At 46.7% G+C, this 72,089-nt stretch overlaps 1 pseudogene; it reads left to right on the top strand.

Moving 5' to 3' along the window:
• Positions 1 to 28,917: 28,917 nt before the first annotated feature.
• LOC147971074 (uncharacterized) lies at positions 28,918 to 47,519 on the top strand (annotated as a pseudogene).
• Positions 47,520 to 72,089: the final 24,570 nt, after the last annotated feature.

Genomic DNA, 72,089 nt, shown 5'->3' with positions numbered 1-72,089 from the left:
CGCCTGCAGGAGAGCCTCGATGGCAGCGTCATGCGCGAGCTCCGCGTCGAGTTGAGGCTCTGCCTCCCGGTCCTCCTTTAGTATCGCCAGGTTGAACCGCTGGTCCGCCTACACCATGGGGGACCCGGACGCCGGCACGAAGTTGACGTCCATCGTCTCATAACAATCGGGGGCCTTCTACGCCGCGACCTCCGCCATGAACATTGGATCGGCTTCCTCCTCCTTGTAGCTTGGCTCCAGAGAACTCGGGGACTGGCCCACGGCAAAGCGAGCTTGGGAACGGAGGTCTGTGGTGCCGACCGCCGCCGCGATTTCTGCGTGGCCCTCCGGCGTCAGCATCTTGTAGTACGTGATCTTGCGGTGCACCATGGCTTTCCGGCGAACTAGGGGACGCTTGATGCGGGCTAGGGGATCGAAAGGTGGGGGAATGGGCTGGAGATGAGGTGTGGTTTTGGGGCAGTGGCTGGCGTAGGCCGAGCAGCGAAGGTTCTGGTGTGAATAGTGGTTCCGGTGATGACCGGTCAATCGGTTTTGACTGTACATCGCTCTTGTCGCGTTCCCGTTGCACCCTAGCACGCTAGACCCTCCACGTCGTTCACCGAATGGAACACGCTTCGTCTTGCGTTTTCGCTCGCTTGTGGGACCACAGTTGAGAGCAAACCGACGTCCCTCCCCCTCCCCTGCCTGCGTCATTTATACTACCACTCCCTCCATTTTATGTGGAGTAAATAAAAATAGAGGGAGTATACTACGGATGAGGATCCCCTGACATGGCCGAACCCATTGAGTAACTGACATGTGGGGCCTAGCAAGCATGGGTCCGCCAGTAAGTGACCGAAAGGGAGGGTAAGGCAGGGATCCTACGTCAGAGGATCCACTTCCACTACTACTCCCTCCTTCCATCTAGAGGGCCTAATGCATTTTTCGAGGCTAACTTTGACCAAATGTTAGAGTAATAATATATGATATGCAACTTACACAAATCATGCAGTCAAATTCGTATGTGAAAGGAGCTTCCAATGATATAATTTTCACATTATGCATCTCATGTGCTATTAATCTTGTCAATAGTCAAAGGCGGTTTTGAAAAACGCATTAGAGCATGGTTAATAATATAGCCAGCCGATTGCTATAAGGAACTGCCATGTCATCTATAGCCATCATCTATATGCACTCACACAATAGTGTGGGCTATAAGGTTGGCTATTTCCCGCAAAAATATATATAAAAGTTTGGCTATTGTATTAGTACTTTTTCCCATCTCCTCTCTACTATCTCTTTCTTCATATTTATTGTATTTACCTAGGAATGCGTATATAGCTAGGCTCTTGCATGAGAGCTCACTCCCCTTACTTTTTCACATCTCTCTCCTTCACATTGGCAAAATTGCCATGTAAGTTGGCTCTTAATGGCTATTAGGTTGGCTCTAAGAATTTAATATTTGCATGAGCAAGGTATATGATTGGAAGAGAGTTGCATGCATACTTTTTTTCTTGATCTATGTGTTATGGCCGGGCTGTAGAATATAAGAGCCCGCTTCACTCTCTCTCCTCTCTTCTCACTCCTCCAAGTAGGATTTTAATGACATGACAAGTCTTATAGCCTGCCGACTAGGCCTTATTAGACTTGCTCTTAGGCCCTATATAAATGGAAGGAGGGAGTACTATGAACACTGCATACTCTACTACACATGTTGTCAGTACTCCACTAGTACTATTGGACATGGGGCTTAAAACGTTACTATTGGACTGGCTATACGTGGCGAAATCCTAGTAGGAAGAGCATGCGCGAGAACAAGCACATTCATGTGGTTGAAAAAAAATTGGAAACCATCTCTGTTTGAATACAAACTAGGAGTACGTACGAATGTAATAATATTGATTGGGCGTTGTTGAATGTTGATACTTTTTTCTGTAAGTTTGATCAAAGTAGAGATACTTTGACTACACATAAAACTTATATGTAAACTAGAAAGGATCGGAGGGAGTATATTGTACATTCAAAAGCGAAACGAACATTGAATACCCTTTATATATGATTTGTGGATGCTATGATCACCTGTTCAAAATTTTGAATCCTCCTTAGGTATTACACATGCACCCACTCGTTTTCTCTCTATTTCATCTCGGGGTCCGGAGATCGATTGAAAGAGGACTAGGGTGGGTTCAATACGTTCGTTTCGCTTATGAACATACAATATACTCCTTATGATCCCCACAGACCCCCACGGGTCATTTCTATCATTCTATCATAGAAACAGACCAAACTTTATCTCCTTGCATGACAAACAATTGATCTCAAAAACATAAATCGACCTCGTCAAGATGTGTTGGGGCATGAACCGAATGGGATGTCAAAACTAAGATGGGAAGCGACATGTTGTGGAGGCAAAGTGAAACTTTAAACGAACCGTTTGTTTGTATGCATGTCGTACAAATTACAACATTGGAAATACAAGCGAATGATACTCGGTGGAATGTTCGAATGACGCATGCGGGAGGATGGACTCGACTAGAGGGTGGCATGATCGATGGAGAAGAGGGTTGTAGAGGAATGAGAAATAAGCAACGCCGCATTATTATACTTGAACGGCTCATATAAACAATAAGTTGTCCTGTTTTCCCTTCCGTCTTGGTCATGGAGTAAGATACTCCCTTTGTTTTTATTTACTCTGCATATTAGGTTTGACTGAAGTCAAACTTCATAAAATTTGACCAAGTTTATAGAAAACTAGCAAGATGCCCGTGCCTTGCACGGAACATCAAGATCTTGTGGGAGAAAAGGATGAACGAGGGAAGGCCTTATCTGCAAATGTGGAGAGGAGTGTGGGTAAATTTTCACAGTTTCCATCCTATCCGTTAGATATAGATTGGACGGCCTATATTGCAGGATGGCAGGCACACCATCATCACCAACTTTGCTTTTTATGTACACTAGCAAGATGCCCGTGCGTTGCACGGAACATCAAGATGCATTTGTATGAGTAGTTTATCTTGTGGGAGAAAAGGATGAATGAGGGAAGGCCTTATTTGCAAATGTGGAGAGGGGTGTGGGTATCTTTTGCACAATTGCCATAGTTTCCTCCCTATCCGTCAGATATAAATCGGACGGACTCTTATAAAAAACAGAGTTGGTGATGATGGTGTGCATGTCATCCTGCAATATAGGCCGTCCGATTTATATCTAACGGATAGGAAGGAAACTATGGAAATTTTGCAAAAAGGTACCCACACACCTCTCCACAATTGCAAATAAGGCCTTTCCTCGTCCATCCTTTTTCTCTCACAAGATAAACTAGTCATACAAATGCATCTTGATGTTACGTGCAACGCACGGGCATCTTGCTAGTAAGAGTAGAAATATGAACATTTACAATAGCAAATATATATGATGTGAACGTATATTCAATAATGAATCTAATGGTATTTATTTGTTATTATATATGTTATTATTTCTGTCTATGAACTTTGTCAAAGTTTACAAAGTTTGACTTTGAGCAAAGCTAAAATGCAGAGTAAATAAAAACAGAGGGAGTACGCAGGGACTAGTATAGTTACTACTGTCGGAACAAGGTAAGTTGGACCCCTAAAAGTGGGCATGGACTGGGCACACCTCAATTATTCTTTCAAACAGTCGGACACCTACATTTAGCACACCATCTGGCTACTTAATCAAGTGTTACGCTTCACTACTTGAAAAGGAAAAGGGTGGCACCGTACCCAAAACCACCACGCTTGGGGCTAGGGTGACAACTTGGTACTGTACCACATTTGAACCAAGGCACAAAAACCACCTGTTCTGTGCCTAATGTGCAACACAGAGCACTGACGCAAGAATATGGCCAAGAAAACAAGGAAACCAACATGTGGGGCACACTTGTTGGGACGATGTGGTGCAAACTAGTCCAATGGAGGAGCTGACCCATGACTTCCTCGCCACCAGCAACCGTTCATGTGGGTCGTAGGGGCCAGCAGCGTGGCGCAGCTCTAGCACCGCCTTTGGACAGGGTGACCGCGGTGAGCGACACGCTCATGTTGCTGGACACAGTCGGTTTCAGTGTGCCGAGGGTGGCATTAGCGCTGTGGCACGACCAACAGATCAACACCCGGCTCATCAAGGATGCACGGGGCGCCGAAGTGCGCGCGCGCCGCGACGCGTCCACGGAGTGGTGTAGCGCGGCCAACTACATCCCTGGGACCTGAGACCATGCTGGGTCGTCTTTCTTTTTCAATGACATGTGGGGTCGCATGTGAGCAAAGGGCATCTCCAACATTGCCACGACCGCAACTGACTACCTTGGCACACCAAAAACCCTCGTCCCTCACGCTGTCACGCGGTGCATTCCTAGCCGATGCCAGCTGTCCGCATTCATGCCGTCCATCCGTATGCTGTCGTTATGAGGCTCGATGCCCGAGGAACAAACTCCGGCGACTTAATGACGCGCCCAGACGCTTTGGCCTCACCGGAATGCGCTACTTAAAGCGGCAATGCCCAGCTAACCTCCACACCATAGCGCATCGTCCTGCTACCTGGCACCACATCCGCCATGACTGCGAGCGCGATCGCTCTACGGGAGAGCATTGTCTTCGAGGATGAAGCTCGAGGTTGCCACCCTCGCTCAAGTCGCGGCTCGCGATGCAATAGCGGCGTAGCCGGATGCGGACGCGACTGCACAAGCGGTGGCCACGATGGCGGCCGACGACGGGAGCACCATCAGCCACGCGTCCTACTTGCCACCGTCCAATGGCCGGCACCGCCAAGCTCGGGGACTCCTCTGAGGATGAGTAGGGCATGGGAGGTAGCAGGGCATGGTGTGCCAACTGGTTGGTCTGTCTCCCGTGTTCTACTCTTCCTCGCCGGAGACCGCACCTTCGTCTTGAACCCCGCCCCCGTACATGGAGATCGTAGATGGAGGACGTCGGTCGCCGCCGTAGAATAGGTTTAGGGTCGGGTTTTTTTATTTTTTTGTCCTATAAAAGTTAGAAATGTAATGAAAATCTGCCGTGTTTGCATTCACCTTGGCCGGTGTATATGAACTTTCACAATAATATAGTATATTGTAGGAGTACTAGCAAGATGCCTGTGCGTTGCATAGAACATCAAGATCTTGTGGGAGAAAAGGATGAACAAGGGAAGGCCTTATCTACAAATGTGGAGAGGAGTGCGGGTAAATTGTCATAGTTTCCTTCCTATCCGTTAGATATAGATCGGATGGCCTATATTGCAGGATGGCAGGCACACCATCATCTCCAACTCTGCTTTTTATTGAACCGAGACAAAGCTAACATGCGAAGTAAATAAACACATAGGGTCTACATACACAGTTTATCTTAGGCACTCCAATAGTACGTCCACTACACATTCACGCATTTCACATCTTTCTACATCTATGGAAACCTACGAAAGGGTTAACATAAATTGCCCCTCTCTCTCTCCTCCCTGAGTTTCATGGTGGTGGGCCCCTCCCTCCCCCAATCTACAATCAACAGCTCACACGTTTCACATTACGTTAATTACGTAACTGGGATTACGTAGGTGTAGCATTACTCGTCCAAAAAACCCAACTAAGCCAACCTCCCAGCATATCGTGCGGGAAAAAACTCGGCCGCGTCATTTTAGTCGGGATTACCGGATTACTAGTAGTAGTATCGATGGATCGCGCGAAGCACCAAGTTTTTTTTAAGGGGGTGAAGCACCTAGTTTAAAGGGAAAAATGGGGTACACTCATAGCACCCCTGTCGCGGTCGCATTGCACCCCGCACACGTTCGGTCCTGCACACGGCTCACGCAAATGGAATGCGCTTTGGCTTGCCTCTTCACTGACATGTGGGACTAAACTTGGAGAAACCGACCATGCGCCAAACTCCCCCCGCCCACCACAAGAACCCCCCCCCCCAAAACATTTCCCCCCAAATCCCAAATTCAACCGCCCTTCGGCCAACTAGCCAATAATATTCCCCAAACTCCCTCCCCCTGCCCCCTCCACTTCATTCGCTCCGCCAAAGCCGCCCTCGCCGCCGCGCCGATACGTGGGCGCCGCGGTTCGTCGAGGGGATGCACGGCGATCCTCTTGCTCCCACAGTACGCTCTCGTAGATTGCCGTCCTCGAGCCACGCCGCCACCGCTGGCGACGTTCTTGTGGAGGCACACGGCGGTCAACGCCACCACCGCTAGCGACGTTCGTGTGGAGATGCACGGCGATCAGCTTCTCCCACGGTACGTGCATTCTAGACTGAGGCCCCGTGCATGCCGGTGTAGCGCTGAATGTTAGCTGATAGACGCTGTTAATCTCACTGTTTGCCGAAGTAGTTTACAGTCAATATGCTCTGCTTAAGAAGCTTCCTTTCCCTATTCTGCACTCAATCTGCTTAGCTGATATGGCATGCCAAGCCCGATTAGTTGCTAAAATATCCTGTCATATATTTATTGTGACATAGATTGCCATGGTCTAGTAGCCAATCTGTCAGGTGAAATAGCTCTACACTATTTTATACTCGATCTTTGTTGCTGTGATGGCCTTTCATAGTTCTATGGCTGTGTGCTCAACCTCATTGACTGCTGAAACAACCTGCCATAATTTAGCACTCAAATTTGTTTGCTGAATTAGCTTTAAATATATTTTGTTACTTAGATCTGCTCGTCCAAATATCTTGCCATAGCTTTAGACATCGACCTAGGTATTTTTTTCTAGACTTCATAAAAAGCATATATGTTTTTCCTGTAATATCTAGTAGAAGAACTAATTTTTATGTCTAACAGATCAACAGGACTTGGATAACTTCTGCTCGAAGATTCTCTGCTGCATATGTCGAGGGGGTTCAAAACTTCACGAACTTTATCAAAGCTGAGTACGGTGGTCCGAAATCAGACGTGCTCTGCCCATGTAGTAGTTGTATGAATTCAATTACAAGACCCCAGTCAACTGTGCGAAATCATCTACACTTGTATGGGATGTCGGTCACATATACTAGGTGGGTTCATCATGGTGAAGCTGTGAACGCCAATGTTACTGACTACATGGAAGCAGCAGATCACCATCTTGATCTGCCTGATGCTCAGGTGGAAGAGGAGGAGGTGGTGGTGGCGGAGCCAATGAGTTTGACCAACATTGAAACAATGCTACGAAATGCTCGTGCATGTCATGAACTTTCACCTACAGAAGAAAAACGATGGGCCCGCATGTTGGAACAATACAACATGGCTGTCACCCCAGGAAATAAGCTGTCAATATTCTCAGCTATGGTCACCTTTATTTAGGTGAAGACATCTGAGTGGATGACCAACAAATCATTCGATGCGATGTTGGCTGCTTTCCGCAAAGCTTTCCTAGATGCGTCTGAGTTGCCACACACCTATAATAAAATGAAGAATTTCCTTCGTGCAGTTGGAATTGGATATGATATGATCCATGTTTGTAAGAATAATTGTGTTCTATTCCGGAAGGGTTATGCCAACTTAAGTGAATGCCTGAAATGCAAATCATCAAGATGGAAAGATGGCGATGCTGTGAAGAGGATTTCTCATAATGTTCTGAGACATTTTCCAATTACACCAAGATTGCAGAGGTTGTTTCATGATGCTGAAACAAGAGAGGATGTATTGTGGCATTCTAGGGACCAGGAGTACAGAGATCAGAATGTAATGAGCCATCCATCACATGGTAGTGAGTGGAAAACCTTCAATTAGAAACACAAAAAGTTTTCTGTTGACCCGAGAAACATTAGACTTGGCTTATCTTTGGATGGATTTAACCCATTTGGCCACCAAAGCACCACATATAGCATGTGGCCAGTGCTTGTTGTCCCTTAAAACATGCCTCCAAATGTCTGCACCTAAGAATCAAACTACATGATGGCCTTGCTCATCCCAGGTCCAAAAAGTCCTGGAAAGGATTTTGATTTATTCATGGAGCCTCTTGTGGAGGAACTTCAACAACTATGGAGGGGTGTTCTCACTCGAGACCTATATAGCAGCCCACCAGCTGATTTCTTTCTGCGTGCTGTTATAATTTTGTGCATCCATGATTATCCGGCTTTGGGCACTGTGTCAGGGCGAACGACACATGGTTACAATACATGTGTTCACTGTGACAGGAATCCGCTATCATACGCAATACTTAGCAAGATTTGTTACATTGGACACCACCATTTCCTTGCCAAGGACAAGCCGCGTCCTAAAAAATATCGATGCACCAAAGAGGATCACCGCCGATGAGTTGCAAGTGGAATTAGAGAATGTTAGACATATGACACTAGGGAACCATCCTGATAATGGTAGCATGAAAAGGAAGCGTGGCAGAGCAGAAGAGATATTATTGTTTACCCGCAGGTCCACTTTGTGAGACTTGGAGTATTGGAAAGATTTGGATCTGCGGCATAATCTTGATGTGATGCACATCAAAAAAAATATATGTGACAACATTATCGGCACACTTCTTAATATTGAAGGCAAGGCGAAAGATACCTTAAAATCTAGGATTGATTCGACACACCTGGGTATCAGAAAGGATTTGCGGGTGCAAGATGAAGGTAAACCACAGGATATGGCAACAACTGTGTACGTCTTGGACAAGGCAAAAAGAAAAGAATTCTGCGAGGTACTATCATGTGTGAGATTCCCACGTGGATTTGCTTCCAACCCTGAAAGGAGAGTCAGTGCAGATGGAAACAAGGTACATGGGTTGAAAACTCATGACTGCCACGTCCTACTTCAAAGGGTTTCACCTGTTATCCTTAGAGGATTGGGCCACCCTGACTTTTACAGAGCAGTTGCAGAGTTGGGACAATTCTTCAGGGAACTCTGTAGTAGAAATATCAAGGTAGATGCTTTGGATCGTCTTAGAGACAATATACCAACTATCCTATGCGACCTTGAGAAGATATATCCTCCAGCCTTCTTTGATCTGATGGTGCATTTGGATGTTCATCTACCTGATGAGGCACTACTTAGAGGTCCAGTACAGTATGGCTAGATGTACCCTATTGAATGGCGGCTCGACCCTTTCTTGGGCTATGTTAGGAACAGAGCTAGACCCGAGGGTTCCATTGCAGAGGCCTACATTGCTATAGAAGCGTTGACATTCTGCTCAAAATACATTGAAAGAGCTGATCAACTTAGCAAAGAGGTGGGTGAAGACAATCCCAGGCTAAATGTTTTCGATTATTCTGTTCGAGCTACAGGGAAGAGTCGACAAGAGGACAAACCTAAAGGTTTGGACAAAATGGTTTGGTATGTGTTGAATAACTGTCCTGAGATACTACCTTATATCAAGTAAGTGCTAAGTACCGCAGCTTATACATCATAATCTACTAAACTTACAGCACATTCTTATATATTTAGATGTTTGACACGATCACTATGTTGTGCAGCATCTACAAAAAGGAGTTACTGCCGCAAAATCTGAGAAACATTGACAAACTGGTTATGGCAGGATTTGCGAAATGGTTCAAGAGCCATGTAAGCTTTTGAATTGCACTGTCGATTTTTTTAATATATTGAGTACATAAGATGATCAACTTGTCTATTTTCTAACCATAGGTTAAGAAGATGCGGGAAGATGGGCAGGCAGTTGATGATGCCCTTTACACACTAGCAATGGGTCCTGATACTCAGGTAAGACATTATGAATCTTGCGTTGTTGAAGATGTGAGCTACAACACCCTTGCACGCGACGAAGGTAGGAAGACACAAAACGGTGCCATCATGAGCACGAATACGTACGGCATAGAGACAACTGAAATGTATGCTAACATAATAGACATTGTTCAGTTGCAGTATATCTCCTGTTTCGAGGGTCATCGATGTGTGTTTCTGTTGTGTTGTCATTGGTATAACCTGTTTTCCAGGATCGCAAAACCCAGAGCTGATGATTATTTCAAATACATCAGTGTCAAGGCGGTGTACCAGACCAACGAGCCTTTTTATTTTGGCAAATCAAGCAACACAGATATTTTTCTTAGAAGACACATTTGCACGTAGCGATGACTAGAGAGCATTGCAATGGTTTGAGCAGAGGAATTCCTTTAATGAAGTTGCACAACAAGATAATGCTTACACTGCTCCTGATGTACAAGACTCCACGGATGTTCCTTATATCTTTGAGAACCATCATGTCAATGACGCTGGCGAAAAGATTGCCTATCGTGCTGTGGACATACAAGAGTTGATCAAGAAGAAGCCAACGGTCGAGGAAATTGAGGATGAAGAAGAAGATGACACTCTGTGGAATTACGATTCAGACTGATACACATGGCGAAGATGTTGACTCTGCTGCTGCGGATGATGACTAGATTGCTTTTGTCGTATTTGCGTGTCAGAAGACGTTTTTTATCTACTATGTGAAATTGTGTTTGCTATGACAACTGAAACCTCATGAATGTGTTGTTTAGTATTTTGCTGTGAGAACATCACTTCTTATGTATGTTCATTTGCGTTTGGTGATTGTATGAAGACTAAAACATGATGACATTGTTGTTTAGTTGTACTCATATTTGCCTGTGAAACTTGAATTTGATGACATAGTTTGTTGTTGGACTGCAATTTGCTCAACGTCTTTGAATGGGAACAAAGCTGACCTGACAGGGCCTCTACTAATTAATTTATTTATAACCAAAAGGGCCTATGCTATTTATTTATTTATGAGCAAAAGGGGATACCCCCCGATTTCTGTTAATAGAAATAATTAGATGTTCACAACACTATGCCCAGACTGCTACACAGGTTTCATTCGTTACTAGTTTCAGCAAAGTGCTCATGTCATAGCCACTGAATACATCACGAGTGCTACATACACTGCAAATAAAGAGACAATCATCCTACAGAACACATTGATTTTCCCCCATTATCTTCACAAGATCTTTCATCTCCTCATTGCTGTCAAGGCTGTTCAGTAGCTATTGCTTGGCCATGATCAGAGGAACTGCATCTTTAACCTTCTGCTCTGCATCATCCTCTTCTGTTGTTCCTTCAGTTACTTGTCCAACACCCCAACCTGCTGGTATTGGGATTCCTCGGCTAACCAAATAATCTACGTAGTTGCGTTCCCCCACATCAGCAATTTCCCAGAAATACAAATCACATGAATCTTCCCTTTTCTGCACAAATCAAATTGGAAGATCATCAACCAAACTATTAAAAATATCAGCAACTGAAAGCAGCAGAACAACACTTAAACATATTATTACCCCATGATTCAGGCATTTGTAGAAGACTCGACCATGGTTGAGGATTGTGGTTGAGACGCGGCGTATGACTCTGCGTGATTTGCAGCGGTGGCACCACACCAACGGCAGCGGGTTGCGATGAGCAACCGACTGCGGTGCGTGTGCCGGTGGGGGTGTGATGAGACCCACGGGCGCTGGTACGGGTGGCGACTTGGCACATATCTGGTTGTTGCCTGCTGACGAGAAGGTGGATGCGCAGCCAGCGGACATGGTTACTGGGGCCAGAGCTTCTGATGCTAGGCAGAGTAAGTAGAGAAGAGGAGAAGCGAATGTTGGTTATGTGAGTTTCATTACTTGCAGAGTAGCATAGCACCATATATAGTCATAGTCTAGGTTTGGATTCGAACCAGCTACAGGAGCACGTGTCTCTTTTTTCTAAAACTCAGCAACTTCTCTTTACTGGTACACTAGCTTGTTCTTTACGCCTTCTCAAGTTTTGATTTTCTTTTCTTTTTTTGCGAGGAAGGAAGGAGGACAAAATTGAGATTTCCTGGGACTCGAACCCAAACCTCTTGGTTGAAAACCAAGGGTGCTAGTCACTTATGTGGTGAATGTTCCCTCGGAGGAGGACGGTAGATGAACGCATTTTCCTCACAATTTTAATTGCGATGCAAGATCGAACGCTCGCAGTTTCGGGAATGTTATCAGGCGAACGAGCCCAGTTTTTTTCTTCCTATATATAAGAAAGTATGCTACTTGGTGTCAGCTTTGTCAACAAACGATTGTGCCAACCTTGACCATTGGATTGGCATTCAACGTCTGTCGTGTTTCTTCAATCTCTTCTTCCTCCAGTCGCCAAAGCCAAACCAGCACCGGCGGGACCGCCTGCTCCCACCTCCCACAGCTGGCTGTGCTGCCACGCATGCATCGTGGCCACATCACACCCTAAAACTCTGCGCATCTTCCCTGGCTCCTGTTCGTTCCCATCCGAGGCCTCACCATCGTCCTCCGCCTTGGTTCGCTCGCCGCAGCGCCACCCTCTGGTGTTCTCAGTACGGTCAACAACCGAGAGGAATAAGGTGATGACTGTACATGGTGAGGATGACAGTAGGGACCCAGCAGCGCACGCAGTAATTTTGTTTTGTCGGGACGGAGAAGGGTATCAACTGGGTTGTTCGGGAGCTGTGGCCCGTCTAGCACATGACCAGCCTAGTTTGTTTATTTTCCTTTCTGAAAATGGCTAGCCCAGTTTTTTTGCAGAATAACCAACGTAGGCCTACTTTTTTTTCTACGGCGTGCTGGGCCGGAAATCTTTCAAGACGAGGAAGGATGCATTTTGCCTGTTCCACCGCGTGCTCCTCCACCGGCTACTGTTCAACCAGCCCTCTCCACGAGGGTCCTGTTCAACCACCCCTCCACGGGCTACTATTCATCCTGCCATCCATCGGCTACTATTCAACCAGCCATCCACCGGCTACTATTCAACCAGCCCTCCACGGGGTCCTGTTCATCCATCCCTCCATGGGGTCCTGTTCATCGACCGACTCGATCGATCAGGGTACTATTCATCCAACAGCAACGACCTCTACTACCATGGGTTCCTGTTCATCTAGCCCCCACCGGGAACTGGTCATCCAAACCCCCCAACAACACTCACTATTCATCTAGAGGAAGCATCGATCGTCTTCAGTTAGCAGTAGTAGTGAAGGAATCACTCGATCGGGTTGAGTTAACAGCCATCGATCGATCGCTCGGGTTCAGTAACGTGTAGTCTGCAATGCAATCGCTCGGGTTCAGTTAGAGCCCAACGCCTCGCACATACGCGCGTACGTATGAGAGAAACGTGCATCGCTCAGCCCCCAACCACCCACCGTAACCGGGAACTCCCTGATATTTTCTTTGCCCTCGCTTCTACCACGGTTTTTTTTGTCATGGACGGCCCAAAGAATTTCATGCAGCTGCGTCTCCAGCCCGCCCAGGACGAAAAGGCCATTTTCTATCATGATTTTTTGTCATAGAAGTAGGACCCCACCACATCTATGATGATATCGGGTTTTGTCACAATTATCGTCATAGAAGTGTCATAAGTATGACAGAAAAAAATTTCGTTTGGCCCAAAATGTCACGGATGTGCCTTTTTTTGTAGTGATGGGTGGGAGATCGAGTGACAAGGTGTGTGCGTGATAGAAGATACCCCGAGAGATATTGAGATAGATGTATGGATGGAAGGAGACAATAAGTGTGTTCCTGATGGCTAGTGAGAGATAATCATACTTAGGGGGGAGTGCATGCGCCTATGATGGAGTGAGGGATTATGGTACTTAGGGGGGTGCGTGTCACATAGATAGAGAACAAGGGCAGAGAGTGTTAGATGGGTCTATGTAGCGCGAGCGAGACATCTGTATGTGTGAACCAGGGAGATATGAAGTTTGAGAGAGATAGAGGAGCCCTGATAAAGCTGAGTGGTGCATCAGATAGCTGAGAGGGGGAAAGAGATATTCCATCCACTCGATAATGCAGTGCATGTAAATTTTTTACAAGTCGAACTTTGGAAACTTTGACCAGGTTTACGCAAATGTTATTTATATCTGCAATACCAAAGATACATCATACGAAACTACATCTCATCATGAATCTAATGGTATATGTTTGCCATTCTAGATATAAAAAATTTCTCCACGTACATGGTCAAACTTTGTGATGTTTGACTTTTAAATAAATCTATATGCTATGGACCGAAGGGAGTGCCTAAGTTGAGAGAGATCAAGTGCATGTGGAGGATAATGAGTGAGTGTGCAAAAAGAGTATGTGTGTGAAATATAAAGGGACAACAAATGATAAATTAGAGAGAGAGTGTGTGTGTTTTCGTTTCTTATGCAAACATATCACGCATGCATCTCCGAGATAGGAAAGCGAGGTGAGGAGATACATGAAGATAGCTAGTGCGTGATTGTTTGCAACGGAGAGAGACACCCATATAGCACATGTCCAATAGAGGTCTGGCCAACAAGGAACAAAGGTCGAGAGGGATGCATGAACATGGACGCATGGCGAGGGAGAGAGGGTGTGTTTGTGATAGAGAGATCCCTTGAGATCGTGATGTGACTATATGGGTGGGAGATCGAGGGAGGTGCATGCGCGATAGAAAGATGCCCCGAGAGAAATCGAGATAGACCATGCACATGTTTGTGATGGAGACTAAGATTAGCTAGTCATTATATATAGGGGGATTGCGTGTGCCTACAATTGAGTGAGAGACCATCATACTTGGATAGGCATGAGATTGTGGGTGTGTGCGTGTGAGATGGAGAGAGAACGAGGGAGAGAGATATAGTTTTAGATGGGTCTATCGAGTGCGAGTGAGATATGCATGTGTATGTGTGACCCAGGGAGATGGAGAGTTTGAGAGAGAGAGGGAAGGGCTCCAAGACGATAGAGTGGTGCATGAGAGAGTTACGGGCAACGAGCCAAGTAATTTGTGTGCGTAGTGTGCGAGAGAGATCTATAGATGGAGTATATATGCATGCGAACTAGAAAGACCCCCCCCACACACACACACAAAGAGAGAGAGAGAGAGATGGAGAGGGATCAACAAGGTTTGTGTGTTGGATGTGTGCGACATAATTGAAGATTGTCGGCGAGAGAGAGATAGAGAGAGAGAGAGAGAGAGAGAGAGAGAGAGAGAGAAGGAGTCCGGGAGAGGGGGAGGTCCCGTTTTATGCATCAAAGACTGATATAAACCATGTTTCGATATATACTTGCATTCAAATATTTAAATTGGAGAACATGTTGTCTGCAATCCACACATGAACGGAGATATGCATATATCAAACAAGTTCATTAATTTGACTTTCAACATATTCATGGAGTACTATAATATTGTACAATATGCTACTCAATTGAGGTGTTCAATTTTGGATTTAGTTCACTATTTTGACCTGGTGAATGAGCTATTTCATTGAATCAAGATATTTCATTTTGGGATTGATTCCCGTTTTTGATTGGGTCAACTATTTGTCACATAGTGAATCGTTAGCAACTAGCATGTACAAACACATTACTCCCGAGCATCATCTCTCCATCTAAAAAAGAAGTGGCAAGCTAATAATTCAAAATTTGATTCGAATCGACTTGGTAAGGTAGAAATGGATGCTCGTTCTCCGAAAATTTGAACAAACCATTAAACACCCTCTGCTCGGTGGAATTCGCCCGAGAAAATAAATGGGAGACACGAAATTACCGGCCTATGTGGGACATGCATCAATTGGCCCGTTGTACATCGAAGGTAGGTTCGTAACTTCATCCAAGCGCGCCTTCTCCTCGGCCGAAATGACATGAGCCGAATAATTCATAAACCATGGTCGGTAAAACACCCTCTCCTTGCCCGAAATAGCTCGTGCCCACTATTTCAAAACACGCTCTCCTCGCCTGAAATCGCTCACGCCCACTATATTTCAAAACACACCCTCCTCGCCCGAAATCGCTCGTGCCCAGTATATTTCAAAACACGCCCTCCTCGCCCGAAATCGCTCACGCCCACTGAGGGAGTCCTGGACTAAGGGGTCCTCGGGAGTCCGGCCTGTTATCCGTGGGCCGGACTGATGGGCCGTGAAGACATGAAGGCCGAAGGTTGTACCCATGTCCGGATTGGACTCTCCTTGGTGTGGAGGGCAAGCTTGGCGACCGACTATTAAGATTCCTTCTTATGTAACCGACTCTATGTAACCCTAGATCCCCCCGGTGTTTATATAAACCGGAGGGGGTTAGTCCAGAAAGGACATATATATTCATCACCGTAGTCATACAGGCTAGGCCTCTAGGGTTTAGCCATTACAATCTTGTGGTAGATCAACTCTTGTAACACTCATATTCATCAAGATCAATCAAGTAGGACGTAGGGTATTACCTCCATAGAGAGGGCCCGAACCTGGGTAAACATCGTGTCCCCCGTCTCCTGTTACCATCGATCCTAGACGCACAGTTCAGGACCCCCTACCCGAGATCCGCCGGTCTTGACATCGACATCGGTGCTTTCATTGAGAGTTCCACTGTGTCGTTGACGAAAGCCTCAATGGCTCGCCTTGTCCTTAAAGACAACATCACCTCCGGGGAGCTTTGGCCCCGGGTCAAACCCTCCGGCTGGGCAGCTTTACTATGATCGCCCATTCGGCCGTTGAACCGACGATGACCTCTCGGGCCATCGGAAACCCCCTTCGCATCAACTCCGAGCACTCCAAGCAGATGGATCCGACAGAGTTTTCGTCTTTGAACAAACTCCTAGATCGCATCGCCGCTTTGGGAATAGCCACAAACTACGATCGAATCGGGCCTAAAACCAATCAAGGAGAAATCAAGATCGTACCGGTCACCCACCAGATTGCGGTAGTCGTAGAGCAGGACGGCGAGTCTTCTTCTATACCAAAGACGAACTATGTTCGGATCACTGATCAGGAAGAGCCGGACACTCAGCCGCGAGAGGATGCGACCAGCCCTCCGAACATAACCTCGGATGGCGGTCCTAAACAATCAGAAGGTATTCCGGAACCTGGACAGTTAAGCCCGGAAGGTCGTTCGACTCCAGATAATCGTTCAGGTCGGGGTTCGGATTTAATTCCACCCACCCACCCAGGACGCTCTCATGAGCATAAAACAGCAGTCTCAGGAAACGGTCCACCACTTCTGGCCAGATTCCTCCTTGTCAAGGACGAGGTAAAAGATTGTCGTGACAAGGACGCAATATCAGTGTTCTGCAACAATTGCACGGACGAAGGAATCCTCAACACCATCAATCGCCACCGCATAATGAAATTCGCTGACTTAGCAACCATCGTACAAAAGTACAACCCGATGGAGAGCACCTGGAAAACTCAGGCAGCTCGCTGGGAACCGTCAGTCCCAATTCAACTCCCCCTATAGGCGAAAAGGGCGCACCCTCACGGCACGCCCAGTCCAACAGTCAAGAAACACAAAACCGCTATGCGGCACGGCTCCGTTCTGGTGGGGTGGCTCGATGGCCCATGCAAAATACACACAACACCAGATACCGTGGCAACCCACAGCCTTAGAGCATGTTGGATACTACGACAGGTAGCCAAGATCGGCGAGGACATCCTTATCAAGGACGACCCAGAACGGCATACCTCAGGGGACGATAACTCATGAGTATTGACGATCTTTGAGACATTCGCTTCAAACAACAAGCGCAAAAGGGCGCTTCGCGAGCTCACCGAAGTTTGCCAAACTGCTACAATAAACCCCTAGAACGACACGGCTATAACATCCAACGCCGGTGACGAGCCAAAGTATAGAACAGTACGAGCGCCAGCCGCATTAGTCCTCGGTCCCATTGTGGACGGGTTTCGACTTACCAAGGTCCTCATGGACAGCGGCAGCGGACTAAACCTCATTTATGAGGACACACTCCATAAAATGGAAATAGACAGGAGCCGCATCAAGCAAAGTAACACAACCTTCCGAGGAATTATTCCAGTCAGGAGGCGCGGTGCGCGTGCAAAATCACACTTGACGTAGTATTCGGCACGCCGGAGAACTATCAGTCCGAAGAAACAACTTTCCAAGTGGTCCCTTTCATGAGCGGATATCACGCCCTGTTGGGGCGGGATGCTTTTACACGCTTTCAGGCCATACCCCATTACGGGTATATGAAGCTCAAAATGCCCGAACCAAACGGTATAGTCACTCTCGTCAGTGATCCGGACATAGCACTCTGCGTTGAAAACAAAACCGCATCCCTGGCCCTGGAAGAGCTATCCGAAGCCCTCGCGGCCGAAGAATTAACCGCACTACGCTCCATGGTGGATAGGGACGACGTGATCCTCGACAAACACCCTAAATCCACATCCTTCAAACCAGCAGAAGAAATAGTCAAATTCCAGGTCCACCCAACGGACCCCAAGAAGGCAGCATCTATCGGAGCTCAACTGAACCCAACAGTTGACACCGCACTACGAGAATTCCTGCGCGAAAACTGGGACATATTCGCCTGGCACCCTTCAGATATGCCAGGGATCCCACGCGAGCTGGCCGAACATAGCCTCAATATATTAAAGGGATTTAAACCGGTTAAGCAAACACTGCGGCGCTTTTCCGAACCTAAGCGACAAGCCATGGGGGAGGAGCTGGCCAAACTCATCGAGGCTAGATTCATTAGAGAAATCAAACATCCAGACTGGCTGGCAAACCTGGTGATGGTACCAAAGAAGGACAAATCCTGGCGCCTGTGTGTCGATTTCAAAGACCTCAACAAGGCTTGCCCTAAGGATCCCTTCCCCCTCCCCCGCATTGATCAAATCATCGACGCCACCGCAGGACACGACTCACTGTGTTTCCTCGATGCATATTCCGGATACCATCAAATCAAAATGAAGGAGTCCGATCAAGCCGCAACAACATTTATCACCCCATATGGGCCATTCTGCTTGAACACCATGCCCTTTGGGCTCAAGAATGCCGACGCCACATACTAACTCATGATTCAAACATGACTGGAGAAATAGATTGGCAAAACGGTATAAGCTTACGTCGATGACGTCGTCATCAAAACAAGGCACGTCGAAACACTAATAGACGACTTACATCTTACATTCGACAACCTCCGGGCGTATGCCATTAAGCTTAACCCGGAAAAGTGTGTCTTCAGCATCCCTGCTGGAAAACTACTGGGCTTCATCATTTCCAATAGAGGAATCGAAGCAAATCCAGCTAAAATCCGAACCCTATCGTAGTTGGCTACACCAACAGACCTCAAACAGGTCCAAAAGCTAGCTGGATGCGTAGCAACGCTAAGCTGCTTTATCTCCAGATTAGGAGAAAAGGCACTACCACTCTATCGCCTCTTACGGCGCACTGATTACTTCGAATGGACAGACACGGTGACTACCGGACTAGAGGAAATAAAGGCCATCCTCGCAAGCAACCCAATCCTAGCCGCACCAAACACTGGCGAGCCCATGTTGTTATACATATCGGCAACACATCAGGTGGTGAGCGTCGTGCTCGTCGTCGAACGAGAACAGGACGGACACAAATTTCCGCTCCAAAAACCAGTATACTACGTATCAACTATCGTCACACCGTGCAAATCCCGGTACCCCCACTACCAAAAGATAGCATACGCAGTTTTCATGGCATCCCGCAAGCTACGACACTACTTCTAGGAGTGTTCAATCACGGTGGCTTCTGTGGTCCCACTCAACGACATAATAAACAACCGCGATGCCACTGGACGGATCGCCAAATGGGCCATAGAGCTACTTCCATTCGACATAACATACAAGCCACGACGAGCCATCAAATCCCAAGTACTGGCCGACTTCATCGCCGAATGGACAGAGGCCGAACTCCCTAAAGAATATGACGCATATTCCAATTATGTACTTTGATGGCTCCAAAATGTTGACAGGGCTGGGAGCGGGAGTCGTGTTAACATCCCCCACTGGAGACGTCGTCCAGTATGTACTCTAGATATTATACACAGACCCTAACAACGCAGCCGAATACGAGGCCCTACTGCATGGTCTTCGGATGGCCATATCCATGGGCATGCAACGCCTAGTGGTGCACGGGGACTCGAACCTCGCCATATCTCAAATAAACGGTGACTTTGACGCCAAAGATCCAAAGATGGCAGCTTATCGTAATGCCATATTAAATATGTTGGCTCAGTTCGAAGGGCTTGAATTTAATCACGTCGCCCAAGAAAGTAACCAAGCGGCGGACGTCCTTGCTCGCATCGGCGCTAAGCGCGACCCCGTCCCACCCAACATCTTCCTGGAAAGGCTTTTTAAGCCAGCTGTGGTGTGGCAAGGGGAGGGCGGCAACAATAGTCCAGATCCGAATACAAATCCAAATCCCGAACACACTGATAGTATTAGGGGCTCAGCCACCAAAGTAACATCGTCGGCCCATCTCATTATGGCAGTAATTGCTCCATGGACCGAACCTTTCTTGGCCTACATTAATAGGAATGAGCCCCCCGAAGACCAGAATGAGGCTCGCCGCATTGTCCGGCGCTCGAAGGCCTACAAGGTTCACGACAAAGAGCTCTACAAGAAAAGTACCAACGGAGTACTTCAAAGATGTATCTCCAAAGAAGAGGGGCAGTAGCTTCTAGCGAAAATTCATGCCGGTCTCGGTGGACACCATGCCGCAGCTCGGGCTCTTGTTAGCAAGGCCTTCCGTACTGGGTTTTATTGGCCGACAGCCCGAGCAGACTCACAGGACCTCGTCCAACGCTGCGTCGGATGCCAACTCTTCGCCAACCAAAGCCACATGCCCCAACTGCCTTACAGACTATCCCCATCACTTCGCCTTTCGCGGTCTAGGGACTGGATATGGTTGCACCCCTTAAAGGTGGAAGCCATAAGAAAAAATATCAGCTGGTTATGGTGGACAAATTCACTAAGTAGATAGAGGCCAAACCGGTCAAAACGACTGAGTCTGGCCCGGTGATAGACTTCATATCCAGTGTTGTGCACCGTTATGGTGTCTCGCACAGCATCATCACCGACAACGGCTCTAATTTCACAGTCGACGAGGTAAAAACTTGGTGTACTAATCTGGGTATTAAACTCGATTACGCCTCCGTCTACCACCCACAAACCAACGGTCAAGTCGAACGGGCCAACGGTCTTATTATGAGCGGCATGAAGCCCAGACTAGTGCGGTCTTTGAAAGAATCAGACAAGCACTGGGTTGAGGTTCTCGACTCCGTACTCTAGGGGCTGCGGACCACGCCCAACCGTACTACCGGATACACACCTTTCTTCATGGTGTATGGCGCAGAGGCCGTATTGCCCTGTGATATTATTCACGACTCACCTCGAGTGCGTATGTATGAAGAGAGAGAAGCCGAGCTTGATCAGCAGGACAGCCTAGATGCCCTGGAGGAGGAACGCGATGTCGCAAAAGCCCGTTCAACATTTTACCAACAGCAGGCTCGAAGATATCAAAGCAGAGAAGTACGGGCCAAGACTTACAACGTTGGCGAACTCGTTCTGCGCCTGCCGGAGAAGAAAAAGGACAAACTCAAGCCCAAATGGGAGGGACCTTCATAATTGATCAAGTTATCATCGGAGGTGCATACCGTCTTCGTGATGCATCAGACAATCGCCCCAAGCCGAATCCCTGGAACGCGGCCAGACTCCGAAGATTCTATGCCTAGCGCCAAACCCCTTGTTCGTCTCCTCCTCCCCTGTAGTTTCCATTATTTTTCTCTCTTTTCCGATTACTTTTTTTTTCACTTTAACGCTTTGGTACGGCTAGACCGCACACCGTTGACACATACATCTCTAAATATGTATGTCACTTTTACCTGGGGGCTTCTTGGACAGAAGTTCTTGTCATTCCTTGAGTTTTTCCATATGTACCTTTTCTTTGCCACTATATACATCGATATGACTTAAGTTTTGGCCAAGCTGGGTCGCCTGGCTCCTGTGCTTATGTCCTACGTTCCCATTAGCTCGGCTAGGGCTTAAAGGGAGCACCTCTGCGATTGTTACTGCCGGGTCATCCGGATGTGTACCTCAGACTGGGTAAAGCCGAAAGCTAGCGTTCTTAAGGGAATATTTGGTCGGTGAATTAAAGATGTTTTTTAAACTCACTCCATTGTACACCCCCAGAAGTTATACAAACTGTGGTACCCACATCACAATTCGAACATGTACATTAAATGCATGCACACCCAGGGAACGGAACCCTTAACGGAACTATTCTCTCTGGAAGATGTTTCTTACGGTATTAATGTAATATAACATAGCTAGCCGGATACAACTTGTCTGTTCAAGCAACTATGACCCCTACGCCTAGTTTTCCAGGCATACCCCGGCCTATTCGGCCGCGACGGTATTCGAAAACACTTCGCACCTTCGGGTCCGGAGGTTGAAGCGAAAAGGTCTGCCATGAAAAATGATATACAACTCAGCTAGAGTTCCACATAATGAGGAAAGTACACAGTCACATGGACTCGAACACCTCCTCCTCTACACCTTCCAACAGGCAGTCTAACTTACAATCCTGTTGGGAATATTTGGCGGCCACCTCTACTTGGTCATATACTAAACTAACGGGAATTTCTTCCCCATTTGACCCTAACGGTCCAACCCGGGCTATGTGATTTGGATCCAGATTGGTATATCGTGTTTTCACCATGGCCCAGCCTCTCGCGCGCCCTCTCGGCAGGCCGATATCTTCCATAGACGGATACACCGCCGCGCTCCCTTGAACAGCTCTAGAAGCTCCTCCATACTTCCTGGAGGGGAGGCGGATGGCCATAAGGCCTTGGCAATGCTCCGCATGGCCAGCCGGGCATGCTCGTGCACTTGCGACAGTCTTTGCAGCAAATCACTCGATGATCCGGACACCTCCTCTTCAGGAGGGCCGGTCAATATACCTACAAACATGACTTTATCAGTCCCATTTATCTCCGAACTACTTTAAAAATAGTTTGGACACATACTGAATATGCCGCCCCGCAACTTCTTGTTCTCCTTCATGGAATCGGCTAGCTGGGCTCAAACATCTTTCAATTCTTCACCCAATGTAGTGTTGGAATCATGTAGCTTGTTTTTCTCGTCTCTGGCGCGGGTCAACACACGCTCGCCTGCGATGTGTTGCCTTTTTGCCTCTTTTTCTCCCTCTTGGGCGATCTTCAACTTTTCTTCAAGTTGATAGACGACCCTATTATGCGATCAGCAGCAGAATTAGCACAGTTGGTATACAATTATTGTTCCGCGCTAGAGGGGAACATTACCAGAACACGACTTCTTAACGTTTTCCAATTCGGCAGTAGCAGCATTTAGCTGCGCCCGTCACTGCTCCAGCTCCTGGGCTAGCAAGCAATTCTTCTCTGTAAGGACCTGGTCGTACAACGATCCTTAAATCAGTTGTGCCAACTGCTTTCAGTCTTGGGGGCTACGGGCATATGGTTATCCTTTTTTGACAAAGAAAACTTACCTGCACATCTGTTAGATATTGCTTCGTGGCTCTTCTAAGCCCATCTCGAGCAGCTCGGATGTATGCGTCGCCCGAGCAAAAGGCATCAGAAGCCTCCTCCGAGAACTTGGAGTCTCGCAAGACAGCCCTGCAGCGCCGATGGTTCATGGCACTCTCTACCTCCAAGTTGGTGACAGACATATTTTCCAAACCCTCGGCCGAAGGGCAGTCCGGTGCTGTTCCTGCACCGGCCCCAGTCTCCCCGATTGGATCTAAATCCCGGTTGTTGGGAACACCACCAACCGGGTCCCCGGACACAGTTCGGCGAACCCTCTTCCTGCAACCAAACAGACACACGAGTCACAGTCGGATGCGGCCGCCGAAAAGCATGTTTATCCGCACCTCCTCGATGAAGGCATGGCTGTGTATTCACCCGCCTTCCTCTTCGAAGGCTTGCCCGGCATGGGAGCCGATCTCTTCAAAATCGCCGAACATCTCCCCTGTGAAGCACGATATAGTGCGGTGGGTGAGGCAGAATAAGAGCACTCTTTTAGAGAGGGTGTTTCTTGATTGTTTACATGTGAAGCAGGAAGAAGGCCAGGGTAGTCGGTGGTGATGGCCACTTATGTGCCATCATAGCTTGTCTGGTAAAACACTCCCTCCGCAAGCACCACGAATATATCTAGATGCTCTTCAAACCCATGATCTAGCTCCCAGTTGTGGATCTCCAGCTATGGGGCAGGACTATGAAGTCCTTCGGTGACCTTCCGCCAGTGCTGTCATAACAGACAGACATAAAATTTATCAAAAGTAATCCGGAAGTGGAATGAGTGGAATAGAGGGGTTGAGGCTTACCCAACTGGGAGGATCATACATAGAATACCCATCTCTGCGCTTAATGCGAAGAAACTCCTCTTCCTCCCCTTTAAACAGCTCGACCAATATTTTGGCCAAAGCGGCGGGGGTATCCAGACCCTTCCGGCCATAGCGGGAGGCGTCATCCTCTCCATTGTAGTGCCACATGGGCAGCCCTCTGTATTGTAGCGGCTGAACCCCTCGCACTATGGAGATCGCCATTACCTCGATTATTGTGAGTCAGGACTGAGCGAGCATCTTTATCTTGCTCATAAGCTGGCGAACTTCTGCGCTGTCATCCTCTTCAAGACTTCGGGGACGCCAACTATGGCGTTTCTTCAGTGGAACGCTCGCAAATTCAGGAAGACCTCTCAAACTGGGCCAGGAAGCGCGACGTCCTCGATATAGAACCATTCGGAAGGCCATTCTTCGGGTGCCTTCCTTGGTGTGCCGGATAGATATCCGGTGTCGGCGATACGCCATACTTCGGCTCCGCCCACTTCAAATATTGACCGCTCGTGATTACGCGGGACAAGGCAGAACAACTTCCTCCACATCTCGAAGTGAGCCTCGATACCCAGGAATAATTCGCATAAAGCGACGTAACCCGTGATGTGCAGAATGGATGCAGGGGTGAAGTTGTGCAGCTGGAGGCCATAGTATTCCACAAGCCCTTGGAGGAACGGATGAATGGGAAATCCAACGACCCTTAGCAGGTAGGGGACGAAACATACTTGCTCTCCCCGGATGGGTTGGGAAAGTCCTTTGCCTGAATCTCACTGTTGAAGGAATCTAGCCCCGCTTGAATAGGAACTAGATCCGCGGGGGGAAGAAATCCCTGTGTCTGCAACTTCGTCAATTGACTGTGGGACACTGAACACCTCTCCCACTCGCCTTTCTCTGGGACGGAACGGGTGGAGGAGCTGGGGGCGCTAGCCATACTAGAATGGTTTCTCCTAAGCAGTTTCCGAGGATTTACTCTACGTGGTGCCGAATGGATCTAGGATCCAATCTCTTTAATATGTGCTCTCCCTTGCATGGACGGGGTGTTATCTGCAAAAATACCCTGACCTTCCACCTTTGCTCGACACGTGGAAGGTGAAGTTAACACACAGAAGCCGAGGGGAGCGACATTGAGCCGATGGCCGAATACATCACTTGGAGATCATTAAAGGAAGAACCCACCTTGCAATGCCGAAGACAATTCGTGCGTCGAGCACCTCGCTATTGAAGACTGGTTCGGGGGCTACTGAGGGAGTCCTGGACTAAGGGGTCCTCAGGCATCCGGCCTGTTATCCGTGGGCCGGACTGATGGGCCGTGAAGACATGAAGGCTGAAGACTGTACCTGTGTCCGGATTGGACTCTCCTTGGCGTGGAGGGTAAGCTTGGCGTCTGACTATGAAGATTCCTTCTTATGTAACCGACTATGTAACCCTAGATCCCCCCCGGTGTCTATATAAACCGGAGGGGTTTGTCCGGAAAGGATATATATATTCATTACCATAGTCATATAGGCTAGGCTTCTAGGGTTTAGCCATTACGATCTCGTGGTAGATCAACTCTTGTAACACTCATATTCATCAAGATCAATCAAGTAGGACGTAGGGTATTACCTCCATAGAGAGGGCCCGAACCTAGGTAAACATCGTGTCCCCCGTCTCCTGTTACCATTGATCCTAGACGCACAGTTCGGGACCCCCTACCCGAGATCCGCCGGTTTTGACACCGACATCCACTATATTTCAAAACACAGCCTCCTCGCCCGAAATCGCTCGCGCCCACTATTTGGCAGAAGCAAAGTTAGTCTACTATCCCTGACCCTCAGTACGCAGACCCAAGCCGAGAAGCCTAAAGGCAGGGGTAGAACTGTAACCCCCCCCCCCCACACACATTTCAGACAAATGCGTCCGTAAGACATGGTTCCCCCTCCCAATTCCCCATTCATACCTCGTGCGCGCCAAACCACCTTCTCCCTGAAAGCTCCCTTCTCCCGAGCCGCGAAACCTCAGCCCCTCCTCCATGGCGCCCCCACCGCACCAAATTCACAGCCGCCGTCCTCTCTAATCCCGAAGACGATGTCCATTTGCCGTCGTGCACTGGGCCCCGTGCCTCTTACTCCGTTCTGCTGGAGCTGCCTCAATGACGGCCGCGTGAACCATACCAGAGCCGATTCACCCCCGCCATTGTTCACGGCACCGGAATGGCTCTAGCTTTGCATCTGTCTAGAGCCCCGATGCTGCTTCCCCTTAGCCATCGACCATCGCGACATCTCTGCTTCCCTGCCACCGGTAGCCTCCGCAACTGCGCCGGCCTCACCGACTCGGCAGCTGGAGCTGCCTACTTCATCAGGCCGCCAGATGGGTCCCACCCTCATCTCAAATCACTTTATTGAGGCGTCAGTTGTCTTATTTTTTTTATTTTGGGCTAATCGATTCCCAATGGGAAGCAGCACCCCTCGAGCCGGCGCAGCTCCTAGGTTGCAGGTTGTCTGGTGTCTAATGTAAGGGTGCAGGGGCGCATGTTCGCCGCGGAAGCAGCACATAGATGGCTATCTTAGAGTTGCGTGGGTTGAAGGTACTGCCGCCGCTGGATCTGGATGATGGCGAGTCTTTGTGGATTGGCCCGGGGGCAACGCAACCACGCTCTACTAGGAAAAGGGCTATAGATAATATGGACACTAATGGCGCACCAGACATGTGGTGCGCCACTCCTATATAGCAGTGGCGCACCATGTGCTAGTGCGCCATTAGTGTCTATCACACTAATGGCGCACCACACCAACGGTGCGCCACTACTAACATATTTTTTCCTAAAAATACTAATGGCGCACCAGGTAACAGTGCGCCATTACTAGTTTAACTAGTAATGGCGCACCACTCACCACGTGCGCCACTACTTTCATTTTGTTTTTTTGCAAAACTACTAATGGCGCACCACAAGGTGGTGCGCCATTGCTATAAAAAAAGGTTACTAATGGCGCACCTCTAGGGGGTGCGCCATTGCTATCCAATTTTTTTTCTAATGGCGCACCGCTAAGGGGTGCGCCATTGCTAAGTCTCCCCCCTCGCCAACCCCCTTTCTTCCCCCAGTCCCCCACCCCCACACATACTGCGCCGACCCATCTCGCACCTCGCCTCTTGCCACCGCTGCCGATCCCCTTCCACCCACCGGCGACCTCGCTCCCGGGCTCCGCCGCCCCCACCCACCCCCTCCCTCGCCTTCCCAGCCCTCCAAACACTAGAAACCTGCGGTGCCCAGACCCACTGGGCCGCCCCGACCGAGAGCCACTGTGCCGCCCCGCCGTAGACTTGGAGCCTCGGAGCCCAGACCCATTGCGCCGCCCCGCCGGAGACAGACTTGGAGCCTCGGAGACCCACTGCATTGTCTCCGCTCCGGCCACCCCCTCATCGTGGCCAGGTAATCCCTCTCTCCTCCCTCCTGGCCATGCGCTCTTCTTCTCTGTTTTGCTAGGTTTAGGTCAAATCCCTCTCGAATTTAGGTCAAATTAGGTTCAAATCCCTCTAGAATTTAGGTCAAATTAGTTTTAGCAACAAGAATTCAGGAAGCTTGCTTGAGTTTGTGTCCTTTAATGTGTAAATCTGCAGTTCTAGCCACTGTTTGTAGTTGTAGCCACTCCTTGAAAATTCAGTTTTGAAAATTCAGTTTATTCGGTTACTGAAAATTCAGTTAATTCAGTTAGGCACACAAATTTCAGAACTTGGTGTGCCCTAGTACTTGGTGTTTGTAGAAAACCAGGAGTGTCAATGTGCCCCAGTACTTGATGTTCACTTTTTTTGCTATCTAAATTGAGTGTCATTATTTTTTTGCACTTGTTCTTATATGGGTGAAACTTCACTTGTTTTTAGTCTAGTGCAGGGTGTTTCTTTATTCTGTAAAGATGATGATCATCTTTTACAGAAAATAATTTGTGTGCTAAACAAAGGTTAGGTTCAGAGATAGTGTTGCATTGTTGAGTTTTACTCCTTTTGATGTAGTAAATTTATTGACTTTTATCTTACCCTGTTCCATTGAGTAGTAAATCATTATTGGATTGTATAGATGTCAGCATGCTCCCTTTCTACTCATTTTGGAGAACCTGTTCTTCACTTCTAAGAGTTGTTGGTAGTTCTCATCCATTGGGGTTTTGATTGACATGGCACATTTGCAATGGAGTTTTATATATCTTTAGCATGATTTAAATTATAAAATTCTAATATTCAGTATTGACAGGTTATTGAGGTAGTTGATATGGACACAAAGCAGTGTTGGTTGTTAGTCTGATATGAATCTAGAAGTGTTGATTTTCCTTGGTATATGTTGTGTTCAGTTTTGGCAGGAGTTTAGAACAGTTACGCAAAGGTCATGTCTCCGACCATCGTGTCATGATGATTTTGCAGGTACCCCGAGAGGCCCTTGAGTTTGCTGGAATGTCGATTAACTTCCGTTCCGGCAAATTCGGGTACTCCATATGTCCTGTTTTCAGCAAAGGTCATGCTGAATTTTTCCATGAATTTTAGTATGACTTTGCTAAAAATAGGACATATGGGGTACTTGTGACTAATGCATGGGCCGGGGTATATTAGTACTTAATTAAGTAGGATCAACTGCCCCTTTATTCTTGCTGCATTAAACCATAGGTGGCAATAGAGCCAAGTGATTAGGCCCAACTTAGAATTCTCCTTCCCAGCTTAGCTTTTAGGATGCCTCGGTGTCGACAAACCCTAAATTGTAAAACCTTGGCTTTTAGGGTGCCTCGGTGTCGATGAAAACCTAAATGATGAAAGCTTAGGCTTTTAGGGTGCCTCGGTGTCGACAAACCCTAAATGATAAAAGCTTAGCTTTTAGGATGCCTCGGTGTCTATAAAACCCTAAATGATGAGACCATGATCTTGTTCCTTGACAATAACCAACTTTTTGACCAAACTTTTTTCCTATTCAGAGCGAAACATGGCCCACAACAATGAGGCCGGCCGTTCGGGCAAGCAATTCTGGGAGCTGTCCTAGGAGATGGAGGAAGAACCTCACCGCTATGAGGACGCCGCGGAAGACACCGATCCTGACTACACAACCCCTAGTGGCGTCGGAGATGACACCACTGATGGTGCCGTCGAGGATGCCACCACTGATGATGGCAGCGCACGCACAGATGGCAGCCAACCGAAGAGGCAACGGAAGGACCGGCGCCCGAACGTGCTCCGCACCGTCAAGGAGGAATTTACTCAAGTGAACTCCGATGGGCATCCAACGGCGCCCAAAGAATTAATCAAGGGGTACTCGCTTCAGCTTGGGTGCATTCTCCGGAGCACCGTCTCGATCAACACCAAGAACCTAAGGCATAAGGACCGAGGGAATTTGGGCAACCTCCTCTTCACAAAGCTGCACGAACGATACAAGTTCCCCGCTGAATTTGCAAACACATGCCTCTCAGGGAATAAAGTGAACAGTGTCGCCCTCACGACGATGAGCACGACCCTGTCTACTTGGAGAAGCGCGGTGAAGAGAATGATTGACAAAGGTGATAGTTATGAGAAGATCAAGGCGAAAAATCCTTCGATCAGCGAAGATGACTACAAGGAGTTCAAGATCAGGTGCGAGAGCAGCGCAACCTCCGAATCAAGTCAGTGGGGGAAAGAAATGCGGGAGTTGAACTTAGGGGAACACAAACTCGGTCCCGACGGTTACAGAGTGGCGGAGCCTATATGGGACAAGGAGGACGCGGAGCGTGCCGAGCAAGGCCTACCGCCCCGCTTCGAGAAATACCGTGAGAAGCAGACCAGGAACTATGTTAGGGCCCAGTACAAGGAGGACCCAGTAACAAAGGAGCTTACCACGGATCCAAAGACCAGGGCGCTTGAGCTTGTTCTGGTAAGGAATACACCCCCGCATAATTAGATCCATATGGTTGCATTCTAATTAATGAAGCCAAATTTCTAAATGGTTCACATTCCTTCCGCAGGAGACTGAAAGCAGTAGCGCGGGGTCATCTCAGAGCAGCCCTTGGGACATCACTCTAAACAGGGCGTTAAACGTAATAAAAAACAAGCATAAGCTCAGTAAGTCGTCGTAAGCTGGTCATGTGGCCGGCACAGGCTTGTCCACAAAATGGTCGTCATACTATAGCACTGGTGGGCGAAAGGAGAGAAAGACCATCTCGGAAAGCCAGTCGCACGAGGTTTAAGAACTCAAGGCACATGTGGCGCGAATTCCGGAGATGGTCCAAGAGCAAGTGCAACAATAACTGGGATCGACGCTCACCGCCATTGTGCCTACCTTGATTCAGGGGCTGACGATGTGGATTGCGGGCGGCCAACAGGGGCCGCCCCGGTTCCCAGCTTCACGGCCAGCAACTCGCACAATGCACATGTGGTGCCATTGGTGTCTCCGGCGGAGGCGGTATTGGTGTCTCTGACGCCGACACAGGCATTGGAGCTTAATGCACCTGGGTGTACGCCGGCCGTTACCTCGGCAGCAAGCAGCCCCTCCGTCAGTTGCACGCCTGCCGTTGGCGGTGCCTCGACATTAGCCGACCTCTACGCCATCACGGTAACTAATTAAGCCTCTCGGCCAATGACTTTGTCTCCTTGCCTTTGACTGGGCATCCCGGACGCCCTACATGTTTTCGCAGGGCGCCGCCGATGTTCCATGCACTCTCCTGCACTTCGTGGGCGGTGAGTTGATCGATGTCGCCAAGGGCATAATCGTTCAACCAAGCAACCCCGTGTTCCACGGTAATCTGATGCCACCCACCATGTATAGGATTGAACTGGTTCGGGTGCTGCCAGGTTGCGAGGAGTTGTTACCTCCGATTCGACCCACTGGGGCCGATGAAGATGATTTGATGACCCTCAGCGCCTGCGTAAGCTGGCCCCTGCTTTGGCCGAAGAGCCAGATTCGTTTGGGGGCGAGGGACACCACCCTACAGACAACACCGCCAGTCGTGCCGGTGCCAAGCCATGGCAAGACCGCCGCGACGCTACGGACATCCCTATGGCACAGGATCCGAACATACATATGGCACAGGATCCGGACGACAACGACAACGACGACGGTACATTTACCAACGTCGATAAGTACTTTGCCGAACATGGGTACGGCGACGAATTCTTCGGGCCTCCTTCTCAAGAATCCAACCCTGAAAAAGATGACCGCGATCATGCTGGTACTGCGGAGAAACCAAATTGCAACAAGCGTCGTCTGGCGTTCAGTTCTCAGGAGACGCCTCCAGCTGCCGACTTCACCGAGCCTCAGATAGCAGAGGTGAGAAATATTATCAGCCCCAACACACTCAAGAAGGCGGTGTGTGAGCAGAACTCGGTCCCATTACAGTAGAAGAATAAGGGACGGAAAAGAAAGAGTAACAAGGGTGCGAGCCAGCCGGCACCGAGTACGACCCGTGCTCAGGACGGGCCACCTTCACCTAAGGATATCTCGAGGAGGGTGCATGTGGCGGGTAGGCCGATGCTACAGACTAATATGCTCAATGCTGCAACCGGTGCTATGCGGAGTCTGCATGACAGTGTTCTTTCATTGGAGAAGCGGTGTCTCAGAGAGAATGATGTGGCATACCCGGTTTTCGTGGCCAAGGTGCCAGAGGGCAAGGGCTTTGTGGATAACGCCATCGGGGGTACGATCGTCCTGTGGTTTGATGACATCTTCGCTATGTTTAACCTTCATCCGCTGCACTACACCTTCGTTCGGCTATTTTCGCTGAGTATGGAGATGCGGATCATTAGAGACAAGACCCCGGACATCGTGATAGTCGACCCCTTCTACATGTGTGCGAAGATCTTGGGCGGTGCTGGGGACTGGCAAGTCGTGAGTTCTTACCTCGAAGGCGTCATTCTGGCAAACCCAGATAAGGATAACTTCCTCGTGCCTTACTTTCCCGAGTAAGTCATCCCCTCACTGCCCTGTAACATATGATTTCTTAGATTTCGATCATTTTTTTCTAACATTCCGTGTTTTGTGTAGTGACACAAGTTGCACCCTCATCCTCTTAAGCCCGAAATATTCCATGGCCACGTATTTCGGCTCGGACCGTTAGTTAAAGAAAGACTACACAAATACCAAGAAAGTTCTTGATGATGTTCTCCCCGGCTACGCCAAATCTGGAGGCACCTTCACCAGGCCAGTTCGTAGGTACGGCAAGCACGTGTTCTCCCACAATACGATGTTCTGCTGCGTCAAGCAGCCGCCTGGCGGTCAGAAGGATGCCTGCTACGCCCTCCATCACATGCAGGCGATCGTATGGGACCATAATCACCTTCTGCTACCAAATAATCTCAAAGATTGGGCCGCGAGCTTGTCGGCAATCCAGGGCGCAGACATCAGACAAGAGTTCTTTCGCATCCAGTCGGAGTTTGCGGAAATCATCCATCAACATGTCCTTCGTACCTCGGGGCAGTTCTACCTCAGATATCAACCATCCAACAGTGAGATAGACACAACGCTACAAATGCAGGCTGACAACGACCGCGATTTCATGACCATCACGAGTGACGGCGGCTTCATCCACGCTTCGGTCCCTTGAGTCGAGTCGAAAGTAGTGATGCTATGTGTAGTTCTGAAACATCGATTGGCTCATGTTGTAATTAAACTGTAATGAACTTGTATGTCTCTTTGGTTTGGATAGTCGTTCAACTTATATGTAATCGATGCTATTTATTAGTAGGACCATGAATCGTGCTATTAATGTGTTGCTTTTCTCTTCCAATCCTTTTGTTGCATACTTATATATTGCTTATGTATTGTCCGTGAATTGTTACTAACGTTTTGTTTGGCTAGTGCATAGAGATGCCATTGTATGTCGTGTACAAGGGTAAGGTTCCCGGAGTCTACGACGACTGGGAGGAGTGTCAGAGACAGGTTCACCATTTCAGCGGTAACAGTTACAAAGGGTACACCACTAGGGCGGAGGCGGAAGCTAGATACGCGCGCTATCTAGCGAGAGAGAGGAGGGAGCGGAGGAGGAACCAGATGAAGACCAGTTTCATCGCGATGATGCTCATCGCGACCGCAGCTCTCTTCTATGTGATGGTAGTTTAGATGATCGATATCAACTTTGTAATGTGACGACAAACTCGCTACTCACGGTCTCAAGACTTGTAATGTTCTAACTTTGTTCGGTATTTTAAATTTGGAGACTAATATGATGAATTGTATTCGGAGACTAATCTTCTATTGTATTCGATAAATCGGCTGTTTCTATGTTGTGCTCTCTATATTATGTGCAGTAATATGTTTTGTAACTTGTGCAAATATCAGAAAAGAAAAAAATCCCTAATATTCATACTAGTGGCGCACCACTCAGCACACTAATGGCGCACTGCATAAAGGACTCTAATGGCGCATCATCCACTAGTGCGCCATTAGTATGCCAAACACATGGGTAAATATGGCCCCCTGGGAGGCATACTAATGGCGCACCGTGGGCTATACTAATGGCGCACTGCATGGTGCGCCATTAGTATACCAGATACTAATGACGCACCACAGGTGCGCCATTAGTAAAAAATACTAATGGCATGATACTAGTGGCGCACCTATAGTGCGCCATTAGTAGGCAAAACAGGTGCGCCACTAGTAGGCCTTTTCCTAGAAGTGACGGCAGTGCAGTGGGGCGGGGAGCAGGGTTTTGGTCGGGGCCACGGACGGCGGAGGTAGGCTGCTCTGCCGGTGGTCGCTAGCTCTTTGGGAAAGATTTCGAACAGTGTCAGCCGGGAGTCACAAGATGGCCATCAAGCCATCCGGCGTAGATCGGACAGTACCAAAATAAAATAAAATCATGTGACCCCAATTTAGTCTTCAGTCAACAGACATGTGACCACTCTCGTACCTTGCTGTTGATCTCTTAGGTTATTTCTTCAGATCAGAGAGATTTGTCATTCTTAACATTATGCATTTTCTACATCTTCAGCCACACCGTCTTCCGACTCACCGCAGCCGCTCCAGCAAGGGAAGCATACACCATAAGGGAGCTATAGCCCCCACTCAATAGTTCCCTGCATCGAATGTGCAAGCCCAACATGGATAGCCACAACAACTCCAGGGCCATCGACAAGTCAACACATGATGCTCACTCCTATGGATGGCAGCCAGATAGGTTGTACCCTCATCTTACTTGTGTGCAACATTTATGGCTTTGTTATTCATGTAAGCATGGAAAATAGATTATCATATTTCACTGTATATTCATGCTGATCTCTTACGGGTCTTGTTCAGGAGTTAATGTTGTTCCATATTTCAGCTAAGAGTCTTGTTCTTTAGGTAACGTTGTTCCATAGTTATCATCCATCAGCCAATGCTATCCCACAGGCTGGTGATTATAGTATTATACCACTTCTAGTATAACCTATGTTGTTATTTAATACTTTTGTGTGCCATCTAGTTAATCTCGAGTACAAATGATACATATTCTGTAGCTTTCATCTGTGTTCCCCCTTTCATTTTTGAGACCTGTTGCTGCTAGTTAACCCCAGTCCTACTATTTATGTCGTCTCCTACAGGAACTCATTGCATAAATCTAACTACTAGTTGTCTTCCATGCTTGTCAGATATAATTGCACACACTAATTTATCCACAAGAACCACACGTAGCAATGTAACGGCCAACAAACTTGACGTTAATGATACCCAATATGATGGAACATGTAAAGGCAGTTCTTCACAAGATTTGCAGAAGGATGATGAATCCTATTGACCCCCCAAGGTCCTTTCTCTAACTTGGCCCTTGATATGGGTACAACATGCATATAATGTCCTGGAGTGCATCTACTCTGTTGCAATGCCTTGTGCTTAGCCTGCTGATCATGCATGTAAATATTGCATGTCTTCCTATTTTTCAGTACCTTATTCCATTCATGATAACATGTTTTCAAATTGAAGTATTGTCATTCTACTCTATCGCAATGCCATCTACTTAGTTTGGACATCATGCTTCTCAATATCTTATGCATTGTTATTCATCAGTATGTACTTCATCTGTCTACCATACCACATTGTTTTTTACATTGAAGTGTTGTTCTAGTGGTCTCTTGCAATGCCATCTTAGTTTCCCTCCTGCATAAGCACCGCTCCAAGTCCTCGACGAGAAGCGTCGCAATACACCTGGTAATCCTTGCGTTGATCTGGGAGAATCAACACTGGAGCTGTAACCAAGCATTTCTTCTACTCTTGAAAACTGGCCTCACATTCCTCAGTCCATTTGAACTTGGTGTCCTTCTTCAACAACTCTGTCATGGGCTTTGCAATATTCGAGAAATTTTCAATGAACCTCCTGTAGTATCCTGCGAGTCCAAGAAAACTCCGGATCTCTCCAACTGACATGGGTGCTTCCCAATTTGTCATAGTGATGACCTTGGTAGGGTCTACGACTATTCCTTCTCCAGATATAACATGTCTGAGGAATCCAACTTCCTTCAACCAAAAATCACACTTGCTGAACTTGGCATATAGCTGATGTTCTCCGAGCTTCCCAAGTACCGAACGCAAATGCTCCTTATGCTCCTCTTCATTCTTTGAGTAGACTAGAATATCGCAAATGAACACCACGACAAACTTATCCAAAAACTCCATAAACACCTTGTTCATCATGTTCATAAAATAGGCAGGTGCATTAGTCAGACCAAATGACATCACAGTATACTCATATAGCCTGTACCTTGTGGTAGAAGTTGTCTTATGTATATCCTGCTCTCGAATCTTCAGCTGGTGGTACCCTGATCGCAGATCGATCTTGGAAAACACCTTAACTCCTTGCAGCTGGTCAAACAAATCATTGATCATCGGTAGTGGGTACTTGTTCTTGATCGTCACCTCATTCAATCCACGATAATCAACAACCATCCTCAACGATCCATCCTTCTTCTCCACTAGAAGCACTGGTGATGCCCAAGGTGACGAGCTTGGGCGAATATAGCCTTTATCCAGTAACTCCTTTATATGCTTCTTAATTTCCTCTAAATCCTTAGCGGGCATCATGTACGGTCTCTTAGATATTGGCCCTGTGCCTGGCAAAAGTTCAATCAAAAACTCAATGTCTCTATTTGGTGGCATGCCTGGCAACTCTTCTGGAAATACATCCGGGAAGTCCTTCACCATTGGTACTTCCTCATGTACAACTCCTAACAAGGAATTCACTTGAGTCCTATTCGGCACATGCGGGGATACATACTTGATCCTTCTTCCTTCTGGTGTGGTAAGCAAAATCGACTTACTGGCACAGTCAATGTTCCCTCCATACTTCGATAACCAATCCATGCCTAATATCACATCCAGTCCTTGTGACTCCAATACTATTAGGTCTGAGGGGAACACGTAGCTACCAATCCTTAATGGTAACGGATCACACCATAGGCTAGCCATATGCTCTGCTCCTGGCGAGGTTACTAACATGGGTGTCCTAAGGGCTTGGGTTGGCAGTTTAAACTTATCCACAAATCCCCTTGATATGTATGAATGTGATGCACCAGTATCAAAAAGAACGATTGCAGTAAATGACTTAACCATAAACTTACCTATTACTGCATCCGGTTGCGCTTCAACCTCCTGCACGTTCACGTGGTTCACTTGTCCCCTGTTGAAAGTGTTGGGCTTCTTCCCAGAGCTTGCATTGTCATTGCCATTCTTTGCTTCAGAACACTCGGTGGCATAATGTCCATTCTTCCCGCACTTGAAACAAGTAATGTGACTTAGATCCTTCTTAGCAGGCGTTGCTGGGTTGGAACGATTCTGACTGTTGCTTCCTCCATTACCATTCCCATTCCTGGGGCCACTATGGTTGTGCGAAATCCCTCCATTGTGGTTGTGACCTCCATGGTTATGTTGTAGGGGCCCTCCCGAGTTCGGGGTAAAACGGGGCCTCTGCTGAGCTCCAGAATTATACTTCCCTTGTCCATACTTCCTCTTGCGGTTGTCAATCTGCTGCTGTTTCCCTTCAATCATGAGAGCTCTATCTACCAACTGTTGGTAGTTATTAAAAGTTGCCACCATCAACTGCATGCTCAGCTCATCATTTAGTCCTTCAAGAAACTTCTCATGTTTAGTTGCATCTGTAGCAACGTCATTTGGGGCATAACGTGCTAGCTTACTAAAGTTATCCACATACTGGCCAACAGTGCATCCTCCTTGGCGTAAGTTGCGAAACTCGCGCTTCTTCATGGCCATAGCTCATGCTGATACATGGGCAGTGCGAAAAGCCTACTGAAACTAGTCACATATAACCGTGTCGATGGGGTAAGTGGCTGTGAAATTCTCCCACCATTATGCTGCGGGTCCATCTAGCTTATGTGCGGAAAAACGCACTCTCTCTGCATCTGTGCATCCTGCAGTGGTCAACTCCCTTCGAATCTTCCGGAGCCAATCATTTGCAACTATCGGCTCGGTGCTATTGTAGAACACCAGCGGATTCAGCCTTAGAAAACGGGCTAAGTGATCAACGGGTGGTGGTGGTGGGTTGTTGTTGTTGTTCCCATCATTCTGATTCTGGACTAGTATCTGCATCAATGCATTCTGCTGCTGGATCAACTGAGTGAGCTCTGGTGGGAAAGCAAATCCATTGTCGCGTCTCGGAGGCATCTGATGGGTTTAGAAAAGATGAGAAAATAGAATAGAATGAGGTCTAGGGGGAAAACACTACCCATATGCACCTGAGACAAACACAAACATATCACTTTAGTCAATTCAAACAAGGCATACAATCGATCTAACTATCGTTACAAAAGTGCTCAGACTAAGCTATATACATGGGGGAAGTACTACTACTGATATGGTGGTCGACTAGAAAAAATTCTCGGTGGAAGACTCCATAATATCTGCTCCAGCTTTATCAACAAAGTCATCATCTCTATCATCGGGGTCCGAGTCGGTGTCGTCAATGATGATATAGTTTTCCGGGCAAGTGGAATCATCGTCTTCTCCTCCTGGCGCGGGGTCTCCCATGAATACTCCTAGCTTCCTTGTCAGTCCGTCATTCTTCTCCACTAGTATCGCCAGTTCCTCCTTGTATCCATCGCATGTATACTTGAGTTCTTCCACCAGCTCTGTGATCCTGGTCATTGCCTTCTTCAGATCTATCATTCCAGCGCACATCTGGTTCTCTTGGTGACAAATGTGCTGGTTTAACTCCTGGATGAAAGCTTCAATAGATCTATCCTTCCTGGTGCTGATGATCTTCCATTTCTCATCTATGCGCCCACAAATCTGGTAGATTGTATCCTTGAGATCCTTGTGGTAGACTTCTTCAATGCATCCCATGGTGATGTGAGCTGCCATGCTCTTTCCTAGACTCCAGGTTGGTGCATCAAAGGAAAACTCTATGGGCTCAGTGACTGGCATGAACGTCCTTCCGGGAACTTGAGCTCGAATCATCCAACACTCCTCTTCTGGTAAAGTGGCGTTGTAGGTCCCGGTGAAGCTTGGTATTCCGATGTTCAGGTATATAGTAACTTCCTTCAAGTGTCATCCAGAAGGTGTATCTTCATCCAGTTGAGTGAACTTGTTCCTTGCATCCGCCATCCTAAAGAGTAGAAAAAGGGAGAGGAGTCTGAAATGAGAAGAGAGTAGTGATCTAGGGTTTTAGCTTAGTGGTCGTGTCCTACAGTCAGCATGGGCTCTGATACCATCTTGTAGCGACCAGACCTCAAATAGTCTGATCTCTGTGCAACAGTGCCATCCCTGGATCAGTAATGCCGACACGCATAGTACTTGAGGATTTATAATAGAGTAGCAATCACACACTTATTACATCGAATGTGTTAAAAGAGAAATTATTACAATAAATATGGCTTAAGGCCATCTAAGACGATAACAGTGGAAGGCTTGGAAGATAAAATGAGTCCATCAACTCCAACGGCATCACTGAGTGAAAGACAACGACCTATGGCTCCTTACTCGTCATTTGAAAAGTCTGCAACATGAACGTTGCAGCCCTAAACGGGTCAGCACATGGGATATGCTGGCAATGTAACACAAGAGAGTAATGAATAGAATAGTTGCTATCACTACATGCATATTTGGCTGGTGGTAAGCTCTATGGTTACAGTTTTGCATAAAGCCAATTTTTCCCTACAACAAAGGAATAAATTTTATTTAACTATCATGGTGGTTGTTAAACATTGAGAAGGTTCCTCTAACTCAATCCCAATTAAGCATCATCATTAAACCCAATCAAATTATAATAAGGGTGATGAGATCAACATAATAATCCAAGAACTAGATACTCAAAACGTCCATAACCGGGGACACGGCTAACCATGATTAGTTTATACACTTTGTAGAGGTTTGCGCACTTTTCCCCACAAGACTCGAATACATCCATGGTCGGAGATTCGAGACACAGTCTTTCTGAAGCATTAACTCTCTACTCTGGATAGACAGTACCACCTACAACCCACTACATCTGCTAGTCTACCTCTTCGAGAGCTTCACGCAACTTACTCAACTATGCCCGAGCCCATAATGGCTTGTGGCTGCACACGGAAGTTTCTAGCATGAATAATCTTATGATCCCTTTGAGCCTGGGTGGCGGGCCGTAGGATTTTTACACGGGTCCTCCGGGATATCCTAGGACAACACTGGATTCTCCAGGTGCCCATAAACAATCCACCCGGTTGTGTGTTTAAGTTGCCACCTTAAGTTGAACCATTAATTAACAAACTCACATCTGTCATGAATACACTCAACCCAATCCACGTCTACTAGCATAGCATAGCAATATAAGCAACGTAGAAGTAACTCCCATAGGTTTGATAATAAGTAGGTGAATAGGTACTACCTCATCTACTTCCCAAAACCCACAAGTTAATCAAATCCTAACCATGCAACTGTTTGAGGAATGATCTAATGCAATAAAACTGGGTAGTAAAAAGGTATGATCAAAGTGTTACTTGCCATGCTGATGATCCGTGAAACCTAGAGACTCATAGTAGCACGCTTCGCACTCTGGGTACTCTATCGCAATCAAACAAGCATACAATAAGCACTCAACTAGAAGCACGGGTAAAACTCAAATAAGAAATCTAACAAGAAAGTTCAACTTAAGAGCTCCGGTTTGCAAAAAGAATCAAATCAAAAGAAGCAACGAAACTCAAACTGCGAAAGAAACAAGATCCGTTTACTAATCTGGACTTAAGTCAAATTTCACAGTAGCAAAATCTTGTTCAAGTTGGTTAAACAGAAAGAGGGCTTCGAGATGAATATCTAGGCGCTTGAATCCCCCAATGCCGATAAACGAGCGAAAAGATAAACTAAAACGAAAATCAGGTCAGAAATCGCGATCGAAAATAATCGCGGAAAAACCCTGGAAAAAGATGAACCGGCGAACAGGCTAACAAACGGATGTTCGCTGTCTGCGGTTAATGAGTGAAAACCATTCGTTAAAAGGAACGTGCGAACGGGCGTTCGCTAAATAACTAAACCAAAAAAAACTGATCTAAAAAAAATAACCGGGGTTTCTAAAAAAACCGAACGGTTTTCTGACGAAAACCGGCGGCTACGTCGGTTCGCGTGGCGGCGGCGGCGGTCAACTCCGGCGGGGTCGGCCATGAGGGCGGCGGCAGCGATGCGGGGTCGCGGCGCGGCGGCGGCAGCGGCGGGTGGCGGCGCGGTCGCGGGTTAGGGTTAGGTTTCGGTGGCGGTGGTGGGTGGGCTGGGGTGGGTTGCGGGATCGGCAGGGCGGCTTATAAAGCCTAGGGCGGCGAAATCCTAGTCGGGTACGGCCTGACTAAGTCGGTTGACTTTTTTTAATAATTCCACGCATAAAAACAAGGAAAAGAAATACTAAACGGACTCAAAAAATCCTGAAATAAATTTTCCCCGTCCTCTAAAAATATAGCGGACAAGGTGAACATTTGTTTGGGCCTATAGTGCAATTTTGAGAAACGCATATTTTTGCTAATTCAAACAAAATAGCGATAAAACTCCGGATAAAATTCTTATTTGATTTTAATATTAAATCTCCAATATTTCTTTATTTTGAGGAAGTCATTTTATCCCCTCACTTTTGTTTTCATAAAAGAAATATTCGAAGAGAAAATAATTAAAATCAAATGATCCTCTTTTCAAAATTTGAGAAAACTCAAATATGAAAATTACGAAATCCCCAACTCTCTCCGTGAGTCATTGAGTTGCGTAGGATTTTCTAGGATCAAGCCAAAATGCAATAAAATATGATATGCAATGATGATCTGATGTATAACATTCCAAATTGAAAATTTGGGATGTTACAAACCTACCCCCCTTAAGATGAATCTCGCCCTGGACATTCAGGTTGGCTAGAAAATAGGTGAGGTGATCTTTCCGTAGGTCTTCCTCTCGTTCCCAGGTGGCTTCATCCTCGGTATGGTGGCTCCACCGAACTTTGTAGAACTTGATAACCTTGTTGCATGTGACTCGGCTCGCAAACTCGAGAATCTTCACTGGTTTCTCCTCGTAGGTCAAATCGCTATCCAACTGAATCGCTTCCAGTGGCACTGTATCTCTCAGAGGAATTTCAGTCATCTCTGCGTGGCACTTCTTCAACTGAGAAATGTGGAACACATTGTGAACTCCTGACAATCCTTCGGGAAATTCCAACTTGTAAGCAACTTCTCCCATACGTTTCAAAACCTTGTATGGTCCCACAAAACGTGGTGCTAACTTTCCCTTAACTCCAAAATGCTCCACTCCTCGAAGTGGTGATACACGAAGATACACTCTGTCTCCGACTTCGTAAATTGTCTCCTTGTGTTTAGAATCCGCATAGCTCTTCTGCCTGGACTGGCTACGTTGAGTCTATCGCAAATCAATTTAACCTTCTCTTCAGACTCTTTAATCAAATCTGGTCCAAAAAACTGACGATCTCCAACTTCATCCGATAACAATGGTGTCATGCATCTCCTTCTGTACAATGCTTCGAAAGGGGCCATCTTCAAACTGGCTTGATAGCTGTTGTTGTAAGAGAACTCTACATATGGCAAATTGTCGTCCCAACTAGATCCATAGTCTAGCGCACAAGCTCTCAACATGTCCTCTAGAATCTGATTGAATCTCAGTCTGTCCATCTGTGCGGGTGAAAAGCTGTACTAAACTCTAGCCTGGTTCCCAAAGTCTCATGCAACTGATTCCAAAACCTTGAAGTAAACTGGGTTCCTCTATCTAATACAATGGTCCTCGGAACTCCATGCAGACATACGATCCTGGTCATATATAGCTTTGCCAACTTATCACTGGTGTAAGTGGTCTTAACTGGGATGAAATTTGCTACCTTCGTCAAACGATCAACTACAACCCATATCGAGTCATAGCCTGAAAGTGTCCTGGGTAATCCCATGATAAAGTCCATGCCTAGTTTATACCACTTCCATTCGGGTCTCGGCAATGGCTGTAACAATCCAGCTGGCTTCTGATGTTCTGCCTTCACTCTCTGACATACATCACAAACTGCTACATACTCCGCAATATCCTTCTTCATTCCGGTCCACCAGAAACTATCCTTCAAATCCAGATACATCTTGGTATTTCCTGGGTGAATCGAATACGGCGAATCATGGGCCTCTTGCAGAATCAACTTCCTGATCTCCGGATCATTAGGCACATAAACGCAGTCCTCAAAGCATAAGGTATTGTGCTCATCCTCACGAAATCCTTTAGCCTTTCCTTTGCTCATTCTTTCCTTTATCTCGGCAATCTCCTTGTCCGTCTTCCGAGCTTCTCGGATCTTATCCATCAGAGTAGACTAAATCTCCAATGCTGCTACATAACCTCTCGGAACTATTTCCAAACATAGCTCACGAAGATCCTCTGCTAACTCCATGGGTAATCCTCCGGTCATGAATGTGTTGACATGACTCTTGCGGCTCAGCGCATTGGCTACTACGTTAGCCTTTCCGAGATGATAATGCAACTTCATATCATAATCCTTAATGAGATCCAACCATCTCCTCTGCCTGAGATTTAACTCCTTCTGCGTGAAGATATACTTCAAACTCTTGTGATCCATGTACACCTCACAATGGTTTCCGATGAGAAAATGTCTGCATGTCTTCAACGCATGCACTACGGCTGCTAACTCCAAATCATGGGTAGCATAATTCAACTCATGGGGTTTAAGCTGCCGTGAGGCATATGAGACAACTCTTCCCTCCTGCATAAGCACTGCTCCAAGTCCTTGACGAGAAGCGTCGCAATACACCTGGTAATCCTTGTGTTGATATGGGAGAATCAACACTGGAGCTGTAACCAAGTGTTTCTTCAACTCTTGGAAACTAGCCTCACATTCCTCAGTCCATTTGAACTTGGTGTCCTTCTTCAACAACTCCGTCATGGGCTTTGCAATCTTCGAGAAATTTTCAATGAACCTCTTGTAGTATCCTGCGAGTCCAAGAAAACTCCAGATCTCTCCAACTGACATGGGTGCTTCCCAATTTGTCACAGTGATGACCTTGGTAGGGTCTACGGCTATTCCTTCTCCGGATATAACATGTCCGAGGAATCCAACTTCCTTCAACCAAAACTCACACTTGCTGAACTTGGCATATAGCTGATGTTCTCTGAGCTTCCCAAGTACCGAACGCAAATGCTCCTTATGCTCCTCTTCATTCTTTGAGTAGACTAGAATATCGTCAATGAAGACCATGACAAACTTATCCAAAAACTCTATAAACACCTTGTTCATCATGTTCATAAAATAGGCAGGTGCGTTAGTCAGACCAAATGACATAACAGTATACTCATATAGCCCGTACCTTGTGGTAAAAGCTGTCTTAGGTATATCCAGCTCTCGAATCTTCAGCTGGTGGTACCCTGATCGCAGATCGATCTTGGAAAACACCTTAGCTCCTTGAAGCTGGTTAAACAAATCATTGATCATCGGCAGTGGGTACTTGTTCTTGATCGTCACCTCATTCAATCCATGATAATCAACAACCATCCTCAATGATCCATCCTTCTTCTCCACAAGAAGCACTGGTGATCCCCAAGGTGACGAGCTTGGGCGAATATAGCCTTTATCCAGTAACTCCTTTATCTGCTTCTTAATTTCCTCTAAATCCTTAGCACGCATCCTGTACGGTCTCTTTGATGTTGGCCTTGTGCCTGGCAAAAGCTCAAGCAAAAACTCAATGTCTCTATCCGGTGGCATGCCTCGCAACTCTTCTGGAAATACATCCGGGAAGTCCTTCACCACTGGTACTTCCTCATGTAAAACTCCTGATAAGGAATTCACTTGAGTCCTATTCGGCACATGCCGGGATACATACTTGATCCTTCTTCCTTCTAGTGTGGTAAGCAGAATCGACTTACTGGTGCAGTCAATGTTCCCTCCATACTTTGATAACCAATCCATGCCTAATATCACATCCAGTCCTTGTGACTCCAATACTGTTAGGTTTGAGGGGAACACGTAGCTACCAATCCTTAATGGTAACCAATCACACCATAGGCTAGCCATATACTCTGCTCCTGATGAGGTTACTAACATGGGTGTCCTAAGGGCTTGGGTTGGCAGTTTAAGCTTATCCGCAAATCCCCTTGATATGTATGAATGCGATGCAACAGTATCAAAAAGAACGATTGCAGTAAATGACTTAACCATAAACTTACCTATTACTGCATCCGGTTGCGCATCAACCTCCTCCACGTTCACGTGGTTCACTTGTCCCCTGTTGAAAGGGTTGGGCTTCTTCCCAGAGCTTCCATTGCCATTGCCATTCTTTGCTTCAGAACACTCCATGGCATAATGTCCATTCTTCCTCCACTTGAAACAAGTAATGTGACTTAGATCCTTCTTAGCAGGCGTTGCTGGGTTGGAACGGTTCTGACCGTTGCTTCCTCCATTACCATTCCCATTCCTGGGGCCACTATGGTTGTGCGAAATCCCTCCATTGTGGTTGTGACCTCCATGGTTATGTTGAAGGGGCCCTCCTGAGTTCGGGGTAAAACGGGGCCTCTGTTGAGCTCCAGAATTATACTTCCCTAGTCCATACTTCCTCTTGTGGTTGTCAATCTGCTACTATTTCCCTTCAATCATGAGAGCACTATCTACCAACTATTGGTAGTTATTAAAAGTTGCCACCATCAACTGCATGCTCAGCTCATCATTTAGTCCTTCCAGAAACTTCTCATGTTTAGTTGCATCCGTAGCAACGTCATCTAGGGCATAACGTGCTAGCTTACTAAAGTCATCCACATACTGGCCAACGGTGCGTCCTCCTTGGCGTAAGTTGCAAAACTCACACTTCTTCATGGCCATAGCTCATGCTGATACATGGACAGTGTGAAAAGCCTACTAAAACTATTCCCATGTAACCGTGTCGATGGGGTAAGTGGCTTTAAAATTTTCCCACCATGATGCTACGGGTCCATCCAGCTGATGCGCGACAAAATGCACTCTCTCTGCATCTGTGCATCCTGAAGTGGTCAACTCCCTTCCAATCTTGCGGAGCCAATCATCTACAACTATCGGCTCGGTGCTACTGTAGAACACCGGTGGATTCAGCCTTAGAAAATTGGCTAAGTGATCAACAGGTGGTGGTGGTGGATTGTTGTTGTTGTTGTTCCCCTGATTCTGATTCTGGACTAGTATCTGCATCAATGCATTCTGTTGCTGGATCAACTGAGTGAGCTCTGGTGGGAAAGCAAATCCATTGTCTCGTCTCGGAGGCATCTGATGGGTTAAGAAAAGATGAGAAAACAGAATAGAATGATGTCTAGGGGGAAAACATTACCCATATGCATATGAGATAAACACAAACATATCACTTCAATCAATTCAAACAAGGCATACAATTGGTCTAAATATCGTTACAAAAGTGCTCGGACTAAGCTATATACATGGGGAAGTACTACTACTGATATGGTGGTCGACTAGATTCTCGGTGGAAAACTCCATAATATCTGCTCCAGCTTTATCAACAAAGTCATCATCGCTATCATCGGGGTCCGATTCGGTGTCGTCGATGATGATGTAGTTCTCCGAGCAAGTGGAAGCGTCGTCTTCTCCTCCTGGCGCAGGGTCTCCCATGAATACTCCTAGCTTCCTTGTCAAATCATCATTCGTCTCGACTAGTATCGTCATTTACTCCTCGTATCCATCGCGTGTACACTTGAGTACTTCCACCAGCTCCATGATCCTGGTCATTGCCTTCTTCAGATCTATCATGCCAGCGCACATCTAGTTCTCTTGGCGACGAATGTGCTGGTTTAACTCCTGGATGAAAGCTGCAATAGATCTATCCTTCCTAGTGCTGATAATCTCCCATTGCTCATCTCAGCGCCCACAAATCTGGTAAATAGTGTCCTTGAGATCCTTGTGGTAAACTTCTCCAATGCGTCCCATTGTGCTGTGAGCTGCCATGCTCTTTCCTAGACTCCAGGTTGGCGCATCAAAGGGAAACTCTATGGGCTCAGTGACTGGCATGAACGTCTTTCCTGGAACTTGAAATCGAATCATCTAACGCTCCTCTTCTGGTAAAGTGGCGTTGTAGGTCCCGATGAATCTTGGTATTCCGATGTTTAGGTGTTGTAACGCCCCGTATGTAACTTGCCATATTTGTATTCCAACTCTTGCCATTTTAGGCACTAAGTTATGATATTCCCTCATGGTTGGGTTTTGTCTTCGTTTTGCTTTTTCCCATGTCATGCATCTCTTATCACGTCATTATGTGCATCGCATTTGCATACGTGTACGTCTCATGCATCCGAGCATTTTCCCCGTTGTCCGTTTTGCATTCCGGCACTCCTATGACCTCCGGCGTCCCCTTTTGCCTCTTTTTGTGTGCGGGTGTTAAACGTTCTCGGATTGTACCGAGACTTGCCAAGCGGCCTTGGTATACTACCGGTAGACCGCCTGTCAAGCTTCGTGCCATTTGGACTTCGTTTGATACTCCAACGACTAACCGAGGAACCGTAAAGGCCTCGTGTGTGTTGCAGCCCAACACCCCTCCAAAGTGGCCCAAAACCCAACCTAAACCCCTCCATCCTCTCGATCGTTCGATCTCGATCGCATGGCTGAAAAACGCACCTCATTTGGAGTCTCCTAGCTCCTTCTATGTATAAATAGGTGCCTCCCCCCAAAAATCCCGGATGAAACCCTAGCTCCCACTCCCCTCCGCGCTGCCGGGCGTGTCCGGGCGCCGCCGGACAAGAATCCCGCCGCCGCCACCTATCGCCCGCTCATTCGTTCACCGCCCGCGCCCACTTCGCCGGCCCGCAGGGCCCGCGGGAGGCCCTCCCGGCCCGAATCGTCGCCCCGCCCCGCGCGGGACCTCGCCGCCCGGCTCGCCTTCTCCGCCGCCCGAGCCTCGCCGTGCCGCCCGACCGCTGCCTCGCTGCGCCGCCCGGTCGCCGCCTCGCCGCCTCGTCATCACCAACTCACCGCCACCTTGCGCCTCGGCGTCCGCGCCTCGCCCCGCGTCGAATCCGGCGAGATTCGGCGGGAGGAGAGCCCCAGGGCGCCGGATCCGCCGCCCCATCCAACTCCGACCACCATCCCGTTCGTCACCGGTGAGGTCCCGGCGATCCTCGGGAATCGTGCCCCGATCCAGATCCAGTGCTACAGTAACCCTAGGGGTTGACCATTTTCCCTCAATAAGTCTTTTCCTATGCATAATTTCTAGGCATCTTCATCATGTCATATCTCATCATCCGTAGCTCCGTTTTGGGCGTGTAGCATATCAAATTGTTCGCCTAGATATGCTCTTCATTTCATTCCATTGCACCATGTTCATTTGAGTTCATCTTGATGTCCTAAATGCTGTTGCAAGAGTGCTATGTGATGTTAGTTTCTGTTTCTTAACAGATTATGGACATTTGTCATTTTTGCCATGTTTAATGTGTGCCTCCTATGAACTTGAGCCCTACATGTGTTTTGGGCTATGCCATGCCATCTTCACAGGGGTGTATGCCATGTATTTTTGTGATCATTGTGGTGACTAGCACAAGCATGCAATGTAGCTCTCGTGATGTTGCTGATTTCAGGGAATTAGAATTCTTCTAAGTCTTCTCCCCGATGTTATTTTTATGCCATGTATTCATGTTGCTACAGAGTGATCCATGCCTCTTTTGAGCATATTCAGTAAGGATTATTTTGAGATATTGTAATGCTCTATCCATAAATGTCTTTGTTTGCAATTATGGAGTAACCTAGCATGACTCAATCTTGCTCTACTTTTGCTATAAAATGTTCTTGGCAGATTGTTTACGTGTTAATCAATTTTGCCGAGGTTGTTGTAGTTGATCCATGCTTGCTATGAGAGTGTTCTTGCCATGGTTAGCCCATTGATCATGTCTTCTTGCTGGGTGTATGCTTAGTTTGTCATGCAACGCCTTGTGGTGAGTGCACCGAGCTCGCAAACATGCCTACGTAACTCTGTTTCTGCCAGGTCTAGTTTTCTGCTAAGTCTGAATCTGTTAACAAAACTTGCTATGTTTACATGGGTGCCATTATATTTTATGATCCCTTTTGGCTTATGGTCAGTAAGGGACTTTTGTTATATGATTTGAGTAGTTTCATGCCATGCCTTGCTTTGCCATGATATGTTCCTGTAGCATGTTGTTATCTTGCTCTAAACATTGCTTCCTGATGTTAAATCCTGACATGTTATTTTCACTAAGTCTGTGAACCTGATATCTTTTGCACTTTTGCCCTGCTTGTTTGAACCTGCTATTTTGTGATTTAGCCGTAGCTCAGTGCTCATCTTTTGTCAAGCATCTTGAGTGGATCACTTCCATGTGCTTCGTTGCTATGTTAGAGTGCAGTAGCTTAGTTTCTTGTTGCATTCTAGATGGCATCGTGCTGTTAATCGCCGAATAGTGCCATTATTGTTTTGCTTGCCATTTGCAAACCGTGCATCCGATTCCGGTGATCTTTATATCGATTTCGACCGAAATCAACTCACCTTTCTAGCGGCACTCTTGGTTTGCCAAGTTGAGGCCTGGTTCAATCTTTTCCTTCCGGAGCACGCATATGCATTGCATATTACTTCCCGCATATCATGCCATGTTTTGCATCATCTTGCTTGCGCATTGCACCGTGGTTGATTGTGGTTCCCTTTGCTTGTGTTCTTGCTTTGGGTAGAGCCGGGAGACGAGTACGTGATCGAGGAACCCGTTTAGAACGCTTACGAGGATCAAGCTTACGTCAACTCGGAGAACTTTGCAGGCAAGATGACCATACCCTCGAAATCATTTCTATATTTGCTTGCTAGTTGCTCATGCTATTGCTATGCCTATGCCACGATACCTACCACATGCTTTATCATGCCTCCCATATTGCCATGTCAAACCTCTAACCCACCTTGTCCTAGCAAACTGTTGTTTGGCTATGTTACCGCTTTGCTCAGCCCCTCTTATAGCGTTGCTAGTTGCGGGTGAAGATTGGAGTTTTTCCTTGTTGGAACATGATTATTGTGGAGATATCACTATTATATCTTGTCTATTTTAATGCACCTATATACTTGGTAAAGGGTGGAAGGCTCGGCCTTATGCCTGGTGTTTTGTTCCACTCTTGCCACCCTAGTTTCCGTCATACCGGTGTTATGTTCCTTCATTTTTGCGTTCCTTACGCGGTCGGGTTATAATGGGAACCCCTTGATAGTTTGCCTTGAATAAAACTCCTCCAGCAAGGCCCAACCTTGGTTTTACCATTTGCCACCTAGCCTTTTTCCCTTGGGTTTCGCGGACTCAAGGGTCATCTTTATTTTCAAACCCCCCCGGGCCAGTGCTTCTCTAAGTGTTGGTCCAACCTGAGCGATGTCCGGCGCCCCCTGGGCAACCAGGGTCTATGCCAACACGACGTTTGGCTCATCCGGTGTGCCCTGAGAACGAGATAAGTGTGACTCATATCGGGATTTGTCGACACATCGGGCGACTTTGCTGGTTTAGTTTTACCATTGTCGAGATGTCTTGTAACCGAGTTTCCGAGTCTGATCAGGTCGTATTGGGAGAAGGAATATCCTTCGTTGACCGTGAGAGCTTGTGATGAGCTAAGTTGGGACACCCCTGCAGGGTTTTGAACTTTCGAAAGCCGTGCCCGCGGTTATGGGTAGATGGGAATTTGTTAATATCCGGTTGTAGAAAACCTGAAACTTAACTTATTTAAAATGGATCAACCGCGTGTGTAGCTGTGATGGTCTCTTTTCGGCGGAGTCCGGGAAGAGAACACGGTCTTGGGTTATGCTTGAACGTAAGTATTTCTAGGAACAATTCCTGATCATAGATTCTCGAACGTGCTTTGCCTCCTCTTCTCGCTCTCATTTGCGTATGTTAGCCACCATATATTCTAGTGCTTGCTGCAGCTCCACCTCATACCTTTTACCTACCCATAAGCTTAAATAGTCTTGATCGCGAGGGTGTGAGATTGCTGAGTCCCCGTGACTCATAGATTACTTCCAAAACCAGATGCAGGTGCCGATGATACCATTCCAGGAGATGCGTCTGAGCTCAAGTGGGAGTTTGATGAGGACTCAGGACGATACTACGTTTCCTTTCCAGACAATCAGTAGAGGTTCCCTGTTGGGGCGATCGGGGACATTATGCATTTGGGTTATTTTGGTTCCGTAGTCGGACCTTGATTGTATCTGGATGATTGTAATGCTATATTTATGTTATTGTGTGAAGTGGCGATTGTAAGCCAACTATGGACCTCTTTCTTATTCAGTACATGGGTTGTGTAAAGGTTACCCCTCTTGCGACATTTCCTACAATGCAGTTATGCCTCTAAGTCATGCTCCGACACGTGGGAGATATAGCCGCATCATGGGTGTTACAAGTTGGTATCAGAGCCTTCCCCGACTTAGGAGCCCCCTGCTTGATCGAATCGCTAGCGTTGTTGAGTCTAGAAAAATATTTTGAGTCTTTTAGGATTATATATATCAGAGAATAGGATTCTTTTTACTCCTCAGTCCCTTCGTCGCTCTGCTGAGGCATCATGACATAGAATTTTGACTCTTCTCTTCTCAAATTTCACTAAAAAATTTTAGGATCACGCGGGTATCTTGGAATCAATCCGATGGTTTTGTGACGAGAACATTGTTCTTGGTGCCTCCTGACATTTAGGGGTGTTGGCAGTGTCCCGGGGAGTTGAGCTCTGAGGTGTTGTCGTCACAATTTTATCGTTGCAGTTCTGGAATACCTGAGTTTCGCCGACAGCGAAAATCTCTTTTATGCAGTTGTTGGTGAGATAACCTCGATGCCACACAGTACTGGGGCGGGAGTTCGGGATTACTTCCATAACTCCTATAACGGATGCTTTTCGAAGGTTGAGGTAAATGATTTCCAAAGGTTTCTTGGTTATGTGTTGAAGGATGGATACAGCTGGATGTAGGATTTGCTAGTTTTGGGTGAGATATTATGCTTCCCCTGTATCCCCAACACCTGTTTGCATAATCGGAAAGTTTCGGGAGTTTCATAGGTGGGAATTCATGTAGCTCTAGTATTTCTTCCGCGGATATTTGGTTTGTGATTGGGTAATCCTTACCAAGTATTTGTTCATGTCCGTACCTTGTTGTTTTATTCATCTACCTCTATCTAAGTGGCTTCTCAATTTATGGAAGTGTGATCATTGAATTTGGAATTCATTCCTTCATTCTTGTTCGAATGTTAAGGCTATATGTTGCAATTTCGATCCATTTGATTCAGCTTGAATATATGTTTTTCAAGATGCTAACGGATGTCACCCTCTTCAGGATGGCTCATCCAATGCGTCAGAATCCGGAACCGCCACCACCACCTCCACCTCCGGAGGCATGGCAAGCTGTTATGGCCGCTACCAACGCCAACACGCAGCTGATTATGCAACTCTTGCAAGAGCGCAACCAAGGAAATCAAGGCAATGGCAACAATCAAAATCAGTTTGCTACCCTCAACCAGTTCCTCGCAAACCAGCCAAAGACCTTCAGTAACTGTGTCGAGGCCACAGACGCTGATGATTGGCTCGTGGATATCTGCAAACATTTCGAGTGCAACAACGTCAGGCCTGAGGACTTTGTCAAGTTTGCCTCATTCCAACTCAAAGACCAAGCTGCAGAGTGGTATCAACAATACAAAGATTCCATAGGAGGTCGTGTGATTACCTGGGATGAATTCCGCCAAGTCTTCAGAGCTCACCACATTCTTCAGAGTGTTGTTGAGAGCAAGCGTGAGGAGTTCCGCAATCTAAAGCAAGGCAGCTTGTCTGTTTACCAATACAACATCATGTTCCATAAACTTGCTCGCTTCGCCAAGCAAGACGTCCCTGACGAGAAGAGCATGATTTATCAGTTCAGAGGTGGCCTCAGAGAAGATCTGCAACTAGCTATTGTGCTTTTTGAGCTGAAAAAGTATGATGAATTCTACAATATGGCACTAAAGCAAGAGACCGCTCAGCTCAAGTGCGATGCTTCTAAGAAGAGAGTCAGGGATGCAACTCCTTCTTCTTCCTCAACTCAAGTGGTAGCTAAGCAGCAAAAGTATTGGTTGCCTCCTCCTCCTCCTCCGTTCCGTCAGCCTTATCAGCAGAAGAGCAAAGGTGGCAATGGATATTCCCACCCACCCAACCCAGGCTATCAGACCAAGACTTCGTCTCGTGCTCCAAGATCAAGTGCTCCGTATCACCGGCCGCGTTCTGAGGTTACGTGCAACAAGTGTCAGTAGAAGGGTCACTATGCAAACAAATGCTTCAACCAGAGGCATCTTCCTCCTCATCCTCCCGTGAGCTCTGCTAGCAATGCAGTGGTCAAGCATAATCCCAAGTCTGCTAAGGTCAACTTGATGAACGCAGCTCAGGCAGAGGACTCGTCAGAAGTGATCATGGGTAACCTTCCTGTTAACGATATTCCTGCAAAAGTCCTTTTTGATACTGGTGCATCACATTGTTTCATTTCAAGACCATTTGCATCTAAGCATGAGTTGCCTTTCCAAGATTTGCCTAGGCAGTTATCAGTTGCCTCTCCGGGTAAATTCATGAACGCAAGCTCTATGGTTCCGGATGTTTCTATCACGTTGGGCGACTATAAGTTTCTGTCCTCTCCAATTGTTCTTGGTAACTCGGATATTGATCTAAGCCTCGGCTTGGACTGGCTTTCTAAGAACAAGGCTCAACTGGATTGTGCTGCCAGGTAGATTCAATTGACACACTCGTCTTAGGATGTGATCGTCTTTGCCGCTCGTGATGATACCATTCGACTGTTTTCTCTCAATGAGAAGGGCGAGCTGGATGCCATCTCTCAGATTCCATTCGTTTGTGAATATCAAGACGTCTTTCCAGAAGAGCATCCAGGAATGCCTCCTCACCGGCCAGTTGAATTCGTCATCGATCTTGAGCCTCGCACAGAACCTGTTTGCAAACGTCCTCACAAGCTTGGACCTGAAGAGTTGAAGGAGGTGAAGAAACAACTCGATATTCAAGAGCGTATGGGTCTCATCCGACCGAGTTCTTCTCCATGGGGTTGTGGTGTTCTTTTTGTCAAGAAGAAGGATGGAACAGACCGACTTTATGTCGACTACTATCCATTGAACAAGAAGACCATAAAGAACAAGTACCCACTTCCCAACATCAACGAGCTTTTCGAGCAACTCAAAGTGCTCAAGTTTACTCCAAGCTTGACCTCCGTATGGGTTATCATCAGATTCGCATTCGTGAACAAGATATCCCCAAGACAGCATTCAGAACAAGCTATGGTTCCTATGAATACACTGTCATGTCTTTCGGCCTTGTCAACGCTCCTCCAACATTCTCTTGCATGATGAACTTCATCTTCAACCCATACACAAATGACTTCGTCTTGGTCTATCTCGATGACATTTTGGACTTTTCCAAGAACAAAGAGTATCATCCCAAGCACTTGAGATTGGTGGTGGACAAACCCATACACAAAAGTGCAAACGAAACTTGCTATGTTTACATGGGTGCCATTATATTTTCTGATCCCTTTTGGCTTATGGTCAGTAAGGGACTTTTGTTATATGCTTTGAGTAGTTTCATGCCATGCCTTGCTTTGCCATGATATGTTCCTGTAGCATGTTGTTATCTTGCTCTAAACATTGCTTCCTGATGTTAAATCCTGACATGTTATTTTCTCTAAGTCTGTGAACCTGATATCTTTTGCACTTTTGCCATGTTTTTTTGAACCTGCTATTGTGTGATTTAGCCATAGCTCAGTGTTCATATTTTATCAAGCATCTTGAGTGGATCACTGACATGTGCTTCGTTGCTATGTTAGAGTGCAGTAGCTTAGTTTCTTCTTGCATTCTAGATGGCATCGTGCTGTTAATCGCCGTATAGTGCCATTATTGTTTTGCCTGCCATTTGCAAACCGTGCATTCGATTCCGGTGATCTTTATATCGATTTCTACCGAAATCAACTCATCTTTCCAACGGCACTCTTGGTTTGCCAAGTTGAGGCCTGGTTCAATCTTTTCCTTCCGGAGCACGCATATGCATTGCATATTACTTCCCGCATATCATGCCATGTTTTGCATCGTGTTGCTTGCGCATTGCACTGTCGTTGATTGTCGTTCCCTTTGCTTGTGTTCTTGCTTTGGGTAGAGCCTGGAGATGAGTACGTGATCGAGGAACCCGTTGAGAACGCTTACGAGGATCAAGCTTACGTCAACTCGGAGAACTTTGCAGGCAAGATGACCATACCCTCAAAATCACTTATATATTTGCTTGCTAGTTGCTCGCGCTATTGCTATGCCTATGCCACGATACCTACCACGTGCTTTATCATGCCTCCCATATTTCCATGTCAAACCTCTAACCCACCTTGTCCTAGCAAACCGTTGTTTGGCTATGTTACCACTTTGCTCAGCCCCTCTTATAGCGTTGCTAGTTGCAGGTGAAGATTGGAGTTTGTTCCTTGTTGGAACATGATTATTGTTGGGATATCACTATTATATCTTGTCTATTTTAATGCACCTTTATACTTGGTAAGGGCGGAAGGCTCGGCCTTATGCCTGGTGTTTTGTTCCACACTTGCCGCCCTAGTTTCTGTCATACCGGTGTTATTTTCCATGATTTTTGCGTTCCTTACGCGGTCGGGTTATAATGGGAACCCCTTGACAGTTTGCCTTGAATAAAACTCCTCCAGCAAGGCCCAACCTTGGTTTTACCATTTGCCACCTAGCCTTTTTCCCTTGGGTTTCGCAGACTCAAGGGTCATCTTTATTTTTAAACCCCCCGGGCCAGTGCTTCTCTAAGTGTTGGTCCAACCTGAGAACGAGATACGTGCGACTCCTATCGGGATTTGTCGGCACATCGGGCGGCTTTGCTGGTTCAGTTTTACCATTGTCGAGATGTCATGTAACCGGGATTCCGAGTTTGATCGGGTCGTCCTGGGAGAAGGAATATCCTTCGCTGACCGTGAGAGCTTGTGATTGGCTAAGTTGGGACACCCCTACAGGGTTTTGAACTTTCGAAAGCCGTGCCCGCGGTTATGGGCAGATGGGAATTTTTTAATGTCCGGTTGTTGAAAACCTGAAACTTAACTTATTTAAAATCGATCAACTGCGTGTGTAGCCGTGATGGTCTCTTTTCGGCGAAGTCCGGGAAGAGAACACGGTCTCGGGTTATGCTTTAATGTAAGTATTTCTAGGATCACTTCCTGATCATAGATTCTCGACCGTGCTTTGCCTTCTCTTCTCGCTCTCATTTGCGTATGTTAGCCACCATATATGCTAGTGCTTGCTGCAGCTCCACCTCATACCTTTTACCTACCCATAAGCTTAAATAGTCTTGATCATGAGGGTTTGAGATTGCTGAGTCCCCGTGACTCACAGATTATTTCCAAAACCAGATGCAGGTGCCGATGATACCATTCCAGGAGATGCGTCTGAGCTCAAGTGGGAGTTCGATGAGGACTCAGGACGATACTATGTTTCCTTTCCAGACGATCAATAGTGGAGCCTAGTTGGGGTGATCGGGGATCTTATGCATTTGGGGTTGTCTTTATTTTGGTTCCGTAGTTGGACCTTGATTGTATCTGGATGATTGTAACGCTATATTTATGTTATTGCGTGAAGTAGCGATTGTAAGCCAACTATGGACCTCTTTCTTATTCAGTACATGGGTTGTGTAAAGATTACCCCTCTTGCGACATTGCCTACAATGCGGTTATGCCTCTAAGTCGTGCTCCGACACGTGGGAGATATAGCCGCATCGTGGGTGTTACAGGTATCTAGTAACTTCTTTCAAGTATCATCCAAAAGGTGTATCTTCATCCGGTTGAGTGAACTTTGTAACGCCCCATATGTAACTAGCCATATTTGTATTCCAACTCTTGCCATTTCTGACACTAAGTTATGATATTCCTCATTGTTGGGTTTTGTCTCCGTGTTGCTTTTGTCTTTGCCATGCATCTCATATCATGTCATCATGTGCATCACATTTGCATACGTGTTTGTCTCATGCATCCGAGCATTTTCCCCGTTGTCCGTTTTGCATTCCGGCACTCCTATGTCCTCTGGTGTCCCCTTTTACTTCTTTTCGTGTGCGGGTGTTAAACATTCTCGGATTGGACCGAGACTTGCCAAGCGGCCTTGGTTTACTACCGGTAGACCGCCCGTCAAGTTTTGTGCCATTTGGACTTCGTTTGATACTCAAACGGTTAACCGAGGACCCGAAAAGGCCTCGTGTGTGTTGCAGCCCAACACCTCTCCAAAGTGGCCCAAAACCCACCTAAACCCCCTCCATCATCTCGGTCGTTCGATCACGATCGCATGGCCGAAAACCGTGCTCAATTTGGAGCCTCCTAGCTCCCTCTACCTATAAATATGTGCACCCCCTCCAAAATTCGGGCGAAACCCTAGCCTTCTTCCACCCCTCGCCGCCGGACACGTCCGGTCCGGCCGGGCAAAAACCCGCCGCCGCACCCAGCCACTCCGGGGTTTCCACGTCACCCGCGCCGCCGCCGACCCGTGCCTCCACCGCGGGCCCGAAGAGCCCGGATCGGGCCCTCGCGGCCCATCTCCGCCGCCGCCCCCGGCCCGAGCCGGCCCCGCGCCCTGGGCGCCACGCCCTGCCGCCTCCCGCGCCGGTTCCCGCCGACGCCGGCCGCCGCCTCGCTCCACGCCGGCGACCCCGCCGCCCTCGCGCGCATCCCCGTGCCGCGCCGGATCCGCGCCCCTCCGAGCTCCGGCCGGCCGGCCTCCTCCTCGACCCCGCCGGCCCCTTCTCCTCCGGCCACGTTATGGCGATCTCCGAATTCCGTGCCCGATCCCGATCCAGTTTTGCTACAGTAAACCCTAGGTGGTTTTTCCCTAAGTCCCCAGCATTTTTAGCTTATTTCATCGCATCATAACTTTGCATCTGTGGCTCCGTTTTGGGCGTGTAGCATATCAAATTGTTCGTCTCGATGTGTACTTCATTTCATTCCATTGCACCATGTTCATTTGAGTTCATCTTGATGCTCTAAATGCTGTTGCAAGAGTGCTATGTAATGTTAGTTTCAGATTCTTAATAGTTTTTGGACATTTGTCATTTTTGCCATGTTTAATGTGTGCCTCTTATGAACTTGAGCCCTACATGTGTTTTGAAGTATGCCATGCTATCTTTACAGGGGTGTATGCCATGTATTTTTGTGATCTTTGTGGTGCCTAGCACAAGCATGCAAAGTAGCTCTCGTGATGTTTCTTAGTCTTTTCCCTGATGATATTTTTATGCCATGCATTCTTGTTGCTACAGAGTGATCTATGCCTCTTTTGAGCATGTTCAGTTAGGATGATTTTGAGATATTGTTGTGCTCTATCCATCCATGTCTTTGTTTGCAATTATGGAGCACCCTAACATGACTCAATATTGCTCTACTTTTGCTATAAAATGTTCCTGGCAGATTGTTTACATGTTAATCAATTTTGCCGAGGTTGTTGTAGTTTATCCATGCATGCTATGAGAGTGTTCTTGCCATGGTTAGCTTATTTATCATGTCTACTTACTGGGTGTATGCTTAGTTTGTCATGCAATGCTTTGTGGTGAGTGCATCGAGCTCACAAACATGCCTACGTAAATCTGTTTTGCCATGTTCCAGTTTTCTGCTAAGTCTGAATCTGTTAACGAAACATGCTATGTTCACATGGTTGCCATTGTATTTTCTGATCCCTTTTGGCTTATGGTCAGTAAGGGACTTTTGTTGTATGATTGGAGTAGCTTCATGTCGTGCCTTGCTTTGCCATGATATGTTCCTGTAGCATGTTGTTATCTTGCTCTAAACATTGCTTCCTGATGTTAAATCCTGACATGTTGTTATTTCACTAAGTCTGTGAACCTGATATCTTTTGCACTTTTGCCATGCTTGTTTGAACCTGCTATTGTGTGAATTAGCTGTAGCTCATTGTTCATCTTTTGTCAAGCATCTTGAGTGGATCACTTCCATGTGATGTGTTGATATGTTAGAGTGCAGTATCTTATTGTTCTTGATGCAATTAGATGGCCTCTTGCTGTTAATCGCAGCTTTGTGCCATTATTGTTTTGCTTGCCATTTGCAAACCGTGCATCCGTTTCCGGTGATCTTTATATCGATTTCGACCAAAATCAACTCACCTTTCCAGCGGCACTCTTGGATTTCCAAGTTGAGGCCAGGTTCAATCTTTCCTTTCCGAAACATGCATATGCATTGCATATCACATCCCGCATATCATGCCATGTTTTGCGTCATGTTGCTCGCGCATTGCACCATGGTTGATTGTGTCTCCCTTTGCTTGTGTTCTTGCTTTGGGTGGAGCCGGGAGACGAGTACGTGATCGAGGAACCCGTTGAGAACGTTTATGAGGATCAAGCTAACGTCAACTAGGAGAACTTTGCAGGCAAGATGACCATACCCTCGAAATCACTTCTATCTTTGCTTGCTAGATGCTCGCTCTTTTGCTATGCATATGCTACGATACCTATCACATGCTTTATCATGCCTCCCATATTGCCATGTCAAACCTCTAACCCACCTTGTCCTAGCAAACCGTTGTTTGGCTATGTTACCGCTTTGCTCAGCCCCTCTTATAGCGTTGCTAGTTGCATGTGAAGATTGGAGTTTGTTCCTTGTCGGAAGATGTTTATTGTTGGGATATCACTATTATATCTTGTCTACTTTAATGCACCTATATACTTGGTAAAGGGTGGAAGGCTTGGCCTTACGCCTGGTGTTTTGTTCCACTCTTGCCGCCCTAGTTTCCGTCATACCGGTGTTATGTTCCTTGATTTTGCGTTCCTTACACGGTTGGGTTATAATGGGAACCCCTTGACAGTTCGCCTTGAATAAAACTCTTCCAGCAAGGCCCAACCTTGGTTTTACCATTCGCCACCTAGCCTCTTTTTCCCTTGGGTTCCGCGGACTCAAGGGTCATCTTTATTTTAAACCCCCCGGGCCAGTGCTCCTCTGAGTGTTGGTCCGAAACGAGTAGACTACGGGGCCACCTCACGGCAACTTGAGGGTTAGTTTTACTCATAGGATGTCTCATCCGAGTGTGCCCTGAGAACGAGATATGTGCAGCTCCTATCGGGATTTGTCGGCACATTCAGGCGGCTTTGCTGGTTTAGTTTTACCATTGTCGAGATGTCTTGTAACCGGGATTCCGAGTCTGATCGGGCCGTCCTGGGAGAAGGAATATCCTTCGTTGACCGTGAGAGCTTGTGATGGGCTAAGTTGGGACACCCCTGCAGGGATTTGAACTTTCCAAAGTCGTGCCCGTGGTTATGGGCAGATGGGAATTTGTTAATGTCCGGTTGTAGAAAACCTGAAACTTAACTTAATTAAAATGAATCAACAATGTGTGTAGCCATGATGGTCTCTTTTCGGCGGAGTCCGGGAAGAGAACACGGTCTCGTGTTATGCTTGAACGTAGGTTTTTCTAGGATCACTTCTTGATCATAGATTCTCGACCATTCCTCACCTTTCTCTTCTCGCTCTCATTTGCGTATGTTAGCCACCATATATGCTAGTGCTTGCTGCAGCTCCACCTCATACCTTTTACCTACCCATAAGCTTAAATAGTCTTGATCGCGAGGGTGTGAGATTGCTGAGTCCCCGTGACTGAAAAATTACTTCCAAAACCAGATGCAGGGACCGATGATACCGTTCCAGGAGATGCGACTGAGCTCAAGTGGGGGTTCGATGAGGACTCAGGACGATACTACGTTTCCTTTCCAGACGATCAGTAGTGGTGCCCAGTTGGGGCGATCGGGGACATTATGCATTTGGGGTTGTCTTTATTTTGATTCCGTAGTCGGACCTTGATTGTATCTGGATGATTGTAATGCTATATTTATGCTATTGTGTGACATGGCGATTGTAAGCCAACTATGTACCTCTTTTCTTATTCAGTACATGGGATGTGTAAAGATTACCCCTCTTGCGACATTGCTTACAATGCGGCTATGCCTCTAAGTCGTTCTCCGACACGTGGGAGATATAGCCGCATAGTGGGCGTTATAAATTTGTTCCTTGCATCCGACATCCTAATGAGTAGAAAAAGGGAGAGGATTCAGAAATGAGAAGAGAGTAGTGATCTAGGGTCTTAGCTTAGTGGTCGTATCCTACAGTCAGCGTGGGCTCTGATACCATCTTGTAGCGACCAGACCTCAAACAGTCTGATCTCTGTGCATCAGTGCCATCCCTGGATCAGTAATGCTGACACGCACAATACTTGAGGATTTATAACAGAGTAGCAATCACACACTTATTACATCAAATGTCTCAAAAGAGAACTTATTACAATAAATATGGCTTTAAGGCCATCTAAGACAATAATAGCAGAAGGCTTGGAAGATAAAATGAGTCCATCAACTCCAACTGCATCACTGAGTGAAAGACAACGACCTATGGCTCCTTACTCGTCGTCTGAAAAGTCTGCAACATGAACGTTGCAGCCCGAAACGGGTCAGCACATGGAATATGCTGGCAATGTAACACAAGAGAGTAATGAACAAAATAGTTGCTATCACTACATGCATATTTGGCTGGTGGTACGCTCTACGGTTACAGTTTTGCATAAAGCCAATTTTCCCCTACAACAAAGGAATAAATTTTATTTATCTATCATGGTAGTTGTTAAACATTGAGAATGTTCCTCCAACTCAATTCCAATTAAGCATCATCATCAAACCCAATCAAATTATAATAAGGGTGATGAGATCAACATAATAATCCAAGAACTAGATACTCAAAACGTCCATAACCGGGGACACGGCTAACCATGATTAGTTTATACACTCTGTAGAGGTTTGCGCACTTTTCCCCACAAGACTCGAATACATCCATGGTCGGAGATTCGAGACACAGTCTTTTTGAAGCATTAACTCTCTACTCTGGATAGACAGTACCACCACCTACAACCCACTACATCTGCTAGTCTACCTCTTCGAGAGCTTCATGCAACTTACTCAACTATGCCAGAGCCCATAATGGCTTGTGGCTGCACACGGAAGTTTCTAGCATGAATAATCTTATGATCCCTTTGAGCCCGGGTGGCGGGCCGTAGGATGATCACATGGGTCCTCCGGGATATCCTAGGACAACACTGGATTCTCCAGGTGCCCACAAACAATCCACCTAGGTGTGTGTTTAAGTTGCCACCTTAAGTTGAACCATTAATTAACAAACTCACATCTGTCATGAATACACTCTACCCAATCCACGTCTACTAGCATAGCATAGCAATATAAGCAACGTAGAAGTAACTCCCATAGGTTTGATAATAAGTAGGTGAATAGGTACTACCTCATCTACTTCCCAAAACCCACAAGTTAATCAAATCCTAACCATGCAAATATTTGAGGATTGATCTAATGCAATAAAACTAGGTAGTAAAAAGGTATGATCAAAGTGTTACTTGCCTTGCTGATGATTCGTGAAACCTAGAGACTCGTAGTAGCACGCTTCGCACTCTGGGTACTCTATTACAATCAAAGAAGCATACAATAAGCAGTCAACTAGAAGCACGGGTAAAACTCAAATAAGAAATCTAACCAGAAATTTCAACTTAAGAGCTCCTGTTTACAAAAAGAATCAAATCAAACGAGGCAACGAAACTCAAACTGCGAAAGAAACAAGATCAGTTTGCTAATCTGGACTTAAGTCAAATTACAGTAGAAAAATCTTGTTCAAGTTGGTTAAACATAAAGACAGCTTCGAGAGGAAGATCTAGGCACTTGAATCGCCTGATGCCGATAAACGAGCGAAAAGATAAACTAAAACGAAAATCGGGTCAGAAATCACGATCGAAAATAATCGCGGAAAAACCCTGGTAAAAGAAGAACCGACGAACAGGCTAACGAACGAACGTTCGCTGTCTGCGGTTAACGAGTGAAAACCGTTCGTTAAAACGAACGTACGAATGGGCGTTCGCTAAATAACTAAACCAGAAAAAAACCAATCTAAAAAAATAACCGGGGTTTCTAAAAAACCGAACGGTTTTCTGACGAAAACTGGCGGCTACCTCGGTTCGCGTGGTGGCGGCGGCGGCGGTCAACTCCGGTGGCGTGGTCGGCGGCGGCGGCGCGGGGTCGCAGCGCGGCGGCAGTAGCAACGGGTGGCGGCGCGGTCGTAGGTTAGGGTTAGGGTTCGGTGGCGGCGGCGGGTGGGCTAGGGTGGGCTGCGGGATCGGCAGGGCGGCTTATAAAGCCTGGGGCGGTAAAAGTCCTAGTCGGGTATGGCCCAACTAAGTCGGTTGACTTTAAAAAAAATTCCACGCAGAAAAACAAGGAAAAGAAATACTAAACGGACTCCAAAAAATCCTAAAATAAATTTTCCCCGTCCTCTAAAAATATAGCGGACAAGGTGAACATTTATTTGGGCCTATAATGCAATTTTGAAAAACGCATATTTTTCCTAATTCAAACAAAATAGCGATAAAACTCCGGATAAAATTCTTATTTGATTTTAATATTAAATCTCCAATATTTCTTTATTTTGATGAAGTCATTTTATCCCCTCACTTTTATTTTTATAAAAGAAATATTTGAAGAGAAAATAATTAAAATCAAACGATCCTCTTTTCAAAATTTGAGAAAACTCAAATATGAAAATTACGAAGTTGAGTTGCATAGAATTTTCTAGTATCAAGCCAAAATGCAATAAAATATGATATGCAATGATGATCTGATGTATAACATTCCAAATTGAAAATTTAGGATGTTACAACTAAACGATCATAATGCTAATCTAATGGATGGGTCTTGTCCATCACATCATTCTCTAATGATGTGATCCCGTTCATCAAATGACAACACATGTCTATGGTCAGGAAACTTAACCATCTTTGATTAACGAGCTAGTAAAGTAGAGGCATACTAGGGACACTTTGTTTGTCCATGTATTGACACATGTACTAAGTTTCCGGTTAATACAATTCTAGCATGAATAATAAACATTTATCATGATATAAGGAAATATAAATAACAACTTTATTATTGCCTCTAGGGCATATTTCCTTTAGTTCTAGTGGTCTCTTGCAATGCCATCTTAGTTTCCCAATCATACACGCATATGTTTCCTTAGTGTTTTTCTGTACGTATTCTGCTAGCATGCAGTTTTACATTCAAGTAGTGTTTTTTACACTGTTGTCCCGTCGTACCCCTAGCTCTTACATCATACTTCCTCCGTCCGGAATACATGTCGCAGAAATGGATAAAACTGGATGTATATAGAACTGAAATGCGTCTAGGCCCATCCATTTATTTACGGGTGGAGGGAATACATGTCAATATGTCATGCCTTTCTATTCTTTAGTACCTATTCCATCTCTGTTGTAGCATGTTTTATAATTGAAGCACCATTCTTCTATATAAGGCATGCAAGGGGAAGACGGCTATGTTAGAATCTGAAGGGTTACAAACCAGGTATTTGCAAAAGATCCAAACGCCAGGAGATAATAAACCAACTCCAGTTGTCATAGATACTGCTCCAACATAGAGAAACCCAACACCTAGTGATAATAAGCAGATTCCAGTGGCCAAAGAACTAGTCCGCTCCAGTCCAGCAAATATATGTCAACTCCATTCTAAGAAGCGTGTGCGTATCCTCGCATCATGAAATTTTATAGCATTCTGATCATATTTTCTACATGTTTCTTACCCATCTCTCTTTTAGAAAATAAGGTTAAACGATAGAAGACTTCCTCCATTGGTATCGTATTCGAGGAAAGTATCTTGAGGGAATTCTCTGTGCTCCAATGCTGATGTAAGTACGTGTTGTATATCACTATATTTTTACATCAGCATGTATTTTGTAAATCGATGTGAATCCAACCTTTATATGATCTAAAATTAGTTGTAGAAAAATGTTAAAGGTGACAATGTTGCTTTTTGTAAGGAAAACTTCCTGGTAGTTTTGCATACTGAGGTACATGAGTGTACTATCTCATATCATGCACATTACTGAATTGTTGTGCTGGTCTGGTTGCCCATCCATTCATTGTGTCAATGTTGCTTTCATATTACCTTACCTGACTGATGATATATGTGCCATATTGTGTTAATTTGGTGTAGGTTGGTGTGGCCTGGTTGCCCAAACGTTCGTTGTGTCAATGTTGATTTCCTGTTATCTGACCTGGCCAATGATAGCAATGCTAGCGTGTTAATTTGGTGCAGGCTACTAAAGATAAGAAGGCAAACTCTGAAAATAGCAAGGCAACCCCATTGTTTCATTCCAATAAATCTAGGCTAGGTAATGTGGCAATAACTCTTGATTCATCTGTTCGGTTACCCTCCTAATTTATGTTCTGATGTAGTGGTCGAGACACTCTCCACTATCAATAATACAAGCCTGCCAAAATCGCCATCTGAATCTATTCAGTTTCCTCTATCTTGAATGCAACGGAAAAATGTATCTTTGTGAACCAATTAATGGCTGAAGCAATGATGGAAATGGTGGAGGAATCAGAGGTGCACATTCATGCGCAACAACAACTGATCAATGTTTTCAGAGATAGTGTAGCAAAGCAGCAAGAACTTGCCCACATGCTTATGGGCGTCATCCGCGCTGAGGTTTTAGATTGTGACGTTGTAGATTGTTAGGTTCTGTTCATTTATTTGCACTAGCATCAATGTTTGATTTCCCAGTGGATGTAATTTCCTGTAATATATACTGGATGTGCAACGTTTTTCCCTATATGTTGTACCTTTTCTTGATCGGTTTTGGTCCTGTGCATAATTTCTCATCGTAATGGGCTCAAATTGTCCAATTGGGCCTAAATACATGTATAAACTTTAGTGGGCTCATTATGTTAATGGGCCGTTACCAGGCTAAAAGTTAATGGTCGGCCCTCTTACCTCCCGGGTCGTTAACATGCCGACATCGAAGCAGGCAACAGGCGGGCCCATTTGATTTCACGGGCCATTAACAGGCCAATACTAGGTCGGGCTACATATGGCCCAACTATACTATCGGCCTTTAGGAGGCCGAAAGAGACAGTGGGCTTGTACTGGACCATGAAGAGCATGGCCCGCGAAGAGGCCGAAAGTCATGTCGTACTATAAATGGCCCAACTATGTTGTGGGCCTTTAGCAGGCCGAAAAGAAACCGGGCTGGTATTGGACCATGAAGAGCATGGGCCGTTAAAAGGCTAAAACTCAGGTCCAACTGCAAATGGCCCAACTCACTTATGGGCCGTCAACAGGCTGAAAGACATTGCGGGCTGAAAATTGGCCCAACACTTAAATGGGTCACTAAAAGGCCGAAAGATGTACATCTTGAAAATTGTCCCATCCCTTGAATGGGCCGTTAACAGGCCGAAACCACATCGGGCCGATATTTAGCCCAAATATATAGCGGGTTGTTAACAGGCTCGAACTGACGATGGGCTGCAATGGTGTCAAATCGTTAACGGGCCGTTGACAGACTGAATTGGCACATCTGGTATGGGTTGTGGGCTTAAATGGACCTGACACAAGTAGGCCTTATATGGGCCGGCCTGCTAATTCTTACTTGGCCGACCTTTTTCACCGTAATGGGGCACTGTTGGACTGGGCCACGTGTCGATCTATCATAGGCGCCTCCTGTCCAATCGACGGACGACATCTGGCCCACCGAGGAGCGGACACGTGTTTCCTCTGGCTAATGAGAATTTTACACGTGGAAAATCCCATTGGTCTGGGCTGTTAACGGGTTATCGAATCCAAAACTGAACGCGATAGCTTAACGGCGACCCATTACGGTCGATGCCACGTGTCGGTCACCCTTGATGAAAGCACTTCTATGACGCGCGATTTATCGTCATGGAAGTGGACACTTCCATGATGATAATTTTGGTAATCCCATGGAACACTTCTACGACAGCACAGGTATGACTATCTTCATTATGTCATAAAATTGTCATGGATGTACATACATGATAGAAAATGTGACCTACTGTGACAAACATGTATCATCACAGAAGTGTATTTTTTTGTAGTGCATAGTCCTTTCGATAAGTACGAGTGTCGAACCCAACGAGGAGCAGAAGGAAATGACAAGCGGTTTTCAGCAAGGTAATGTTTGCAAGCACTGAAATTGTCGGTAACAGGTAGTTTGATAGATGGATAATTTGTAACAAGTAGCAATAATAGAAATAGGTGCAGCAAGGTGTAATATTCCACCAAATAAACCGACTAGCATCAACTACAAGATGTAATCAACACTACTAGTCACCCACAGGTACCAATCTGAGGTATTGATACAAAGATTGAACACAAGAGATGAACTAGGCTTTTGAGATGAGATGGTGGTGTTGAAGATGTTGATGGGGATTGGCCCTACCATGATGAGAGGGTTGTCCCCCTCCTGGAGGGAAGTATCCCCGGCGAAATCGCTCCGCTGGAGAAAAGTGCTCCTGCCCAACTTCCACCTCAAGACGGTGGCGCTCCATCCTGAAAGTCCTCTCCTTATTTTTTTTCTAGGTCAAAAGACCTTATGTACCAGAAGATGGGCACCGGAGGTGGGCCAAGGAGCCCACTACCCACCAGGGCGCCTGGGGGGTAGGTGTGCCCTGGTGCCCACGTAAAATTTCAGCTCATTTGGAGATGTGGAGAATAGGTATCTCTGACATAGCTTTTTCATCTCTAGAATTCCAGCTGCCAGTATTCTCCCTATTTTTGTAAACCTTGCATATTGAGAGAAAAGGCATTAGAATTAGTCAACAAGTGTTATATTGCATGCAAACACTGTAAATAACAATAGGAAAACATGATGCAAAATGGACGTATCAACTCCCCCAAGCTTAAACCTCGCTTGTCCTCAAGCCAAAGCTGATATCGAAAATCATCTCCACATGTTTAGAGAGAGATGTGTCGATAAAAACAAAATACGGACATAGTAGCATCATGTTTATTATTATAACAATAATTAACTTTGTCATAAAACTTCTTGTGAGCAAGTAACAATTCATCACGACATCGAAGTATAAAGCATACACTTTCTTGAAAACTAACCAACTATGTTGTCAGTCAACTTTGCAATTACAATTCATCATATTTTCAGGAAGTTCTCGTATCGGAGCCTTTTGGCAAGTCCACATACTCAACCATCATTTAGTATTCTATGATTGTTAACACTCACAACATATATATGGAGCAAAAAGTTTGAGCCGAACACATAGAAAGATAGGGGCTTATAGTTCCGACTCCCAACTTATTCACCTCAAGGGTGATGTCAACAATAATAACTCATGATCACTCATATACAAATGGATATATGTGCCTAGATCTTTCCCCACCACATGATGCTTGCAAAAGATAAAATAAAAAGGAATAGAGGAGAATACTTTGACTCTCACATAAAAAGTAAATACATAAAAGTAAAGGATAGGCCCTTCGCAGAGGGAAGCAGAGGTTGTCATGCGCTTTTTGATTTTTGTATGCACAATCTCTTAACGAAAAAGAATGTCACATTATATTGCCCCTTATGATAGCAACCTTTATCACTACTGGAATCAGGATCTTTGCCGTCAGCCAGCTGACGACAAAGAAGGTATTTACCATAAGCTTACACAAAACTGACGGCAAAGAAAGAGCTGATGGCAAAGATCATGTTTGCCATCAGCAAGATCTTTGCCATCCGCTAGCAAACGGAATAGAACCTTTTTCGTATGCTAGCAGACGACAAAGAGGGAGGGTGGCCCACTAACGAGTACCACCTAACGACCACTTTCTTTGCTGTCTGCTAGAAGACGGCAAAGCTTCTTTGCTGTCCGCGAGCAGACGACAAAGCTTCTTTGCCGTCCGCGAGCAGACGGCAAAGAGAATGGCCAACCTAACGGCCGTTTCCCCCCGGCCCCACCCCACTAGCTACTCTCTTTGCCGTCTGCTAGCAGACGACAAAGAAACTAAACCTAACTAAAAAATGGTCGGCCCCCGCCCCACCCCTATCTCTCTCCTTCACCTCACCCGTGCCGCCCCCGTGCCCACCGCCCCCGCCGCCAACCACCACCGACCCCGTCGCCCTCGACCACCACCACCCCGACCCTCCACCGGCCCACGCCCCCGACACCCCCGACCCACCGCCACCCCGCCGCCCGCGCCACCCTGCGGTCACTCCACCACCCCAACGCCCTCGCCTCCCCGACAACCAGGTGCCCCGATGCCCCCGCCGCCCCGACGCCCTTGCCGCCCCGCCGCCGCCGCCGGCCCAACACCCGCCCGCCTCGACAACCAGGCGCCCCGCTGTCCCGACACCCCGCCGCCCTGGTGCCCCGCCGACCCACTCCGGTGAGCTCCCCCTATTTTTTTCTTCTTTTTTTCTACTGCTAGTAATTAGGTTAGTTAGTACTGTTAGTTTCTTTTTTTCTACTTCTAATAATTAGGTTAGTTAGTACTGTTAGTTAGGTTAGTTCAATTTTCTAGGTTAGTTTGATTTTCTAGTTTAGTTATCTTTAGACTAGGTTAGTTAGGTTAGTTTGTAGGTTAGTTAGGTTAGCTATTGAAAATATTATTAGGAGAAGAAAAGAAGAAGAATAAGAAGAAAAATGGGGAGGAGAAGAAGAAGAAGAAGAAGAAGAAGAGGAGTTGGAGGAGGAGAAGAAGAGAAGAAGAAGAAGAAGAAGAAGAAGAAGAAGAAGAGGAGGAGGAGGAGGAGGAGGAAGAGGAGAAGAATAAGAGATCGCCGGTCCCCGACACCCCGACCACCGACACGACACCCCGAGACCACCTCGACACCACCAACATGAAACCACCGATACCCCGACCCCCGACACGACACCCTGACCCCGCCTCGACACCCGGATACCGCGTCCACGACACAACACCCTGACCCCGACACGATTCCCCCCGACCCCGACACAGCACCCTGATAAGACACCACTGTCACCTCGACCCACGACAAGACACCCTGAGACTGCCTCGACACCCCGACCCCGCCTCGATACCCTGACCCCGCCTCGACACCCTGACACGACACCCTGACCCCGCCTTGACACCCCGACACTGCGACCCCGACTCCGACCCCGACACGACACCCCCCGACCCCAACACAGCACCACGACATGACACCGCCGACACCCCGACCCCCGACACATGTATTATTATTATGTACATATATATTATTAATTAGTTCATGTTATTAGGTATTCAATTTTTTATTATGTTCATGATGATGATACACACTTAAATTTTTTATTATCTTTATGTTGTACTAATCTCGTTTACTCTTTGTCATTGCAGGTGTTGACAGATGGTGGGCGCAGGTCAAGAGCGCTCCGGGCCTCCTTCCTCGGCGCGTGCTGGGAGGGGTGCTATTATTCCACCCCCAGCACCTTCGGAGAGCGCTAGTAGATAGCATGCAGACACCGGCGGGCGCTTCTTCTTCGGCCGGGAGAGGTCAGGGGAAGACGAAGAGGCGTGTAGCTAGAGGTGGACGTGGCGGCGGGAGAGGTAGGAAGGATGCTGCGCCTTCCTCGCTGCTACCCCCAGCTGATTCTCCGGACCACCGGAGTGCTCCGTCTTAGGAGGACCCGTCAGACTTGGACCCGTCTCGGACTCCGGTCCACGAGCCTCGGGCAGACGAGCCTCGGGTCGCCGAGCCTTTGTCCCACGAGACTCAGGCCCCAGAGTCTTCATCCCACGAGACTCCGGTCCCGGAGTCTTCGTCCCATGTCACTCCGGAGACTAGTGGCCATGCTCATGGTGAGGAGACCTGGTCTACGATAGTTTTAGCGAGGGCGAGCTGGTTGAGCAGGGCAAGAAGGTCTACTAGTGAGGGGGTACGAAGCTCCTGGTCATGCCGACGACCCGTGATCAGAGGTGGTTGATTGAGCCTAACAGGGAGCAGTAAGTGCATTTACTATTTTTTAACCTTTGTCCTTCATGTTTCTTCAAATTAATATCTAATGTGTTGGCCTTGTCATACTGCAGGGGTTGGAAATACAACAGTGATGACCGCAGGCCCAACCAGGTCCTTGATGTGCTTTACCGGCACCACTTCCCGGGGTGGGTCACGTTGCCCGGTGAGGGTCAGGTTCCACAGCTAGCACTGAACTAGGAGTTGTACGTGGTTGTCCTGTCCCCGCCGGAGGAGAGGGTCGATGGTGTCTTGTGCGAGATGGTGGCCGACATTGTGAGGCGGCGGTTTTGGGTGATTTCTCCTTTACAGAATTAAAAATCAACAATACCTAGTGATTGTACTAATCAATGTTGTCTTGTTCGATTGCAGACCTTCTACAGGTGTATTGAGGAACACGAGGAGGAGGCGGCTAGGGTTCTCAAAGCCGAGTGCAAGCGCCTACTTCAGAACTTTCAACACGAGGCTAGGGTGCAGGCAGTTTGAGACTACTACGCCTTGACTAACATTAGGAGGGCCAAGAAGACGTGCCGCGCCAAGTATCTGAGTAAGGAGAAGTACATGAAGGTAATTACCTATTATTAAGGCCTTGTACTTAGTTTCCTTGATTTCATTCGTAGGCGTAGCGCTGAAATTTCTCTTTTCCTAACTTAGGTGCCCCCGAGATATTGTGCGGATAGGATGGACTGTTGGGAGGCGTTGGTGGATGAGTGGTGCTCTCCCCAATGGCTAGCCGACCACAACAAGGCAAGGGATAAGCGTGCCCAGATTCAAGGTGGGCCACACCATAAAGGGAGCTCAAACCTGTTTGAGTACGAGGATCACTGGGTATGTGGTTTGAGCCCTTAACAATTCATGCAGATTCATTCTTCATGCTAGCTTGAGCCTAACTAATATGTTGTTCCTATATTTTAGGCGAAACACAACAAGAAGGATGTGACACCGCTGTACGACCTCTATGCCATGGCCCATACTTCCCCATTCAAGAAGGCCAAAGCATTCTCTGAGTCTGACTCAATCATCCAGAGAGCTTCACCAACATCTCCTCCCACAACAAGCTTGTGAGGTACAGAGACTTTGGGAAGGAGGCGAAAGAGGAGGACTTCAACTCGAGCTCGAGTGCTTTTGATCCATAGCTCGTGATGCTATCTGGTGATGGGAGGAAGCATGGCTCGGTAGCCATTGGGGATGGACTGATACATTGTCCTAGGAATCTCTCGGAGATCAAGATAGCTCCTCGTGGTAAGTTTCTCCTGCATATTAGCCAAACCATGCACGTAATGTTCATTTCATTACTAACTAATATGACTGACTTGTGAAAACAAAATGTGCAGTTCATGTGCGAGATAAACGGTCAGACCCCTCCACCGATGCCCCAGATTGCTATAGCGGACACAGTGAGTATCATTTGAATGGTCATTAGCTACTAGTATTCACATTTCAGTTTCATCATGCTAATGAGACATTGCAAATGATCTTTGGTGCAGCATGCCTCCCAACAAGCATCGACCGATCCTTCTCCGTCTCGCACTGGTGCAACCCCGACCCCGATCGGTCCTTCTCTATCTGACGCTGGCGCAAACCCGGCCGGTCCTTCACCTCCATGATGACGGTAAGTTTTCTCTAGTGTTTTGCTTACTAAATGCATAAAGACCTAGACTTAGCTTTATTTCCTCCAAAGTGCTTACCATAATGACCTAGACTTAGCTAATCTTCCTCCAAAATGACATAATTAGCTTACTTAGCTCCAAAATGATCTATACTTAGTTTTGTTTCCTTCGAAATGACCTAAGTTAGCTCTAATATGCTAAGTTACCTCTAATATGCTTAGTTACCTAGGTTTGCTCAATAATGACATACACTTAGCTTACATATATAAAAATGGCATAATTAGCTTACTTAGGTTTGAAATGGCATAACATCTTGGTAACA

This window comes from Triticum urartu, chromosome 5A (genome assembly GCF_056163025.1).
Source record: "Triticum urartu cultivar PI428250 chromosome 5A, HENAU_Tu73, whole genome shotgun sequence".
Taxonomy (NCBI): domain Eukaryota; kingdom Viridiplantae; phylum Streptophyta; class Magnoliopsida; order Poales; family Poaceae; genus Triticum; species Triticum urartu.
This window is presented reverse-complemented; position numbering and strand designations above follow the sequence as displayed.